A 70,943-nucleotide genomic window follows, 5' to 3' on the forward strand; every position below is an offset into this window, starting at 1 on the left:
GCAGGGTGACTATAATTAACAACAGTTTATTATATATTTTTAAATAGCTGGAAGAGGGGATTTTGAATGTTTGCAACCTAAATAAGCGATAAGGGCCAGATGTGGTGATTCATTCCTATAATCCCAGTGCTTTGGGAGGCTGAGGCAGGAGGATAGTGTGAGGCCGGGAATCAGACCTGCCTGGACTGATAGTGAGACCTCATTTCCACAAAAAATTGAAAAATTACCCAGGCATGACAGTGCATGTCTATAGGTCCAGCTACTTGGGAGGGTGAGGTGGGAGGATCACTTGAGCCCAGGAGTCTGAGGCTGCAGTGAGTTATGATCATCCCATTGCTCTTCAGCTTGGGTAACAGATGGAGACCCTGTCTCTAAAAACAAAAACAAAGAAATGATAAATGTTTGAGGCAGTAAATATACTATAATAATTACCCTGATTTTATCATTACATGTTGTACACATGTATGAAAATATCACAATGGCCGGGCGCGGTGGCTCAAACCTGTAATCCCAGCACTTTGGGAGGCCGAGACGGGCGGATCACGAGGTCAGGAGATCGAGACCATCCTGGCTAACACGGTGAAACCCCGTCTCTACTAAAAAATACAAAAAACTAGCCGGGCGAGGTGGCGGGGGTCTGTGTTCCCAGCTACTCGGGAGGCTGAGGCAGGAGAATGGCGTAAACCCGGAAGGCAGAGCTTGCAGTGAGCTGAGATCTGGCCACTGCACTCCAGCCCGGGCGACAGAGCCAGACTCCTTCTCAAAAAAACAAAAACAAAAACAAAAACAAAAACAAAAAAGTTTGGGTTTTCTTGTTGTTTTTGATGATACCAGCTCTATCATCTATCTACAACTTTTCCCTTTTTAAACAAAAGTTACTAACTAACCTCATGGTCTGTCTTACTCCCTAAATTTAATTTTAACTGACTCACCTATTTCCTAAAGTAAAATTACCACTAAAACAGCAATGATTATCCACTATAGGAGATACTACAAGGTGGAATTATTATAAATTAGGTGTGTCAAGTTCTAGTGTACTTGTTAAAATACTAGTCTCTTGGACATGGGAAAAGAGGTATTTTCATGCACTGTTATCAATTGGTGAACTCTAATATTTAATAAATATTAAATAAACCCAGCTTTTGACTCAGTGCTTCTGGAATACACAGCAGAGAGATACAGACAAGGGCTCCCTCCCTCCCCACAGCCACACCTCCTGCCCCCTCTCTCCATTCGGTCAGACAGGAAACAGTGTTACATATGAATCAATGCTGGTTTATTTTCTGTAGATGCAGATTAATGACTTTGGAAGACTCACTGCCTCTGGGTAAACTAAAGGACTCATTAATTCAGGTCATTTTATTCAATTAAAACTTTTTTTTTTTTTGAGACGGAGTCTCGCTCTGTTGCCCAGGCTGGAGTGCAGTGGCCGGATCTCAGCTCACTGCAAGCTCCGCCTCCTGGGTTCACGGGCCATTCTCCTGCCTCAGCCTCCCGAGTAGCTGGGACAACAGGAGCCTGTCACCTCGACCGGCTAGTTTTTTGTATTTTTTAGTAGAGACGGTGTTTCACCGTGTTAGCCAGGATGGTCTCGATCTCATGACCTCGTGATCCACCCGTCTCGGCCTCCCAAAGTGCTGGGATTACAGGCTTGAGCCACCGCGCCCGGCCAATTAAAACTTTTTTTACAAAAAAAAAAGCAAAACGAAAAAGCTGGGTTTAGGGGTGTTGGCCTTTAATCCCAGCTACTCAGGAGGCTAAAGCGGGAGGATCACGTGAGACCAGGAGTTTCACCTGGGACAAGCAGTTTCACCTGGGACCAGCCTGGGCAATATAGGGAGACCTCTTAAAAAAAAAAATAAAAATAAGGAAAAGGAAAAATGAAAGAAAACCCAGCCACAATACCCCTACATCTCTCAAATTCATTCCTCTCCAAATTTCTCTCTCTCTCTCTTTTTTTTGGTCCTTTTTTTTTTTGAAACAGGGTCTCACTATGTCACCCAGACTGGAGTACAGTGGCATGATCTCGGCTCACTGCAAACTCCACCTCTTGGACTCAAGCCATACTCCCACTTCAGCCTCTGGAGGAGCTGGCACCCGTGCGTGCGCCACCACGCCTGGTAAGTTTTGTATTTTTGGTAGAAATGGGGTTTCACTATATTGCCTGAGCTCAAGCGATTCTCCTCCCTCCCAAAGTGCCGGGATTACTGACATAAGCCACCGGAACCACCACGCCCCGCTCTTCTGATCCCAACATGTGCTGTGCCAGACACTGTGTTCTCCAGACACGCCCACAACCCTCTAAGTAAAAGCTATTATTTTCATCAGCCTCATTTTACAGATGAGAAAAGAAAGAGACTTAAAGTTACTGCCCAGGTCACACAGCTAGTGAAGGGGAGATTGGGGTTTAAATCCTGTCTGGCTAGCTGCTAAAGCCTTACATTTAAAAATCAGTCAGTCTGGCCTGGATTTGGTGTCTGTGCTTTTATGTTTTATTTCTTATTTTTATTTTTATTTTTTTGAGATAGAGTCTCGCTCTGTTGCCCAGGCTGGAGTGCAGTGGCTGGATCTCGGCTCACTACAAACCCCGCCTCCCGGATTCATGCCATTCTCCTGCCTCAGCCTCCCGAGTAGCTGGGACTACAGGCGCCCACTACCACGCCCGACTAATTTTTTGTATTTTTTTTTTTTTTTTTTTTTTTGAGACGGAGTCTCGCTCTGTCACCCAGGCTGGAGTGCAGTGGCCGGATCTCAGCTCACTGCAAGCTCCGCCTCCCGGGTTCACGCCATTCTACTGCCTCAGCCTCCCGAGTAGCTGGGACTACAGGCGCCTGCCACCTCGCCCGGCTAAGTTTTTGTATTTTTAGTAGAGACGGGGTTTCACTGTGTTAGCCAGGATGGTCTCGATCTCCTGACCTCGTGATCCGCCCGTCTCGGCCTCCCAAAGTGCTGGGATTACAGGCTTGAGCCACCTCGCCCGGCCAATTTTTTGTATTTTTAACAGAGACGGGGGGGGGGGTTTCACCGTGTTAGCCAGGATGGCCTCGATCTCCTGACCTCGTGATCCGCGCGCCTCGGCCTCTCAAAGTGCTGGGATTACAGGCGTGAGCCACTGCGCCCGGCTATGTTTTATTTTTATTTTTTATTTTGAGATGGAGTCTCACACTGTCGCCCAGGCTGGAGTACAATGGCTCAATCTCTGCTCACTGTAACCTCCGCCTCCTGGGCTCAAGCAATTCTCTTGCCTCAGCCTCCCGAGTAGCTGGGATTACAGACATGTGCCACCACGCCCAGCTAATTTTTGTATTTTTAGTAGAGACGGGGCTTCACCATATGGGCCAGGCTGGTCTTGAACTCCTGACCTCGTGATCCACCTGCCTTGGCCTCCCAAAGTGCTGGGATTACAGGCGTGAGCCACCATGCCCTGCCCTGGGGTCTGTGCTCTTAAACACAGTCCATACTTCCTCTCCAGTCTCAAGGCTGCTCAGTAGCCTCCTAACTCACCTCTGTGCTGTCTCTGATCATCCCCACTTCTTTCTCATTGAAGTTGAAAGGGCTTTACAAAATGCTCATCAGAGTCAGCCCATCCTTACCCACACCTTGAATATTTCAGTAGCTTCCCCGTGGTCCTCAACCTAAAGATCAGAAGGCCTACCTATCCCACTCAGCTCACACTTAACCCCTCCCTCTCTGAGCTCCAGCCCCACTGCTCTTCTTTCAGTCCCTGACCATGCTGAGCTGTCTCAGGAGTGGGGTGCCTTCTTCCCAGAGCTCATCCTTCCCTTCCCCTATTCATTAGTTCAGTTCCCCACCTCCTCTAGATCTGATACTTTTCTGACTTCAAAACCCCTGTTGCAGGGCAGGGCAAGGGGCTCATGCCTATAATACAAGAACTTTGGGAGGCCAAGGAGGGAGGCTCACTTAAACCTAGGTATTTGAGACCAGCCTGGGCAACAGTGAGACCTCATCTCTATAAACAAAACAAAATAAAAACCTCTATTGTAGGCTGTCATACACAGGGAATTATCCTGCTTTGCAAGGGTCATAATTGAACAGTTTGCATTTGTTTTGATTATACATATAAATAAAATATATTTTGAAAGCATGTGGGCCGGGCGTGGTGGCTCATGCCTGTAATCCCAGCACTTTGGGAGGCTGAGGCAGACGGAACATCTGAGGCCAGGAGTTCAAGTGCTTGGTTAACATGGGGAAACCCCATCTCCACTAAAAATACAAAAATTAGATGGGTGTGGTGGCATGAGCCAGTGGTCCCAGCTACTCTGGAGGCTGAGGCATGAGAATCGCTTAAATACAGGAGGTGGAGGCTGCACTCCAGCCTGGGTGACAAAGTGAGACTTCCTCTCGGGAAAAAAAAAAAAAAAAAGCACTTAATACATTTTTATTCAATAAGTGAATGGGAGATTCGGTTGTTCAATTATGAATACTTTTTGAAATCAAAATAGAAGTGTAGGCACTGGAATTATAACATTTAAAATAGCAGTAAAGTTTTTCTTTTGAGGCCGGGCGCGGTGGCTCAAGCCTGTAATCCCAGCACTTTGGGAGGCCGAGACGGGCGGATCACGAGGTCAGGAGATCGAGACCAGCCTGGCTAACACGGTGAAACCCCGTCTCTACTAAAAAAAATACAAAAAACTAGCCGGGCGAGGTGGCGGGCGCCTGTAGTCCCAGCTACTCCGGAGGCTGAGGCAGGAGAATGGCGCAAACCCAGGAGGCGGAGCTTGCAGTGAGCTGAGATCCGGCCACTGCACTCCAGCCCGGGCTACAGAGCAAGACTCCGTCTCAAAAAAAAAAAAATAAAGTTTTTCTTTTGACTACCAAATATTTGTAGGAAATTTTACACACAAAATTAGTTATTTCTCAGAAAACACAATAAACTTGCAGTTATTCCTACTTTACATTTGAGAAACCAATGCACAAATAGGTTGTACTCTGCTCCAAACTGCCTATAAATTACAACTCCAACAAACCTGACAAAAAGATATTTGACTTTTTTTTTTTTTTGCTTTTTCATGAGGAGAGGGGACAGGGTCTGGCTCTATTGCCCAGGCTAGGGTGCAGTGGCATGATCACAGCTCACTGCAGTCTCAAATTCCTGGGTTCAAGTGATCCTCCTACCTTAGCCTCCTGATGGAACTACAGGCACGTGCCACCACACCCAGCTAATTTCTTTTTCTATTTTTTGTAGAGACAGGATTTCACTAAATTGCCCAGGCTGGTCTTAAACTCCCGGGTTCTGGCAATCCTTCTACCTCAGCCCCCCTAAATGCTGAGATTACAGGCAGGAGCCGACCATATTTGGCTTTTTGCTTATTTCCAGAACTCAGTAATATTATTTCCAGTTATTTCCAAACATTTTAAATTAAATTGTACTAATTTATTTTATGTATAGGATGTCGGCTAACCCATGTTTTAAATGGTTGGTGCAATTCTTTTAGAATTGTGTTCCCAGAAATAGTAGTGGACCCAATAATTTATAAATGATTAATCCCAATATACACTCCATCTGTTCATACCAAATTAGTTTGTACCTTGCCCAGAATTAGATGTTTCAGTGCCTCAGTTTATATTTAATTCAGAACTCCAATTATTCTGTTTGTTTGTTTGTTTTGAGATGGAGTGTCGCTCTGTCACCCAAGCTGCAGTGTGGGGGCACCATCTCGACTCATTGCAACCTCTGCCTCTCCGGCTCAAGCAATTCTCCTGCCTCAGCCTCCTCAATAGCTGGGATTACAGGCACGCACCACCATGCCCGGCTAATTTTTGTATTTTTAGTAGAGAAGGGGTTCTGCATTGTTGGCCAGGCTGGTCTCAAACTCCTGAACTCAAGTGACTTGCCCACCTCAGCTGCCCAAAGTGCTGGGATTACAGGCGTGAGCCACCACGCCCAGCCCAGTACTCCAATTATTCTGAATGTTACATTCAATTACACTGAGAAAAGAAAGATGATTCAATTATACACTCTATACACAAACCTTAACTAGTAAGTCATACTGGTGGTTATCAAAGGCTGTAGTAAAGAATTGTTAAATCAAAGCCCTAATATCTCCCAGATGACCTCAACTCACCTGGTTTCCTCTTTGCCACCTTGGGGGTTGCCCAGTCCACAACCTGCACTTCCTTCTCCATTCCTAGGCTCCGTTTACTTACTTTCTCTGTCCGTGGATTTCTAGCCTGTGAGCAGATTACTAACACCATTTGGATTAAAGATAGTCTCTTATTTATCATTTTAGGACAAGCGAAAAAAATACAACAAAGTAAACCAAAGAACGAAGGAGACTTTGGACCCTGACAAGGGAGGGTTTCAGTCGCACAGCCACTGCTTCCTTCACTTCACATCTCTTGACAACCTGACAGGGAACATTGATCTGAGGAAGGATTTTTCAAATTATTTTAAGGAGAAAAACTTGAACTTCTTTGGGAGTCAGTAGGTTAGGGGTTCACTTACTGTGCTATTGGAAAAGTTACCAATAAAATTTTATACCAAACTTTAGTCATATATAAAATGGGGAACAATAATGACTGAGTTTTAAACCCTCAATTTGAGATATAAAAAAATACTTGGGCTGGGAGTGGTGGCTCACGCCTGTAATCCCAACACTTTGGGAGGACAAGGCTGGAGAATCACTTGAGGGCAGGAGTTCGAGACCAGCCTGGTCAAAATAGCGAGATTCCCCACCCACACCCAACTTGCCCTCTACAAAATAAATAAATAACAAATATTCTATAGACTTTAAGAGCTACTATTATTAGTTCGTTGGCAGATGAAATGATGCTGGGTATTAGTACAGAGAAACCTGGAATTTTAGTTGAGTGAGTAACTTAGGAAATGGAATGTATTTGGTACGAGAAAATAGCTTTCTTCAAGCCGCCAGTCTGGTCCCTGAAGTCTACTGTTTACACAAGTCCCATTATTAAATCCCTTCACACATCCTGCTCAAGTCTCTGGCCACATTTTTTTTTTCTCTCTCTGTAGAATCGTTCTGAAGGAGTCCTGAATCTCCCAAAGTCTCCGGAACCATACTTTGGATAATTACATTTAAAGTGCACAGAAAAGGGCCAGGAATGGTATTAGTAATTCCACCCAGACAAAGGTCACCCCATGAATAAGAAAGAATGCAATTTTAGCATTTACAAATTGTGGGGGAGGGAACAGACGGGGAGAAGAAAATAAGAGGTGAGGAGGGGAGAAAAAGGGTCTTCGGGCGGCAGGAAGTGGGAGGAGACTTTGCAAACAGCAATCTTAGGGCTGGGGCCATTTTGGAAGCATTTGCGAGGCTCCGCTTCTACAAGTATGGAGAAGGCAAAAGGCAAGGAGGTCAGTACAGTTTTAGTGGATTTGTTTTCTGTCTTCGTCTTCGTGTTTCTGTCTTCCCTGGGCACTCTTGATTTTTCTATTGAGGAGAAAAGAATGCGCCTTCGAATTTTCTCCTCTTGACTTTTTTTTTTTTTTAAGAGTAAAGCCCAAGAACATGATTGCAGCCTGGTATATTGGAGTGAGGAGACAAGAAATGAGGTTTTCTAGGGTTAGTTGAGGGGGAAAGAAAGAGGCCGGGCGCGGTGGCTCACGCCTGTAATCCCAGCACTTTGGGCGGCCGAGGCGGACGGATCACCTGAGGTCGGGAGTTCGAGACCAGCCTGACCACCATGGAGAAACCCCGTCTCTACTAAAAATACAAAATTAGCTGGGTGTGGTGGCGCACACCTGTAATCCCAGCTACTCGGGAGGCTGAAGCAGGAGAATCGCTTGAACCCGGGAGGCGGAGGTTGTGGTGAGCCGAGAAGGCGCCATTGCACCCCCAGCTTGGGCAACAAGAGCGAAACTCCATCTCAAAAGAAAAAGTTAAAAAATCAGGCTTTCAGGTTAGTTTTGGAACAGGGTCTCTCACTTTGTCTCCCGGGCTGGAGTGCAGTGGCACCATCACTGCTCACTGCAACCTCGACCTCCCAGGCTGAAGCGATCCTCCCACCTCGGCCTTCCAAAGTGCTGCTGGGACCACAGGCGCGCGCCGCTGCTGCCCGCCGGTTTTTCTGTTTTGAAGAGGTGCTTTGTCCTGTCAGAAAGAATTAACTGAATATCGGGGCTAGAGGGAAATGGTAACAGGAGAAAAGGGTGGTAGGAAGAAGTAATTGAGATTATTATTTTTTTTAATGAATCGAGTTTCACTCTGTCGCCCAGGCTGGAGTGCAGTAGCCGATCTCGGCTCACTGCAGCCTCTGCCTCCCGGTTCAAGCGATTCTCCTGACTCAGCCTGGGACTGCAGGCGCGCACCACCACGCCCAGGTAGTTTTGGTATTTTTGGTAGTGATTGAGTTTCGATATGTTGACCAGGCTGGTCTCGAACTCCTGACCTCCATTAGCCCACCTCGGCCTCCCCAAAGTGCTGGGATTACAGGTTTGAGCCACGGAGCCCAGCCTTGATATTTAAATTTTAATTTATATCTAACGTACTCTTAATCTGTGTGTCTTTATGTTACCTCTGATCCTCAGCTTCTGTGTCTGAGAAGTAAATTGTTGCCAGATTGCTATGAGAATTAAATGAATGAAAATAAGGAAGGCCAAGACCAGGCACAGTGGCACATGCCTGTAATCCCAGCACTTTGGGAGGCCGAGGTGGGCGGATCACTTGAGGCCAGGAGTTTGAGACCAGCCTGGCCAGCATGGTGAAACCACGAAAACCAGCTGGGCGTCATGGCGAGCGCCAGTAATTCCAGCTAGTCGGGAGGCTGAGGCAGAGAACTGCTTGAACCCGGGAGGTGGAGGTTGCAGTGAGCTGAGATTGTGCCACTGCGCTCCAGCCTGGACGACAGAGCGAGACTCCTCTCAAATAAAAAGAATATAGGGAGCCCTTGGGCGCTGTGGCTCACGCCTTTAATCCCAACACCTCATCTCTACGAAACATTAGCCAGGCGTGGTGGTACCTGTAGTCCCAGCTACTCAGGAGACTGAGGCAAAGGATCACTTGAGGAGGTAGAGATTGGAGTGAGTTACCGTCCTGCCACTGCATTCCAGCCTGGGTGAAAGAGCAAGCCCTTTTCTTTAATAAATGATTTATTTTTTTTGAGACGGAGTCTCGCTCTGTCGCCCAGGCTGGAGTGCAGTGGCTGGATCTCAGCTCACTGAAAGCTCCGCCTCCCGGGTTCACGCCATTCTCCTGCCTCAGCCTCTCGAGTAGCTGGGACTACAGGCGTCCGCCACCTCGCCCGGCTAGTTTTTTTGTATTTTTTTTAGTAGAGACGGGGTTTCACCGTGTTAGCCAGGATGGTCTCGATCTCCTGACCTCGTGATCCGCCCGTCTCGGCCTCCCAAAGTGCTGGGATTACAAGCTTGAGCCACCGCGCCCGGCTAATAAATAAATATTTTTTAAAAAAGAATGAAAATAAGGAACATATCAAAGCGAATGCCTGGTATGAGACAGGGGATCAATATATATTACTGTCTCTGGATTAAACAACTTTTCTTCACTCCCACTTTGCTTCCTTTGATTCAATTAACCAATATTTATGAGTGCCTATGATGAAAAGGAAAGAAATGCTATCCTCATGGAGCTTATAGTCAAGAGGAGTGTCAATCATTAATCAAATCACACAAACAAATTTAATTGCAATTAACAAGTAGTAGAAATGAGACAGTATGTAGTAGATTTGTCTGAAAGGACTAGAAGGGGTTCCCAGGTTAAATAACACTTAAAAGAGGAAGATTTTTAAGGTATAAGATTTTAAAGTGTAAATAGAAGTAGGGTGGAGGTTGGGGCTGAGGAATGTGTAACAACTTTGGAAAGGAAAGGAATTACGCGGCTGGAGCTTGGGTAGGGAGAGCAGTGTGAAATAGAAGGTAAGAGTCTGGTAGGTAATGTTAAAGACAATTATTTTTATGCTGAGAGCAATAAACCACTGAAAGGATGTGTCACTCTGCCAACAGTGTTAGAAAATAATTTATTTGGAAGGGGTCAAGAATGAAGGATTGGGGGAAAAAAATTCTTCAGGTGAGAGATGATGGAATACAGTAGGTGAGTTAAGGGCCTTTCTTTTTTTTTTTTTTTTTTTTTTTTTTTTTTGAGACAGTCTCATTCTGTCACCCAGGTTGGAGTGCAGCGATGCAGCCTCTACCTACCTCCCTGGCTCAAGTGATTCTCCTACCTCAGTCTCTTGAGTAGCTCGGGCTACAGGCATGTACCACCATGCTCAGCTAATCTTGTTTCCTTTTTGTAGAGGCAAGGTTTCACTTGTTGTTGCTCAGGCTGGTATCCAACTACTGGACTCAAGCGATCCTCTTGCCTTGTCCTCCTAAAGCACTTGGATTACAGGCGTGAGCCACAACGCCTGGCCTGCATGACAGTGTGTATTAAGATGATACCCAGAGGAGAATCCACACTGCCAGTGGAGTCCAGTGACTGCCTTGGTGCCTTAGAAGTGAGTTATCTTGAGGCAGGTAGTGTATGTGTGGTTTGGACACTGGAGGAATGACTGACCAGCTCCTCTGTTCCCAGTAGACCTCCACAGAGAAGTCGAGGGAAGAGGATCAGCAAACTTCTAATCAACCAAACATGATTGCTTTGCCAGGAACATCAGCAAAGGGAACCAAAGAAAAAAAGTCTGTCAAAGGCAATAAAGGTAAGAGGTCTTCAAATCCTCAAATCCCACTTTCTCAGGTCTTAGAAGCCAGAGGAATTTTTCTGAAGAAGAAAAGCCAGGGAAGAAATTTCCGTCATATATTTTGCAAATCCTACAGTTCATGGGAGTCTAGCTTAAACTGCACCTTCCTGAAGCATCTTTTGGTCACCATTGCCCTAACCGATCCCTTCCTATCTTCAGACTTCCACAGCATATTTGGTTCTGTTGATCATTTTTTCCTTCACTTGCTACTTGGAGTTAAGAATTTCAATGTGCAATGATTTGGGAACAGACAGCTGTAAATTTGAAGACCCATTCTTGAAACCGGACTACCTATTCTAAAAATAAGTTTGAACAATATCTACCTTTATTCGGGTGTGGGAATGGAGTGTTAAAATTTACATAGAATAATTAAGTGAAGTACTTACACTATGCCTAAGAAGTAATGGCCGGGCGCGGTGGCTCAAGCCTGTAATCCCAGCACTTTGGGAGGCCGAGACGGGCGGATCACGAGGTCAGGAGATCGAGACCATCCTGGCTAACACAGTGAAACCCCGTCTCTACTAAAAAATACAAAAAAAAAAAAACTAGCCGGGCGAGGTGGCGGGCAACTGTAGTCCCAGCTACTCGGGAGGCTGAGGCAGGAGAATGGCGTAAACCCGGGAGGCGGAGCTTGCAGTGGGCCGAGATCCGGCCACTGCGCTCCAGCCTGGGCGACAGAGCAAGACTCTGTCTCAAAAAAAAAAAAAAAAAAAGAAGTAATATGTACACAGTAAACCCTACTAACTCTAAGTGTCATTACAGGCTGTGTCTTTTTTTTTGAGACACCAAGACAGGGTGTTGGTCTGTCATCCAGGCTAGAGTGTGGTGGCACCATCTCAGTTCCCTGCAACCTCTGCCTCCCTGGTTCAAGCGATTGTCCTGTCTTAGCCTCCCAAGTTAGCTAGGATTGCAGGCGTGTGCCACCATGCCTGGCTGATTTTTGTATTTTTAGTAGAGACGGGATTTTACCATATTGGCCAGGCTGGTTGTGAACTCTTGGCCTCAAGTGACCCATCTGCCTTGGCCTCCTAAAGTGCTGGGATTACAGGTGTAAGCCACCAGACCCAGCCTTAGACATTTTTTTGGCATGATCCTGGCCCACTAAAACCTCTGCCTCCCGGATTCAAACAGTTATCCAGCCTCAGCCTCCCAAGTAACTGAGATTACAGGCATGTGCCATCATGCCCAGCGAATTTTTTTTTTTTTTTTTAGTAGAGACAGCATTTCACCATGTTGGCCATGCTGGTCTCAAACTCCTGACCTCAGGTTATCCCCCCACCTCGGCCTCCCAAAGTGCTGGGATTACAGTGTGAGCCACTGTGCCTAGCCAAATATCTTTACTGAATGAAGACAAGGTATGTGAGGTGCAGAAGCAGGATGAACAGAAACACAGCTCAGCTAAGGAAGCATACCTGCTATGAAACCAGAGTGCTGCCCTGACTAGGGTGGGCTGGCAGAATTAGGAATATTAGTGGTTGCCTGTGTAGTATTGTCAGGTGTTGAGTTTGCTCTGTGTGTAGAGGACACCACTGAGTATGATCTCAAGTCTAAGACAGCGGTAATTCCCCTCGGGTGGAAGTGCCATCTCTGGTGCCACCACCTGGGTTCTGTGGATTAAGGGGTTCACAAAGGTATGATCTCAAGTCTAAGACAGTGATAATTCCCCTGGGATGGAAGTGGCATCTCCGGTGCCACCACCTGGGTTCTGTGGACTAAAGGGTTCACAAAGGAGCACGTGTACCTGAGTAGTGGGGAGATTGAGGAATAAAACTGGGATTTAGAAGTGGTAAGTCCTAGGTTTGAGAGGGATTGAACTATTAATAACTAAAACTGATTTTAGGCCGGGCGCGGTGGCTTAGGCCTGTAATCCTAGCACTTTGGGAGGCCTAGGTGGGCAGATCACAAGTTCAGGAGTTCGAGACCAGCTTGGCCAACATGGTGAAACTTCACCTCCACTAAAAATAGAAAAAAAATTAGCCGGGCGTGGTGGTGGGCATCTGTAATCCCAGCTTCTCAGGAGGCTGAGGCAGGAGAATCGCTTGAACCCAGGAGGCGGAGGTTACAGGGAGCCAAGATTGCGCCACTGCGCTCCAGCCGGGCGACAAAGCAAGACTCTCAAAAAAAAAAAAAAAAAACAGTGATTTTACTTTTGAAATTCTGAAAAGGTACACAAAGTTAATTACTACTAATTTGATTCCATTCTCCTTCAGTGCTCTGTCCTAAGAAGAAGGCAGAGTGCAGTGACAACCCCAGACCTCAGAGGAAGATACCAATCCCTCCATTACCCTCTAAACTGCCACCTGTTAATCTGATTCACCGGGACATTCTGCGGGCCTGGTGCCAACAATTGAAGCTGAGCTCCAAAGGCCAGGTGAGGGCCTAGGCTGGGGATGGTACTGCTGGGAGGAAGGGTAGGAACCTTACTTGCCTTACTAACTCAGTTTTCTGTTGTCTTAGAAATTGGATGCATATAAGCGCCTGTGTGCCTTTGCCTACCCAAATCAAAAGGTAACTTTTTAAAGGATGTACGTTTCAGTGCTTATCCTAATTACCTATTGTAGCCTCAAAAGTGAGTAAAGGAGCTGTCTTAGCCTCCGCTTGTCCCTCCACCCCTAGTTCTAAGAAAGAACAGTATTTTCCATGCCTGCTTTCCTTTTTTTTTTTTTTGAGATGGAGTCTCACACTGTCACCCAGACTGGAGTGCTGTGGCACCATCTCAGCTCACTGCAACCTCCACCTCCCGAATTCAAGCAATTCTCCTGCCTCAGCCTCCTAAGTAGCTGAGATTACAAGCACCCGCCACCACGCCCAGCTAATTTTTTGTATTTTTAGTAGAGGTGGGGTTTCACTATTTTGGTCAGGCTGGTCTTGAACTCCTGACCTCGTGGTCTGCCCACCTCGGCCTCCCAAGGTGCTGGGATTACAGGTGTGAGCCACCGTGCCTGGCCTTCCATCCCTACTTCTCACCAAGTCTGCAAAGAATAATAAAAATGAGGCAGCCCAGCCTGGCCAACATGGTGAAATCCTGTCTCTACTAAAAATACAAAAATTAGCCAGGTGTGGTGGTGCATGTGTGTAATCCCAGCTATTCAGGAGGCTGAGGCAGTAGAATTGCTTGAAACCAGGAGGCAGAGGTTGCCGTGAGCTGAGATGCACCATTGCACTCCAGCCTGGGCACAAGAGTGAAACGCTGTCTCAAAAATAAAAAGAGGCAGCACTTAAATTTTTTTAATTGACAAAAATTGTATATTTTTATCATGTACAGCACATGGCTTTGAAATACGTATACATTGTGGAATGGCTAACTCAAGCTAATTAATACATACATCACTTTACATACTATATTATTATTATTATTATTATTATAATTATTGAGACAGAATTTCGCTCCATGCATCCGCTGCCTCCCGGATTCAGATGATTCTCCCGCCTTAGCCTCCCGAGTAGCTGAGATTACAGGTATGCGCCACCACACCTGGCTAATTTGGATTTTTAATAGAGACGGCATTTCTCCATGTTGGTCGGGCTGGTCTCAAACTCCCGACCTCAGGTGATCTGCCCACCTCAGCCTCCCAAAGTGCTGGGATTACAGGCGTGAGCCCCACCGTGCCCAGGTTTTCTTTCTTTCTTTTTTTTTTTTTTAAGACAAAGTTTCGCTCTTGTTGCTCAGGCTGGAGTGCAGTGCGCAATCTCAGCTCACTGCAACCTCCACCTCCTGGGTTCAAGTGATTCTCCTGCCTCAGCCTCCAGAGTAGCTGGGATTACAGCACCTGCCACCACGCCTGGCTGATGTTTGTATTTTTAGTAGAGACAGGGTTTCACCATGTTGGCCAGGCTGGTCTAGAACTCCTGACCTCGTGATCCGCTCACCTCGGTCTCCCAAAGTGCTGGGATTACAGGCGTGAGCCACTGTGCCCGGCCAGCAATTTTCTTTCTTTCTTTTTTTTTTAAAGACAGAGTCTCCCTCTGTCACCTAGGCTGGAGTGCAGGCTCACTGCAACTTCCGCCTCCCTGGTTCAAGTGATACCCCAGTCTCAGCCCCCTGAGTAGCTGGGATTGCAGGCATGAACCACCACGCCTGGATAATTTTTGTATTTTTAGTAGAGATGCGGTTTCACCACGTTGGCCAGGGCTGTTCTTGAACTCCTGACCTCAAGTGTTTCACCAACCTTGGCCTCCCAAAGTGCTGGGATTACAGACCTGAGCCATGTGCAGCCAACTGTGCAATTTTCAAGAAGACAGTACATTGTAATTAACCAAGTTGTACAGTGGATCTCTTGAACCTAGACCTCCTGTCTAAGTGAAACTTTGCATTTGATCAAGAACTTCTTAACTCTGAGGCCATTTATTTTTGTTAGAATTTTAATCTTTATTTTTATCTTTATTATCTAACCCTTTCTGTAGGATTTTCCTAGCACAGCAAAAGAGGCCAAAATCCGGAAATCATTGAAAAAAAAATTAAAGGTGGAAAAAGGGGAAACGTCCCTGCAAAGTTCTGAGACACATCCTCCTGAAGTGGCCCTTCCCCCTGCGGAGGGGCCGCCTGCCCTGGAAGATTCCACTGCTCTCCTTGAGGGAGTTAATACAGTTGTGGTGACAACTTCTGCCCCAGAGGCTTTGCTGGCCTCCTGGGCGAGAATTTCGGCCAGGGCGAGGACGCCAGAGGCAGTGGAATCTCCACAAGAGGCCTGTGGTAAGCCCAACACGAAGAGCTTATTCTGGTCCAGTGGGGAAATAAGCTTAGTAGAGATTAATGCCTGATATATTTTTAGGGTATATCAAAATGCCTTTGAGGGCCGGCGATTCCTGGACCCTGCCCACAGAGTTTCTAATTCAGGTCTAGGACAGGACCTGAGCATTTGCATTTCTTTCTTTTTTTTTTTGAGACAGAGTTTCGTTCTTGTTGCCCAGGCTAGAGTGCAGTGGTGCGATCTTGGCTCACCACAACCTCAACCTCCCGGGTTCCAGCAATTCGCCTGCTTCAGCCTTCCTGAGTAGCTGGGATTACAGGCAGGCGCAACCATGCCCGGCTAATTTTGTATTTTTAATAGAGACGGGTTTTCTCCATGTTGGTCAGGCTGGTCTCAAACTCCTGACCTCAGATGATCCGCCTGCCTCGGCCTCCCAGAATGCTGGGATTACAGGTGTGAGCCACTGCACCCAGCGAGAGTTTGCATTTCTCAGTTTTCCGGGCAGCAGTAAGGATGCTGGTCTGGGGACCACAGTTTGAGAACCACTGCTTTAAATGATTGATGGCATCAGAAGAGGATAGCAGTTTGGTTTTCTTTCTTTCCCCTTTAAGCAATTTTATTTTATTTTATTTTTTTTTTTTTGAGACAGAGTCTCGCTTAGTCGCCCAGGCTGGAGTGCAGTGGCGCGATCTCGGCTCACTGCAAGCTCCGCCTCCCGGGTTCACGCCATTCTCCTGCCTCAGCCTCCCGAGTAGTTGGGACTACAGGCGCCCGCCGCCTCGCCCGGCTAATTTTTTGCATTTTTAGTAGAGACGGGGTTTCACAGTGTTAGCCAGGATGGTCTCGATCTCCTGACCTTGTGATCCGCCCGCCTCGGCCTCCCAAAGTGCTGGGATTACAGGCGTGAGCCACCGCACCCGGCCTAAGCAATTTAAAAGTAAGATCTAAAATTAATTGCCTGCAGCTGAGCCCCAGAATGGCATTAATAAGTTATTTAAAATATTTCCCAGTGTTTTCATTGTAAAATGGGCGACACCTAGCTTATATGTTGTAAGAATTACAGAAAATACAACAAAAGAAGACAATAAACTGTTTAGCACAATCCAATGTGTGTTCAGAGCTGGGGCCCCTGAGCTTGTTTCATGAAGCCCTTTCCAGACACTCTGGGTTAGTCTTTCTACCATCTGCCCACCTACAACTATACTACTTCCAACTAGATTTATTTATTTGTTTGTTTGTTTGTTTATTTGAGACGGAGTCTTGCTCTGTCGCCCAGGCTGTAGTACAGTGGTGTGATCATGGCTCACTGCGAGCTCCGCCTCCCAGGTTCACGCCATTCTCCTGCCTCATTCTCCCAAGTAGCTGGGACTACAGGCGCCCGCCGCCACGCCCGGCTAATTTGTATTTTTAGTAGAGACGGGGTTTCACAGTGTTAGCCAGGATGGTCTCGATATCCTGACCTCATGATCCGCCCGCCTTGGCCTCCCAAAGTGCTGGGATTACAGGCATGAGCCACCGTGCCCCGCCTAGATTTTTAAGTTTTAACAGGAACTGTCTTGTATGCTTTTCTAAAGGAGAACAGAATAGAGAAGAGGTTAAGTTAGGATTTCAGGGTTCACATCTTGGAGTTGGTCAATCAAGGGTGATGGGCCATAATGCAGCCTTACTTCGGTATGTCATCCTGGTGTGTGGGTGCCTGTCTCTCTCCTTCGCCAGGTGTCAGGTGGTGTGTGGTCCATGGGAAAAGTCTCCCTGCAGACACAGATGGTTGGGTTCACCTGCAGTTTCATGCTGGTCAAGCCTGGGTTCCAGAAAAGCAAGAAGGGAGAGTGAGTGCACTCTTCTTGCTTCCTGCCTCCAATTTTCCACCCCCGCATCTTGAAGACAATATGTTGTGCCCCAAATGTGTTCACAGGTAATTACCTGATGCTTTTCTACAAACTAAAAGTGGGTGCTGGATTTTCAATTGCAGAAAGTCAAGATACACATTAATCTTATATAGCCATGTATTTCAAGCTCAAATTGTCAGTAAAGAGTTTCAAGAAAATCATTACTCAGTTAAGTTTATCCCCAGGAAACAGAAAGCATTTCTGTGTCAGGGTTTAACGCTTCTACCTGGAGACACAGAATTCTGGGAGCAACAAACATTGTATAATTACTATATTCAAAGTGTATGCCCTACACAGAAATAATGACTAGTAGAAAAGCTCTTCCTTTAAGTAGCCTACAGTCTAAACAGGGATGGTGCACATACAAACACCTGGAATAACGTCAATATCAAAGAAGAGATTCCTTAAGTTAAGGGAAGAATTGACTAGATCGGTAATTTCTCAGCCAGGGAAACATAGCAAGACCATCTCCCACAGGAGGAAGTGTGTGAATGTGTGATTGGCTTTTCCTTTGGGATATCCTGCTTTTTGCTGTATTTTGATAATCTCTCTATGCCAAGCAAGTTGAATAGAAGTGAGGAGGTCACTTTGGGTAGTCCTTTAATGACATACTTGGGTTTTTGGGAAAGTGATGCAAAGAGCCCCTCCAAGGTCTCTTGTCCATGGTTCGCACAAGTCGGGGAACATATTTCAGAGGCATGCTAACTTGGCTAATGATCTTCATTCTCGAATGACAGCGTCATAGGCTTGTTACCTATGATCCTAAAGTTGTAAGGGCAATTTCAACAGCATTCCAGCAACGGGTTTCTTGGCTATTTTTGATATTTCTTGATTCTTAACTTTTTGAAAACAAACATTTTATTTGCTTTATAGGAACAAGGTCTTAATAAAAAGCCTCCAATGGGAATAGAATATCAGGAAAAAGGCCACATCTATGGTAATTAATGGCAGAAAGTCTGGAGAGTCGGATTCCGCGGGGCTGCTGACAGGTGAACTCTGGTCCTCTGCACACCTGTTTATGGACCATGCAGACTGGTGGGGTGGCAGATGTTAGCCTAAGAGCCCTAGCAGTGCCTGTTGCTTTGTGAGTGGAGATAGAGACTCTCAGATTTAAAAACGGAAAAACATTTCGCAAATTACCATAAATTGTAGCTAATATATAGAAAAACTCATTCGTACTACTTTTCTAAAATAGACATGACTTCAGCAGCAGCTCTGTTTTGTTTTGTCTTTTGAGACAGTGTCTCACTCTGTTGCCCAGGCTGGAGTGCACTTGTTCAATCTCAGTTCAGTGCAATCTCTGCCTCCTGAGTTCAAGTGATTCTCCTGCCTCAGCCTCCTGAGTAGCTGGGATTACAGGCACCAGCCACCACACCCAGCTTTTTTTTTTTTTTTTTTTTAAGTAGAGATGGGGTTTCCCTATGTTGGCCAGGTTAGTCTCGAACTCCTGGACTCAAGTAATCACCCGCCTCGGCCTTCCAAAATACTGGGATTATGGGCATGAGCCACTGTGCCTGATCTTCAACAGGTCTTTTAAGTGAGAAGTTCTTCAGCTGAGCATTGTGAAGGAGTTGAGTAAAACTCAACTGGCTCTTGTGCTCAATTTTCTTTTCCTCTGAACACTGACTACTTTAGGAGCTGCTTCATTCCAATTGCAATTTCATAAAACATAAAGTATTTTAAGGCAAATAAAGGCTGTTAATTCTCTCCCTTCCTCAAACACATGATTTTTAATATTCGAAACAATATTTTTCAAAGTTCTCTTAACCTGAGATTTCTGTGGTTTGACTCCAGGATCAAAACACAAGGACTTTGTATTATTTCACTTATAATTGTTTTGTATATTTCTGGTGTTAAAAATGTTTAAGGTTGCTTTCCACTCATAAATACATAATATGTTGAACTTAAAATGTGTTTATTAACCGATTCTCCATAAATAAAAATAAGATGTGTATATAAAATAATTCATCTGTTGTATTTAGGGAACCGTATTCGTTGCATGCAAATTTTATTGTTAGTGTTCTTAAAAGTAGGAGTAGGCCGGGCATGGTGGCTCAAGCCTGTAATCCCAGCACTTTGGGAGGCCGAGACGGGCGGATCACGAGGTTGGGAGATCGAGACCATCCTGGCTAACACGGTGAAACCCCGTCTCTACTAAAAAAATACAAAAAACTAGCCGGGCGAGGTGGCGGGCGCCTGTAGTCCCAGCTACTCGGGAGGCTGAGGCAGTAGAATGGCGTGAGCCCGGGAGGCGGAGCTTGCAGTGAGCTGAGATCCGGCCACTGCACTCCAGCCTGGGCGACAGAGCGAGACTCCATCTCAAAAAAAAAAAAAAAAAGTAGGAGTAAACCAAAATGTGTGATTTTTCTTTTGTATGACTCATTTGTTTGTTCTTTATTAGTTGGCGGTATGGGTGGGATCATTTGTTTTTAAAACTACTTAGGTATGATTGACATACAAAAACTGTACATATTTAATGTATCCTATTGAGTGTAATTAATTTTTAATTTTTTTGTGTACTTCCTAAATTTATAGTCCTGTGAGTCTGGGAACAGATCTGTTTTTCACTTGTCCTGATTTAATGACAGTTTCCAACATTGTTTTGTTATTACAAGTACGGAATTTCTATTATTTTTATTTTATTTTATTTTGCACCTTTAATGAAGATACTAAAAATAATGCACTGGAAGGAGTGGCAGAGTTGGAAAATTTGTAACCATCATAATTCAGATGTAATAGGTTTGGGAAAGAATCCTCAAAAATGTTAAAGCAAAGGAGGAAAGTTTGTTGAGAAGCAAGATGTTCTTCTCTCCTGGACCCCATTGGTTGTTGGTGGTCAGAATTGTTCAGTGTAATAAATAATAAGACATTTTTTTCTTATACTATGTGTATTGTTCGTTTTAATTTTGTTTCCTTTTTAAACTTCTATCCTGCTTTCTTTGGATGGGTCAAGTTTCTATTCCATTTCCTTCCTTTCTATTAATTTGGAAATTTCCTTTGCTTTATTATTCTGCTGGTAGATACCTCCCTGGTTCTAACATATTTCAATAAACTTAAATTTCTCTCTATACAAAATAAATTAATAATTGGAGTCTACCAGTAAGACAGTTTATTTACTCATCCTTCTTGCCCCGGCAAGATAAAATTTTAAAGTTACATAACTCACCACATCACCCTAATTTTCACAGGCCTCCCCCAAAGTTCCTATCACCACATTCAGTCCCCCACTCCCTGTCTGCCGGCTATACTCCCAGAATACTAAGAGGAAGACAGTTGGAGCTATAAACTCCCTGTGTCTCAGATGAGTTCCCTGGCAGAGGCATGACATCTTGCTGTTTTGTGGGGGAGCTGAGAGAAGAGGTTTGTATTCCCAATATCCCATCTGGATGTTAAGGTAATGTTTGTACAAATAGGTCTGTGCCCACGTTGTAACTGGTGTGGGAAACCTGGAGCCAGCCTTCCAAATTTCTCTTGGCACCAAAGGGACATGGCAGCTTCCAAGGGTAAATGTTGGTCAGGGCCTCTGACCACATTGCTGATGGAAATAAAATTTCTGTATTTTGGCATGATGGAGTTTATGGACACAAAAATTGGAGTTTAGCTACAGCCACCTAAACCAAGGATTCCAACTTAGCACCACCAAGAATGTTACAAACTAAAATGTCTTTTCTGATAAACGATGGGAAGTACACAATATCATTGCCAAAAAGATAATGTAAATCTAATCATGAGGGAACAATTAGTCCAGATTACACCTGTTGTCTCAGGCTAATTGAGTCTACCTTGCTTTGAATGACACTTAGACATAGCCATTTGTGAAGGGCCACAGAGGCCAGGGGCAGTGGCTCATACCTGTAATCCCAACACTTGGGAGACTGAGGCTGGCAGATGACTTGAGCCCAGGAGTTCGAGACCAGCCTGGGCAACACGTTGAAACCCTTTCACCAAAATACAAAAATTAGCCAGCTGTGGCGGCCTGTGGCTAGTAGTCCCAGCTACTGGGGTGGCCAAAATGGCAGGATTGCTTGAGCTGGAGGTCGAGGCTGTAGTGAGCCGTGATTGCACCACTGCCCTTCCAGCCTGGGCAACAGAGCAGAGACCCTGCCTCAAGAAAAAAAAAAAAAAAGTCTGGAAAGAAAAGTAACAAAAGGACAATCTCTGTATTCAAATAAAGTTAAAATTGGCCGGGTGTGGTGGCTCACGCCTGTAATCCCAGCACTTTGAAAGGCCAGGCGGGTGGATCACCTGAGGTCAGGAAGAGTTTGAGACCAGCCTGAGCAACATGGTGAAACCCTGTCTCTATTAAAAATACAAAATTAGGCCAGGCACAGTGGCTAACGCCTGTAATCTCAGTATTTTGGGAGGCCGAGGGGGGCAGACCACCTGAGGTTGGGAATTTGAGGACAGCCTGACCAACATGGAGAAACCCTGTCTCTACTAAAAACACAAAAATTAGCTGGGTGTGGTGGCACATGCCTGTAATTCCAGCTACTCGGGAGGCAGAGGTTGTGGTGAGCCAAGATCACGCCATTGCACTCCATCCTGGGCAACAAAAGCAAAACTCCACCTCAAAAGCAAAAAACAAAAAACATTAGCTGGGCGTGGTAGCACATGCCTATAATCCCAGCTACTTAGGAGGCTGAGGCAGGAGAATCGCTTGAACCTAGGAGGTGAAGGTTGCAGTGAGCCAAGATTGTGCCTCTGCACTCCAGCCTGGACAATAGAGTGAGACTCCGTCCCACACACACACACAAAGGGCCAGGTGCAGTGGCACACACCTGTAATCCCAGTAATTTGGGAGGCCCAGGGGGTCGGATCACCTGAGATCCAGAGTTTGAGACCAGCCTAGCCAACATGGTGAAACTCTGTCTCTACCAAAAATACAAACTAGCCGGGTATGGTGGCACACACCTGTAATCCCAGCTACTTGGGAGGTTGAGGCAGGAGACTTGCTTGAACCCAGGAGGTGGAGGTTGCAGTTAGCCAAGATCCCACCATTGCACTCTAGCCTGGGCAAAAATAGCAAAGCTCCACCTCAAAAAAAAAAAAGGTTAAGTTTTCCATAAAATGTGAGTGATTCTCATTTAGTTCCCAAACCAGGAGCATCCATATTAGTGTGGAACTTTGAAATGCATGTTACTTCATCTCAGACCTACTGAATGACACAGGGTGTGTTTCAGCAATGTGTTATCACGAGTCCTGCAGAAGAGTATAAGAATTGCTAATCTTGGTGATAAAAAGCAAAACAGGTTTTCTAAAGGGTGGAAGTAATGGGAATTGACTGGAAGAGCCCCAAAGGAATTTTTCTAGTTATAGAAATATTTTCTATATTGATTGGAGGAATTGGCTAATCATTTATTTTTCATCTTATTCTATTTTATTTTATTTTATTTTATTTTATTTTTGAGATAGAGTTTCACTCCTGTTGCCCAGGCTGGAGTGCAATGGTGTGATCTTGGCTCACCACAACCTCTGCCTTCCGGGTTCAAGTGATTCTCCTGCCTCAGCCTCCTGAGTAGCTGGGATTACAGGTATGTGCCACCACCCCCTGCTAATTTTTTGTAGTTTTAGTAGAGACAGTTTCTCCATGTTGGTCAGGCTGGTCTCGAACTGTCAACCTCAGGTGATCCACCCACCTCGGCCTCCCAAAGTGCTAGGATTACAGGCGTAAGCCACCACATCCAGCCTGGCTACTCATTTTTTAAAGCTCATTACAGTGTACACTCAAGATCTGTGCATTTCACTCTAAATTTTATCTCAAAGGAGAAAAAATGGTTAGTTTGGAAATTAAAGAGGAAATAGTTTGTGTCACATAACTGTACCCCTAATATTTCTGTACACGTCAGAGCTAGAGATTGAGAGAAGTCTTGTTTATCTCCTTGGTAGACGACAAGGAGGAGGACCACAATACATCAGGGGGTTTATAACACCAAGGAGGGTTCTAAAGAGGTACACAGACTGGACAAGAATTCCTCACCATTCCAGAACTCATGCAGCTCTAAGTAGAATGCAAACGTTAAGAACTTTCTACATTCTGCTCTTCCTTCAAACTCCTGTTTCAGGCCAGGCTCATGCCTGTAATGATTCTCCTTCCTCAGCCTCCCAAGTAGCTGCGATTACAGGCACCTGCCACCACACGCAGCTAATTTTTTGTATTTTTAGTAGAGATGGGGTTTCACTGTGTTAGCCAGGATGGTCTCGATCTCCTGACCTCATAATCCGTCCGCTTTGGCCTCCCAAAGTGCTGGGATCACAGGCATGAGCCACCGAACCTGGCCTTTTTCGTTTTGAAACGGAGTCTCACTCTGTTGCCCTGGCCTGGCTGGAGTGCAGTGGCGAGGTCTTGGCTCATCACAACCTCAGCCTCCCAGGTTCAAGCCATTCTCCTGTCTCAGCCTCCTGAGTAGCTGGGATTACAGGCATGCACCACCGGGCCCGGCTTTTTTTTTTTTTTTCTTGAGACGGAGTCTTGCTCTGTTGCCCAAGCTGGAGTGCAATGGCATGATCTTGGCTCACCACAACCTCCGCCTCCCGGGATCAAGTGATTCTCCTGACTCCAGCCTCCCGAGTTGCTGGGACTACAGGTGTGCACCACTAGCCCCAGCTAATTCTTGTATTTTTAGTAGAGACGGGGTTTCACTATGTTGGCCAGGCTGGTCTCGAACTCCTGACCTTGTCATCCGCCGGCCTCAGCCTCCCAAAGTGTTGGGATTACAGGCCTGAGCCACCACGCCCAGCTAGTTTTTGTATTTTTAGTAGAAATGGGGTGCCACCTTCTTGGCCAGGCTGGTCTTGAACTCCTGACCTCGTGATCCATCCACCTCGGCCTAAAGTGCTGGGATTACAGGCTTTAGCCACCGCGCCCAGCCCCACTGATCTATTTTTCACTTTAATTATTTGGTTTTTCTGGGATGTTGTAAAAATGTAATGAGTCTGAGTTATGCATCTGAGTTATTTAATTTAACGTAATGTATTTGAGACTGATACATGTTTTTGCATGTATCATTAGTTTGCTCCTTTTCATTAATGAATAGTGCTATTCCATTTTGTGGGAGTACCACAGTTTGTGAACCATTCACCACTTGAGGGATATTTAGTTATTTTTAGGTTTTCATGATTACAAATAAGTCTTCTATAAACCTCTTTATGTAATTTTTTGTTTGAATATTGAAGTTTCACTCATTTGGGCTAAATACTCAAGGAAGGAGATTGCTGGACCATATATTAAGTGTACGTTTAGCTTGACAAGACACTGCCAAACTGTTTTCCAAACTGACTGTGCCATACTGTATTTTCACTGAAATATATGAGATGCGGCCAGGCGCGGTCGCTCATGCCTATAATCCCAGCACTTTGGGAGGCCGAGGCAGGTGGATCACCTGAGGTCAAGAGTTCAAGACCAGCCTGACCAACATGGAGAAATCCTGTCTCTACTAAAAATGCAAAATTAGCCAGTCGTAGTGGCGCATGCCTGTAATCCCAGCTACTAAGGAGGCTGAGGCAGGAGAATCGCTTGAACCTGGGAGATGGAGGTTGCGGTGAACTGAGATCACACCATTGCATTCCAGCCTAGGCAAGAAGAATGAAACTCCGCGTCCAAAAAAAAAAACTCAAACCAGAATTGCTCCACTTTTATCTATTATATATTGGTGTTCCACAAACATCTATTTTTGTAGAACATATTTCTCTGATTTAAAAGAATAAAAGTGTTAGCTGGGTGTGTTGGCATAAGCCTGTTGTCCCAGCTCTTGGGGAGGCTGAGGCAAGAGAATCACTTGAGCCCAGGAGTGAGAGGCTGCAGTGAGCCCTGATCATACCATTGTACCCCAGCCTGAGCAACAGAGTGAGATCCTGTATCAAAATAAACAAATAAATAAAAGCGATTTTGAAAAAAGATAAGATTAAATTTAAAAAATAAAAACGATTTTGAAAGCACTTATCTAAATAAGAAATACAATGCATTTATATTTACCTTACAATATAGAAAATAAAATATATATTTGAAAAAAGTAATGCATTTTTATTTCAGAACTATTGTCTATTATTGGAATAAATAACAGAAAAAAAGTATTCAGAAAAGATTTTTTTGAAGGTTGTTTTTAATAGTTTGGCGTCCTGTTAGTGGCTACTTTTTAGCTTTGAAGTACACGTACACTAATTCCTAAACTAAAATTGGTGCTATCTGTTTTGGAGTTATTTTGGGGACCTAATTAGGAGCCTTCTATGAACTGGACACTACTGAGCCCCATGGGAATAAGGATGTGTCTGAGAACTTCAGATTGCCACAGTCTAGTAGAAATAGTCACATCTGTCTGTGAAAAGTATTTACACCAAATCCTTTAGCAGCAGCACAGAAACAGACATCTGCTATACAATGGAGTTGGGTGAAAGGGGTGGAAATGTGGAGGTTCAGGTAATATTAATAACCCTAGCATTGGCTGGGTGTGGTGGCTCACACCTGTAATCCCAGCACTTTGGGAGGCTGAGGCAGGCGGATCACCTGAGGTCAGGAGTTCGAGACCAGCCTAGCCAGCATGGTGAAACCCCATCTCTACTTAAAATACAAAAATTAGTTGGGCGTGGTGACAGGCGCCTGTAATCCCAGCTACTCAGGAAGGTGAGGCGGGAGAATCGCTTGAACGCGGGAGGCGGAGGTTGTGGTGAGCCAAGATCACACCAATGCACTCCAGCCTGGGCAACACACTGAGACTCCGTCTCAAAAAATAAAAAAATAAATAGGCCGGGCGCGGTGGCTCAGGCTTGTAATCCCAGCACTTTGGGGGGCCGAGGCGGGCGTATGACCAGGTTAGGAGCTTGAGGCCAGCCTGGCCAACACGGTGGAACCCCGTCTCTACCAAAAATACAAAAATTAGCTGAGTATGGTGGCAGGCACCTGTAACCCCAGCTATTCGGGAGGCTGAGGCACAAGAATCACTTGAACCCGGGTGTGGAGTTTGCAGTGAGCCGAGATCATGCCACTGTACTCCAGCCTGGGCGACAGAGCTAGACTCAGTCTCGAGAAAACAACAACAACAACAAAACCTTTAGCATTGATTGAGCTTCTCTTATGAGCCAGATAGAGTGCAAGGCTCTGGGAGACCAAAGGTGATTGAAACCTACCTGGCCATTGCTGTCATAGAACCTGCTAATTGAGGAGATGAAATTACCCTAAGATTCCAAATATGTACAGAATTACAGATTCCAAATATGTACAGAATTACAGATTCCAATGATTTTTCTTAAAAGGACTAGAGTGAGAGAATGACAAGAGGAATCGCTTTTAGGGTTACTCTTAAGAAATGCATTTAAGCTTGGCTGGGCGCGGTGGCTCACACCTGTAATCCCAGCACTTTGGGAGGCCGAGGCGGGCGGATCACGAGGTCAGGAGATCGAGACCATCCTGGCTAACACGGTGAAACCTCGTCTCTACTAAAAACACAAAAAAGCCGGGCGTAGTGGCGGGCGCCTGTAGTCCCAGCTACTCGGGAGGCTGAGGCAGGAGAATGGCGTGAACCCTGAAGGCGGAGCTTGCAGTGAGCCGAGATCGGGCCACTGCACTCCAGCCTGGGCGACACAGAGAGACTCCGTCTCAAAAATAAAACAAAAAATAAAATGAAAAATAAGAAGTGCATTTAAGCTTAAAGAATGAGGCGTCAGATGAGTGAAGAGGGACAGAAATAACATTTTTCTTAAAAACTTAAAATAGCAGGCTGGGTGTGGTGGCTCACACCTGTAATCCTTACACTTTGGGAGACCTACGGGGGAGACTGCTTGAGTCCAGGAGAGACAAGCTTGGGCAACATAGTGCGACCCCGTCTCTACAAAAAAGTAAATTTAGACAGGCGTGGTGGCACATGCCTGTAGCCATGGCTACTCAGGAGGCTGAGGTGGGAGGATCTCTTGAGCCCAGCAGGTAAAGGCTGTAGTGAGCTGTGGTCGCACCACTGTACTCCAGCCTGGGCAACAGAAACTAGAACAGACTAAAGGGTAAAACAAGTAAAACTGGCAAAATTCAAATAGGAAACTATAGGAAATTCACACAATTATTTCAACAGTAACAACAACAACAACAAATTGTAAGAAGTAAGAAGTGGAAGCTGCATGTGATGGCATGTGCCTGTAATCCCAGCTACTCAGGAGGCTGAGGCAGGAGGATTGCTTGAGCCCAGGAGTTCAAGCCCAGCCTGTGTAACATAATGAAACCCTGTCTCCATATAATGAATAAATAAATAAAAACAGATGTAGATAACTTATAAAGAAAAATTTAAGACATATTTCAATTTATCACAGAGCTTGATTGGACGCTGATTCAAACAGATTGCTCAAAAAAGAAAATGAGGGAAGAGAAAAACATATAAGATAAATGGAGTTTTTTTTTGGAGATCCACCACCTGGGTTCAAGCAATTCTCCTGCCTCAGCCCCCACCAGTAGCTGGAACTACAGGCGCGTGCCACCATGCGTCGCTAATTTTTGAATTTTCAGTACAGACGGGGTTTCTCCATGTTGGCTGGCTGGTCTCAAACTCCTGACCTCAGGTGATCCACCCGCCTTGGCCTCCCAAAGTGCTGGGATTACAGGTGTGAGCCATAGTGCCCGGCCAGATAATTGGAGTTTTGAATACTGCTGGATATTTGAACATAACATATATTTGAATACTTTGATAATATTAAATAGTGATTTTTAAAATTATGTTTAGATGTAAAAAGGATATCGTAGTTATAATAGGAACAAAGTTTTTCCCCCCCCAGATTTATTTATTTATTTATTGAGACAGCCTCACTGCAGCCTCCGGCTCCTGGGCTGATGAGATCCTCTGACCTCAGCCCCCTGAGTAGCTAGGACCACAGTCATGTCCCACCACATCCACATGCCCAGTTATTTTATTTTTATTTTCCTTTTTTTTTTTTTTTTTGGTAACAATGAGATCTCACTATGTTGCCCAGGCTGGTCTCATACTCTCAGGTTCAAGTGTTCCTGCCACCTCAGCCTCCTGACGTGCTGAGATTACAGGTGTGAACCATGGCACCGGCCTTTTCCCTGAATTTATGAATGAAATAATAGGCGATCTGGATTTGCTTCAAAATAACCCATGGAGAAGGAATGGACGGCAATTGAGATGAAACCAGATTGGCTGTAAGTAAATTATTGTTGTCTACTTTTGTACATGTTTGAACTTTCCCATACTAAAACATTCTCAAAAAGCTGGGCAAAAAAACCCAGGAAAACAAATAAGATGACCTTTGTTTTCGTTTTTGTGACAGTCTCTCTCTGTCGCCCAGGCTGGAGTGCAGTGGCTTGATCCTGGCTCACTGCAACCTTCACCTCCTGGGTTCAAGCGATTCTCGTGCCTCAGACTCCGGGGTAGCTAGAATTACAGACATGCACCACCATGCCCGGCGAATTTTTGTATTTTTAGTAGAAACGGGGTTTCGCCAAGTTAGCCAGGCTGGTCTTGAATTCCTGACCTCAGATGTTCCGTCTGCCTCAGCCTCCCAAAGTGCTGGGATTACAGGCGTGAGCCAACGCGCCCGGCCTAAAATGATTATATTGCAAAAAATGCAATGAAGAAAAGAAAACATGGTAATGAAATGGTCTTTCCACTCGAAATCCTGTCCCTACCTAAGGCATTAGGATCAGCTCAGGCCATTAGGTCAGCTTTCCTCTAAATTGCCCGTTAAAAGCAACAGGGGCCACACCCAACCGGGTAGGCGGAATGCTTTTCTGGCTGCATCTTAGAGGGCTGCATTCAGGTTCCATCCTGGAAGGGAGGAGCCGGAATTCCAATCATTATCTGCCGTTGACTGCCTGTCTCCAAAGCCCTTTGTTTATATCCTGATTTAGCTAACGCTTCCAGACTTCAGGAGTTGAAGAATCATCCAGAGGGCTGGGCGTGGCGGTGCAGGCCTGTGGTCCCACCCACTCCGAAGGCTGCGGAGGGAGGATCACTCGAGTCTGGGAACTCAGTCAGGAATTCAAGACTAGCCTGGGCAACGCAGTGAGGCCCCCTACCCACATCCTCTCTGTCCCCGCAATCCCCTTCCGCCCCAGGTCTCATCTCTACAAAACATTTAAATGTTGGCGGGCTGGAGTGTGGGGGGAGGGGCAGGGGTGTGACGCCATGGGCTGAGGTGAGAAGATCGCTTGAGTCCAGGAGGTCGAGGCTGCAGTGAGCTATGATCGCGCCCCCGCACTCCAGCCTGGGCTACAGAGCCTGTCTAAAAAATAAAAAAAGAAAAAATTACCTGGAGGGCTTGTGGAAGCACACATTCCTCAGCTCCTCAGCCACACCCTCCAGGATCTGATTCAGGATGTCTCCGGTGGTGGGGTGGGGCCTCAATTTATTTTTCCAATCAGTTCCTCAATAAACTAAAGCTGAGCCTTTTCAGGCTACACTTTTTTTCTTTTTTAAAATTATTTACTTTTTTTTTTTCCCATAGAGACGAAGTCTCACTATATTGCCCAGGCTGGTCTTGAACTTCTGGACTCAAGTGATCCTCCTTCCTCGGCCTCCCAAAGGCCTCCCAAAGGATGACGGGCGTAAGCCACCACGCCAGGTCCAGACTATATTTTGAATGTATTATACTACTAACTTAAATGGACCATGGTCACCCTGGGTTCTGAGATTAATGGACCAAATCATTTTCCCAGGGACAGAGAAAGCCCATTGTAAAGGTACTTGGTTGTCAGTGCTGCCATATTATTTGTGAATGAAATTTCTTTTAGTTGCTCTGGCTTCTTAGAGTGACCTCTGAGAACATCTGCGTCATATTTTGCCACATTCTGCGTCCAACATTAGGCTCCAGTAATTCCTAAGTGCATCCGTTCCCTCTGCCTTCATTACTCCACCACTTGCCTTAGTGTTTTGGTTCTTGTTGCTATTCTGAACAGTCAAATCCTTCTCCTCTAACCAGCTCAATATTATTGCAGGCTTAATATTTGTATTTAGAACTAGATTGAAGAGATTATGTTATCCAACCCCCACAGTTTAAATCTGGGGTCTTTCAGTGAGTAACATACCCACAGGCATAAATCAGGTATAAAATACCTGCCTAAAATGCTCTGAATCTTTTTTCCATTCCCTTCATAATAAGTAATTTATTACCAATATCGTCCTATAACTGTTCTCAAACATTCTGTTCATTCCATTGGAACTTGTCAACAGGTGTTTGTCATTTTCAGTTTTCTTTCAAGTTTCACCTATTTTTTTTTCTTCTTTCTTTCCTTCTTTCACTTTTTGAGACAGTCTCGCGAAGCTGGAGAGCAGTGGCGCGATCTCGGATCGCTGTAGCCTGCGTCTCCTGGGCTCAAGCAGTCCTCCCACCACCCCCTCCCGAGTAGGTGGGATTACAGGCGCGCTACAACGCCCGCCTAATTTTTGTGTTTTTTCGTAGAGACGGGGGTCTCGCCATGTTTCTCAGGCTGATCTCGAACTCCTGGACTCAAGCGATCCGTCCCCCACGGGCCTCCCAAAGTGCTGGGATTACAGGCATGAGCCATCGCGCCCCGCCTAATTTTTAAAAAACATCACCACCGAATGGACAAGACAGGGTATAAAATTGATAAAATTATCCCATTACCAGAAAATGAGGGGGGGGGGGGGAAAGAGGAGGAAAGGAAAACAGAGCTCAACTGGGTAACAGGAAGTAGAAGGAGACATTTGCTTATAAAAGGAGAAAGCAGGTTAAGAGAAGTAAACTACCATATCCTTAACATTGCTGTCCTTGCCTACCCCAGGGTGTTGCTGAAAATGTCAGACGCAAATTTGGATAGCAGCAAGAAGGTAAGTTTTGTTCTAATAGAATTACTTTTCTCACAGTCCCTTTTCAGAGTCTTTCTAGGTCTCCCTTATGTTTCTGTTTTGCCACAAATCTTTATTCCTGGATGTAAGAAACCTCCATCTTGAAACCTCCTCCTCTTTGCAAATGGATTGTTAGTTTTCTTTCATGTGATTATGCTTTTATGTGCATTTGGATGAGAGTAAAAAGAAGTAAGATTTTCTCCGCCAAGTCCAAAGGAAAGTATTTCTCTGGTAGGAAAGATGAGAAGTGCTATAGCTGGACAAGATAAAAATGGTAAATACATAAATATGGCATGGATAATAATATTAGAGAAAACATAATTAAAAATAAAAAATAATTTTTTTAAAAAACTAAAGTAAAAAGAAAGTGAAGGCGGTAATGTGGATAAAGTCATAAAGTGACCAATTGGTTACTTTCTCTTGGAGTAGGAAATATGTACTCCCAGTGGCCTTAGTACCAAATGAGTTTCCAGATTAGGCTTGGGTAGTCCTGGCCCTATGAGAAACTAGAGAAGGTATCATAGTGTATTTATAGGCGCCACTGTTCCAGTCCTCTGGCTAAAGGACTGAATTGGCCAATATTAGCTATATAATTATGGGGAAGTCACATAGCTGCTTTGAGCCCCTGCTTTTCTCTGTAATAGAGTAACGTTCCTAAATAATGTCAGTGTTATTTTGAAGTAAACTAAGAGTAATGGGAAGTCATTGAAGAGGTTAAATAGGAGACAGGAGTGTGGCATCAGCACTAGAAGAGAATATTGCAATAGTACTGGAATGGAGTTTATTCACCCTTGGATTTGAGAAGAAAAGCTAACTTCAGAACCATACTCAAACCTGTGTTACTCTATGGCATTGCTCATTTAGTTTTCTCACTTGTAAAGCAGGAAAATTAATAAATTACTACAAGTATACCATGAGAATTAAATTTGAGAAATACAGAAAGCACCTAGCACAGTGCCTGTGTACTGTAGAGAACCAGTAAATGTTAGTTTCTTTCTGTCTACCTGCTTTCCTACTTTATCTTTCATTCATCAGATCATAAAAACAACATTGAATGCCTCCTCTGTGTTGGGTGCTGTGTTTCCGTGAAGGCAACAGAGAGTAAAACAGATACCCTCCCCTCAGGTCTTGGAGCTGAAATGAGCCCAGTGGGGCTGGAGCTCAGAAAGCTCGGAGGTCATGAGCTGGAGAGGCAGGCAGGGACCAGACTGTTGGAGAATTTGTAAGCTACACAGCTCTGTGAGCTAATTTGAGTTTTGTCATTAACCAGAATAACAATGACAAGCCATTGAAGAATTTTTGACAAGCATGGAACAATCGGCGCAGAAATAGCAGAGTTACAGTGGATTTGGGGATAACAGGAGGTTATTGCTTGTGCTGTGAAATTTGATATGGGAATTGGGAATCTGGGGAATCATGTGATAGAAGATGGAAAGCCAGGAACACATTCCATACAGATTTAGGAGTTAATGAAAGTATTTTGTGTTTTGACTGATGAGGAGGAAGGCCCTGAGGGAAATAATTATCTAAACCCAAGCCCTACCCTTCTATTTTCTCTTTCATTAACACCTACATGTAAATTGACTTTGGCCCATTTTTTTCCCCCATATTTCCTTTATTTAATAAAGGGTCTGCTAATCAACATCACATTCAAGGAATCTCAGTAATTCTTTTCTCCATCTACCTACTTACTGTCTTCTCAGTTCCTTATTCATTAGTTGTGCCTTGAAAGCAAGCAGTTCAGTTGTACTGCATCAAATGAGAATCAGTGACTGACTTCTCTTTCCAGAATTTCTTTGAGGAGGAAGTAGATGATGAGGAAAGTGTGATTTTGACACTGGTGCCGGTTAAAGATGACGCAAATATGGAACAAATGGAACCAAGTGTTTCTTCAACTTCTGATGTCAAACTGGAGAAGCCTAAGAAATACACGCAAGGTATGGGGACAGGGATTGCTCAGTTAGTTCCGCCTACAACTCTGGGAAGCCTAGGAAGCAGTAAGGTTTGTCTTTCCTATCCTCTGATTATACAACACCCAGCTTAAATCTCACCTTGTTACTCTGTTAAGAAATTTTGCAAACTCTCATACTTCTCGCTTGCTGAGCCTGTTGTACTGCCATACTTCTATTTATTGGAGATGGAGTCTCACTGTGTCACCCAGGTTGGAGTGCAGTGGCGCAATCTTGGCTCACTGCAACCTCCACCTGCCGAGTTCAAGCGATTCTCCTGCCTCAACCTTCCAAGTCGCTGGGATTACAGGCGTGGGCCACCAAGCCCGGCTAATTTTTGTATTTTTAGTAGAGATGGGCTTTCACCATGTTGGCCAGGCTGGCCTTGAATTCCTGACCTCAGGTAATCTGCCCGCCTCAGCCTCCCAAAGTGCTGTGATTACAGGCATGAGCCACCACACTTGGCCTGTTCTGCCTTATTTTTAAGACACAAAATAAGCATGGGGAGCGCTTTGGGCAAAGAGTGCTCTTCTGGACCAGCTCAACATGAGTTCACATTCCCAACACATGAAGCTCAATCTCCTCTTCTGTAAAAACGAGATTAATACATATTTGCTTCCCACGAAGATTAAATAATTTTGAAAAATGTCTGGTATTTTGCTTAGCAAGTAATTATGAATCAAATATATATATATATATATAGTAGCTCTTAAAATCATGACCCTTCGTATCTGTGCTCAGTGTCTCAGTGCTTCCTATAAAAGCATCAAATAAGTATTTTCTTTCTTTTTTTTAAAAATTTTTCTGGAGATGGAGTTTCATTCTTGTTGCCCAGGCTGGAGTGCAATGGTGTGGTCTTGGCTCACTGCAACTAGCCTCCCTAGTACCTGGGATTACAGGCACTCACCACCACGCCCAGCTAATTTTTGTATTTTTAGTAGAGACAGTGTTTCACTATGTTGGCCAGGCTGGTCTCGAACACTTGACCTTGTGATCCACCTGCCTCGGCCTCCCAAAGTGCTGGGATTACAGGCATGAGCCACTGCACCCATGGCTTGTTTTGTTTTGTTTTGAGACAGGGTCTCGCTCTGTCACCCAGGCTGGAGTGCAGTGGTGCGATCTCAGCTCACTGCAACTTCCACCTCCCGGGTTCAAGTGATTACATGCCTCAGCCTCCTGAGTAGCCGGGACTACAGGCATGTGCCACCATGCCTGGATAATGTTTGTATTTTTTGTAGAGACAGGGTTTCTCCATGTTGGCCAGGTTGGTCTTGAACTCCTGGCCTCAAGTAATCAGCCCTCCTCGGCCTCCCAAAGCACTGGGATTGTAGGTGTAAGCCATCATGCCCGGCCTCAAACCTATGTTTGGATTCTAAATTCCGTGTTTCTTTTATGCTACATATAGCAGCCTGTTATTTTCTGTTGCCCTCAACAACCAACTGAATAGAACATTATGTTGGCTTTATCCTCCAAAATGTCTAGATTTTGGAGCACAAAATATCAGCTCTCCCTATAGAAAACAAAGAAACCACCACGTTGTCTATCCCCAGTCAACAATGGTCCACATAATTCTGTCAGCCTGAATCATTTTTCTCTACAGCTCCTCATCTCACCTCACTCTGCTTAGCTCTAACACATCATTATTTACTTCATCTTGAAATCCTCATTATTGACCCAGAAGATAAAATCCTTCTGAAAATACTTATTTGGGCTGGTCACAGGGGCTCACGCCTGTAATCCCAGCACTTTGGGAGGCCAAGGCGGGTAGATCACCTGAGGTCAGGAGTTTGAGGCCAGCCTGGCCAGTATAGTGAAACATTGTCTCTACTAAAAATACGAAAATTAGCTGGGCATGGTGTTGCGTGCTGGTAGTCCCACCTACTCGGGAGGCTGAGGCAGGAGAATTGCTTGAACCTGGGAGGCGGAGGTTGCAGTGAGTTGAGATTGCGCCACTGCACTCCAGCCTGGGCAACAGAGCGAGACTCCATCTCAAAGAAAAACCAACAACAACAAAACAAAGAACAAAAAGAAAACATAGGTTTGAGTCCCAAGTCTGCTGTTGTAATGGGCAAGTCTTTAAATACCTGAATCTGTTACCTCATTTTTTTTTTTTTTTTTTTGAGATAGAGTCTCACTGTGTTTCCCAGGCTGGAGTGCAGTGGCGCGATCTCAGCTCACTGCCGCCTCCGCCTCCTGGGTTCAAGCAATTCTCCTGCCTCAGCCTCCTGAGTAGCTGGGACTGCAGGTGTGCACCATCATGCCCAGCTAATTTTTCTGTTTTTTGTAGAGATGTTGGCCAGGCTGGTTTCTATCTCCTGACCTCAAGTGATTTGGGCGAATCACTTGTGATTGACATCAGCCTCCCAAAGTTCTGGGATTATAGGTGTGAGCCTGTTACCCGGCCTTGTTAGCTCATTTTTAATGTGAGAAATAAAATTTGATATGTATATATGCAAAATTGCATTGTGAAAAATGTGAAAAGATATTTGTAAAATTTTATTTTATTTTATTTTTATTTTTATTTTTTATTTTATTTTATTTTTTTTTTGAGACAGAGTCTCGCTTAGTCGCCCAGGCTGGAGTGCAGTGGCGCGATCTCAGCTCACTGCAAGCTCCGCCTCCCGGGTTCACGCCATTCTCCTGCCTCAGACTCCCGAGTAGCTGGGACTACAGGCGCCCGCCGCCTCGCCCGGCTAATTTTTTGCATTTTTAGTAGAGACGGGGTTTCACAGTGTTAGCCAGGATGGTCTCGATCTCCTGACCTTGTGATCCGCCCGCCTCGGCCTCCCAAAGTGCTGGGATTACAGGCGTGAGCCACCGCGCCCGGCCAATATTTGTAAAATTTTAAAAGAATCTTGCCAACTTTAAATTATTACTACTTTGGTTCCATTCTTTTCTTAGGTCATCTACTTCAAACAAATGAACAATTTACAGCTCCGCAAAAAGCTAGATGCAAAACACCAGCCCCTCCCTTGCCAACCATTTTGCCTCCCATTAATAAGGTGTGTCGGGACACCTTGCGGGACTGGTGTCAACAACTCGGTTTGAGTACTAATGGCAAGGTTAGTACACTTGGGTGAATGTCTGCTGCCGGGAATAACTGTGGGAATCTTTGTTAACTTTTAACTTTATTTCTCTCTTCATTTCCTAAGAAAATCGAAGTTTATCTGAGGCTCCATAGGCATGCTTACCCTGGACAACAGCAAGTGAGTAATGAGTGTGTTGATGGTGTGAAGGTGGGTTCTGATCATGATTTTTCCGGTCCCTACCCAGGCACCATTTCTATATGTTGTACCTCTAAGGCAGGGTTTCTTAATTGTGGCATTATTGACATTTCGGAACAAATAAGTTTTTGTTTGTTTTGGGGCCTGCTCTGTACCTTGTCGGATGTTTTGCAGCATCCCCAGCCTCTACCAACTGGATGTCAGTAGCAACCTTTCCTCCCCCTGCACAGGTTCAACAACCAAAAATTTCTCCCAGTGGAGAATTTGCGGTTTATGGGAACTAATATTCCTAAACCCTTTCCACAATGACATACTTGTTCAGGTCAGTACAAAGAATAATAAAATTGGCCGGTCACGCCTGTAATCCCAGCACTTTGGGAGGCCAAGGTGGGTGGATTACCTGAGGTCGGGAGTTTGAGACCAGCCTGACCAACATGGGGAAACCCTATCTCTACTAAAAATACAAAATTAGCCAGACGTGGTGGCACATGCCTATAATCCCAGCTACTAGGGAGACTGAGGCAGGAGAATCGCTTGAACCTGGGAGGCAGAGGTTGCGGTGAGCCAAGATCGTGCCGTTGCACTCCAGCCTGGGCAATAAGAGCGAAGCTCCGTCTCAAAAATAAAAATAAAAAAAAGAATAATAAAATTGACCCAAAAGTCCTTACAGCCCTAGCGGTTTACTGAATACTCATCATGAATTTCACTTGCAGGATATGCCTGAAATGTCACAAGAGACCAGATTACAGCGATGTTCGAGGAAACGCAAGGCAGTGACCAAGAGAGCAAGGCTTCAGAAATGTTATGAGGTGAATGAGAGAGCGGAAGAGACTAATACAGTTGAAGTGATAACTTCAGCACCAGGAGCCATGTTGGCATCATGGGCAAGAATTGCTGCAAGAGCTGTTCAGCCTAAGGCTTTGAATTCATGTTCCATTCCTGTTTCTGTTGAGGCCTTTTTGATGCAAGCCTCTGGTAAGATCAACCTTAAAGTGTGAGTCCCACTCCAGAGGATGAGGTTAACTTTTAGTAGTCCAAGACCGAAACGTGGTCAAAGGGAAGGCGTTTGCTAAAATATCTGAAGATTAGAAATTGGATTCACATAGGACATCTCTCTTTCATCCGTTATATTGATGGATAGTCATGTTTTGTCTGGATGGGTCTCTAAGTCAGGTGACTAAGTAGTGGCCCTTTTCCATCACTAAGCAGAATTCCAAGGTGGGAAGAAAGCATAGCCCGATAATCTTGGACCACAGTCTGAGGTCTTCCCCTTTTCTTTCTCTCTTCCTTAAGGCATGTATGACATAGTGAGTAAGAGGAATGTGTTGGTTCAAATTCTTGCTTTACCATTTCCTAGATATGTGACATTGGCAAGTTACTTACTTTAAGCCTTAATATCCTGTTTGTTTGTTTGTTTGTTTTTTGAGATGGAGTTTCACTCTTGTTGCCCAGGCTGGAGTGCAACGGTGCGATCTTGGCTCACTGCAACCTCTGCCTCCCAGGTTCAAGCAATTCTGCCTCAGCCTCCCAAGTAGCTGGGATTACAGGCACCCACCTCCATGCCCAGCTAATTTTTTGTATTTTTAGTAGAGACGGGGTTTCACTATGTTGGCCAGGCTGGTCTCAAACTCCTGACCTCAGGCGATCCACCGGCCTTGGTCTCCCAAAGTGCTGGGATTACAGGCGTGAGCCACCGCTCCCGGCCAAGTATTCTGTTCTATACAATGAAGATATACCTATGTCATAGAATCGTAGTGGCTGAGCGTGGTGGCTCACTACAGGCCCAGCACTTTGGAAGGCCGAGGTGGGAGAATTGCTAGAGCTCATGAGTTAGAGACCAGCCTGGGTAACATGGCGAAATCCCCTCTCTACAAAAAATACAAAAAAAAAAAAAAAAGCCGGGCATGGTGGTGTGTGCCTGTAGTCCCAGCTTCTCAGGAGGCTGGGGTGGGAGAGTGGCTTGAGCCCAGAAGGTGGAGGTTGCAGTGAGCTGAGATTGTGTCATGGCACTCTGGCCTGACAGACAGATCCAGACCCTGTCTTTTTTAAAAAAAAAATGTTAGCCAGTTGCACTGGCTCATGCCTGTAATCTCAGCACTTTGAGAGGCCAAGTAACGTGAATCACCTGAGGTCAGGAGTTTAAGATTGGCCTGGCCAACATGATGAAACTGTGTCTCTACTAAAAATACAAAAATTAGCCAGGTGTGGTGGCAGGTGGCTGTAATCCCAGCTACTCGGGAGGCTGAGGCAGGAGAATCGCTTGAAGCCAGGAGGTGGAGGTTGCAGTGAGCTGAGATGGCACTACTGCATTCCAGCCTGGGCAACGAGCAAAACTCCATCTCAAAAAAAAAAAAAAAAAAAAAAAGTCGTGACATTTATATGAGACACAGAACTTGGCGTGTTGAGAGCAGGCAATAATAATTAAACGGTTTGGGGTCCTTGTCCTCTAAGAAGTCTTTTTTGCTTTTTGAGACACAGTTTCAAAGACACCACCCCCAGCTAATTTTTGTATTTTTAGTAGAGATGGGTTTCACTGTGTTAGCCAGGATGGTCTGGATCTCCTGATCTTGTGATCTGCCCGCCTCGGCCTTCCAAAGTGCTGGGATTATAGGCATGAGCCACTGCCATGTTGGTCAGGCTGGAGTGCAGTGGCACTATCTTGGCTGACGGCAACCTCTGCCTCCCATGGTCAAGCGATTCTTGTGCCTCAGCCTCCTGAGTAGCTGGGATTACAGGCACGCGCCATCATGCCCCTCTAATTTTTGTATTATTATTATTATTTTTTTTTGAGACGGAGTCTTGCTCTGTCACCCAGGCTGGAGTGCAGTGGCGCGATCTCAGCTCACTGCAAGCTCCGCCTCCGGGGCCCACGCCATTCTCCTGCCTCAGCCTCCCAAGTAGCTGGGACCACAGGTGCCCGCCACCATGCCTGGCTAATTTTTTGTATTTTTAGTAGAGACGGGGTTTCACCGTGTTAGCCAGGATGGTCTCGATCTTCTGACCTTGTGATCCGCCTGCCTCAGCCTCCCAAAATGCTGGGATTACAGGCGTGAGCCACCGCGCCTGGCCTAATATTTGTATTATTGGTAGAGATTGGGTTTCACCATGTTGGCCAGGCTGGTCTCGAACTCCTGACCTCAAGTGATCCACCCTTCCAAAGTGTTGGGATAACAGGCGTGAGTCATTGCACCCGACCCTCTAAGAAATCGGGGTTTTTTTTGTTTTTTTGTTTGAGATGGAGTTTCACTCTTGTTGCCCAGGCTAGAGTGCAATGGCATGATCTTGGCTCACTGCAACCTCTGCCTCCCAGGTTCAAGCGATTCTCCTGCCTCAGCCTCCTGAGTAACTGGGATTACAGTCATGTGCCACCACGCCTGGCTAATTTTTTTTTTTTCCCAGTAGAGACGAGGTTTCTCCATGTTAGTCAGGCTGGTCTTGAACTCCCAACCTCAGGTGATCCGTCTGCCTCGGCCTCCTAAAGTGCTGGGATTATAGGCATGAGCCACTGCACCCAGTGCCCTCTAAGAAATCTTGAGGAGGGCCGGGTATGGGGGCTCACACCTGTAATCCCAGCACTTTGGGAGGCTGAGGCGGGTGGATCACTGGAGGTCAGGAGTTCAAGACCAGCCTGACCAACGTGGAGAAACCCTGTCTGTACTAAAAATACAAAAAAGTTAGCCGGTGTGGTGGCGCATGGCTATAATCCCAGCTACTTGGGAGGCTGAGGCAGGAGAATCGCTTGAACCTGGGAGGCGGAGGTTGCAGTGAGCCGAGATTATGCCATTGCACTCCAGCCTGGACAACAGGAGCGAAACTCCATCTCAAAAAAAAACAAAAAAGGCCGGGCGCGGTGGCTCAAGCCTGTAATCCCAGCACTTTGGGAGGCCGAGATGGGCGGATCACGAGGTCAGGAGATCGAGCCCATCCTGGCTAACACGGTGAAACCCCGTCTCTACTAAAAAGTACAAAAAACTAGCCGGGCGAGGTGGTGGGCGCCTGTAGTCCCAACTACTCGGGAGGCTGAGGCAGGAGAATGGCGTGAACCCAGGAGGCAGAGCTTGCAGTGAGCTGAGATCCGGCCACTGCACTCCAGCCTGGGCGACAGAGCGAGACTCTGTCTCAAAAAAAAAAAAAAACAAAAAAAAAAAAAAAAAAAAAGAAATCTTGAGGATAACTTAACTCCACTTTTCCCCAACTCCTGCTCTTCTTTTCTTGCTATTGCTTTTATTTCCAGGGTCTGCTATCTGAAGTCACCTTCCGTTTTGGCTTGAATCCTTTTCTTCCTCCCCCATCTTCCAATTTCCAGAACTATTCTAGATCCTATTTTACTCCGGCTAACTAGTATGGTAGGCCATATTATTCGTCATACAAGGAAACCAACCAGAAGGAAGACCTAAAGCCAAAATTGGCGTATCCTCTGCTCTTCAAGCTACGTTCCTTTATGTGGGGACAGTGGACACCTTTTAATAATTTGTAAAAAAGGCATTGTCTAGCCATAAAGCTGCGTGCCTGGGGGCACTGCCTTCCCAAAGATGACACCTCTAATTTTTATTAATATGCTGTATGAGTTACTATTATCCCACAGTGACTTATCATTTTATATTTCTCTTCATTCTGCAATTGTTAAGCATCTGCTATGGTCCAGAGGTATGTCTAGCTGCTAGGTATATACTGTGTAAACACACACGTGTTCTCTTGTTTTACAGTCTAACTGGGGAGCTATCACGGTACATATACTGCTTATTTACAGATATTTAAGTTCACTGTGACTGCTCCTTTCCCTCAATTTCAGATGTTCCATAAGTGTACCACTTATTTTCTTGCAAATATCCCATCTCCCTAATTAAATTGTTCCGTACACTTTTAAACAGATACTTGTCTGTTTCCTGTAGCTGAGGCAGTACAATGCAGTGGTTAGATAAATGAGCTGTAAGTCATTCAGAATGCTGACTTTCTCTCAATTTCAGACGTTCCATAAGGGTACCGCTTGTTTTCTTGCAAATACTGCATCTCCCTACTGAAATTGTTCCTTACACTTTCCTTTTTTTTTTTTTTGAGATGGAGTTTCACTCTTGTTGCCCAGGCTGGAGTGCAATGGTGCCATCTCAGCTCACTGCAACCTCTGCTTCCCCAGGTTCAGGCGGTTTTTCTGCCTCAGCCTCCTGAGTAGCTGGGATTACAGGTGCGCGCCACCACACCCAGTTAATTTTGTATTTTTAGTAGAGATGGAGTTTTGCCATGTTGGTCAGGCTGGTCTCGAACTCCTGACCTCGGGTGATCCACCCACCTAGGCCTCCCAAAGTGCTGGGATTACAGGCGTGAGCCACCATGCCCAGCCTGTTCATTACACTTTTATTTATTTATTTATTTATTTATCTTTATTTATTTTTTTGAGACGGGTCTTGCTCTGTTGCCTAGGCTGGAGTACAGTGGTGCAATCTCGGCTCACTGCAACCTCCGCCTCCCGAGTTCACGCCATTCTCCTGCCTCAGCCTCCTGAGTAGCTGGGACTATGGGCGCCTGCCACCACGCCTGGCTAATTTTTGTATTTTTAGTAGAGATGGGTTTTACTGTGTTAGCTGGGATGGTCTCGATTTCCTGACCTCATGATCTGCCCACCTCGGCTTCCCAGAGTGCTGGGATTACAGACGTGAGCCACCGTGCCCAGCCTCCTTACACTTTTAAACAGACGCTTGTCTGTTTCCTATAGCTGAGGAAGTACAATGTAGTGGTTACATAAATGGCCTATAAGTCAGTCAGAATACCTGGATCCATGACTTGGCTCTGGGTAACGTATGATATTTAACACCATAAGCTTCACTTATCTCACCTGTGAATAAGAAATAATAAGAAAAGCAAATAGAAGGTAAATATTAATAGTGAACTTAATAGTAAATGTATTAATACATGTAAACCACCTAGCAAAATACTGGACACAAAGCAAGCATTTCAAAATGGCAACCATTATTATTTATTTATTTATTTATTTATTTTTTGAGATGGAGCTTTGCTCTCGTCACCCAGGCTGGAGTGCAGTGGTGTGATCTCGGCTCACCACAACCTCCGCATTCTGGGTTCAAGCGATTATCGTGCCTCAGCCTCCTGAGTAGCTGGGATTACAGGCATGCACCACCACACCTAGCTAATTTTGTATTTTTAGTAGAGATGAGGTTTCTCCATGTTGGTCAGGCTGCTCTCGAACTCCCAATCTCAGGTGATCCTCCTGCCTCAGCCTCCCAAAGTGCTAGGATTACAGGTGTGAGCCACCGTGCCCAGCTGGCAACAGTTATTATTCTTTGTGTTATGTAACTTGTGAAATTAGATCATAGTGTCATGTGGTGTACATTTTCATGCATCTCATTCAATTGATTTGTGAGCAGAATATAAAAGCAAATTCAAGAGTGACTTGCTGAGAGGTGTTGGGGTGCTATCTTGATTTTTGCTGTCTATGTTTGTTTTTCCTTTCCAGGTGTCAGGTGGTGTGTGGTCCATGGCAGACTTCTCTCGGCAGACACAAAGGGTTGGGTACGCCTGCAGTTTCATGCAGGTCAGGCCTGGGTGCCTACCACTCGCAGGAGGATGATTTCTCTCTTCTTGTTACCTGCCTGCATTTTCCCATCCCCAGGCATAGAAGATAATATGTTATGCCCCGACTGTGCTAAGAGGTAACCCTTATGTATCTTGTTAAGCATGGTACACGGAAAAGTAGGTGTATAAGCCGGGCGCGGTGGCTCACGCCTGTAATCCCAGCACTGTGGGAGGCCGAGGCGGGCGGATCACGAGGTCAGGAGATCCAGACCATCCTGGCTAACATGGTGAAACCCCGTCTCTACTAAAAATACAAAAAATTAGTTGGGTGTGGTGGCGGGTGCCTATATTCCGAGCTTCTCGGGAGGCTGAGGCAGGAGAATGGCGTGAACTTGGGAGGCGCAGCTTGCAGTGAGCCGAGATCATGCCACTGCACTCTAGTCTGGGATTATAGGCGTGAGCCACCGCGCCCGGCCCAGAAGTGCATTCTTTATTTTATTGGTCATTTTAAAGGGATTGGTATGGAATGATTTATCTTACTGTAGCAAGTTTTCACAGTTCTTTTCTACTTGCCTTACAGGAATAAGAAGATGATGAGAAGATTAATGACAGTAGAGAAGTAGCAGCAACCTGTTTGAATACAATGTAAGAGACCAGAATATGCCACCTCAAAATAAGTATTATTTTGATTTGAAGGCAGTTGAAAAGAGTCACATACAAGAGAAACTCTGCCTTCCCACTATTCACTAAAAAGCAGGACATAAATGTATCAAGGTCCCTTGTCCGCTGTCTACCAGGAAGCACAAATGGTGGCACACCTGTAGATGACTTGTATCCCAATCATTGCTGTGCTGTGTCCTGACCATCCTTGGTACCTCCCGATGCCTTGAGTACTGACTTACTAAATATTTAGCTGTACAGAATACAATTTGGTTTTGTTTTAATTAATATAAATGAAAACTTGAGTGAAAAGTATAGAGTTCCCATGTATTCCCATGTACACGGTGCTTCACACCCCCTCCAGTTTCCTCTGTTACTAACTTGTGTTAGTGTGCTACATTTTTTACAATTGATGAGGCAGGGCTGGGCATGGTGGTGGTCACCTGTAGTCTCAGCTCCCTGGGAAGCTAAGTCAGGAGGATCACTTGCACCCAGGAGGAATTCAAGGTTGTAGTGCTCTGTGATCACACCTGTGAATTGCCATTGCACTCCAGCCTTCCCAACATAGTCTCAAAAAAAAAAAAAAAAAAAAATTCATGCCTGTAATCCCAGCACTTTGGGAGGCTGAGGCGGGCAGATCACCTGAGGTCGGAAGTTTAAGACTAGCCTGAGCAACATGGAGAAACCCCATCTCTACTAAAAATACAAAATTAGCTGGGTGTGGTGGCGCATGCCTGTAATCCCAGCTACTCCGGAGGCTGAGGCATGAGAACTGCTTGAATCCAGGAGGCAGAGGTTGCGGTCAGCTGAGATCGTGCCATTGCATTCCAGCCTGGGCAACAAGAGCCAAAATCTGTCTCAAAGAAAAAACAACAAAAAAAAACAACAAAAAAACCCACTAACGAGTCAATATTGATACATTATTCTTTTTACACTATCTTTATCTTTTTTTTTTTTTTTTTTTGAGGTGGGGTCTCGTTCTTGTCACCCAGGCTGGAGTACAATGATGAGATCTTGGCTCACTGCAACCCCTGCCTCCCAGGTTCAATCGATTCTCCTGCCTCAGCCTCCCAAGTAGCTGGGATTACAGGTGCACACCACCACACCCAGCTAGTTTTGTGTTTTTTTTTTGAGACAGTCTCACTTTGTTGCCCAGGCTGGAGTGCAATGGGGTGATCTCAGCTGACTGCAGCCTCCACCTCCCGGGTACAAGCAATTCTGCTTCAGCCTCCTGAGTAGCTGGGATTACAAGCATGTGCCACCACACCTGGCTAATTTTTTTGTATTTTTAGTAGAGACGGGGTTTTACCATATTGGCCAGGCTTGTCTTTTTTTTTTTTTTTTGAGACGGAGTCTCGCTCTGTCGCCCAGGCTGGAGTGTAGTGGCCGGATCTCAGCTCACTGCAAGCTCCGCCTCCCGGGTTCATGCCATTCTCCTGCCTCAGCCTCCCGAGGAGTAGCTGGGACTACAGGCGCCTGGCACCTCGCCCGGCTAGTTTTTTTGTATTTTTTAGTAGAGACGGGGTTTCACCGTGTTAGCCAGGATGGTCTCGATCTCCTGACCTCATGATCCGCCTGTCTCGGCCTCCCAAAGTGCTGGGATTACAGGCTTGAGCCACCGTGCCCGGCCTGGCCAGGCTTGTCTTAAACTCCTAATCTTGGGATCCACCTGCCTCGGCGTCCCAAAGTGCTGGGATTACAGGCGTGAGCCACCACACGCGACCCCCAGCCATTTTTTTTTTTTATTTGTATGTTTAGTAGAGTCGGTTTCACCATTTTGGCCAGGCTGGTCTCGAACTCCTGACCTCAGGTGATCCACCTGCCTCAGCCTCCCAGTGCTGGGATTATAGGCGTGAGCCACCGTGCCCGGCCTCTTTTTCTTCTTTTTAAATTTGTTTATTTTTGAGATAGGATCTGCCTCTGTCACCCAGGCTGGAGTGCAGTGACACGATCTCAGCTCACTGCAACCTCCACCTTCCGTGTTCAAGCCATCCTCTCACCTCAGCATCCCAAGTAGCTGGGACTACAGATACACACCATCATGGCTGGCTATTTTTTTTTAACTTTTGGTAGAGGCCGGGTTTCACCATGTTGCTCAGGCAAACAGCCTGGTTCAAGACCATTGAACTCCAGAGCTCAAGCAATCCATCCTCCTCAGCCTTCCAAAGTGCAGGGATTACAGGCATGAGCCACTGTGCCTGGTTATTTTATTATTGTTGTTTTTTTTTAAATTTTGTTTTTAGAGAGTCTTACTCTATCACTGGGCTGGAGTGCAGTGGCGCCGATCTTAGCTCACTGCAACCTCCGCCTCCAGGTTCAAGTGATTCTCCTGCCTCAGCCTCCTGAGTAGCTGGGATTACAGGGGTCCGCCACTAGGCCCAGCTAATTTTTTGTATTTTTCTGGTAGAGATGGGGTTTCGCCATGTTGACCAGGCTGGTCTTGAGCTCCTGACTTTGTGATTCACCCGCCATAGCTTCCAGAAGGGCTGGGATTACAGGTGTGAGCTACCATGCCCGGCTCTTTTATTATTTTTGTATAGAGATGGGGTCTCACCATGTTTCCCAGGCTGGTCAAACTGCTGGGCTCCAGCAGTCCTCCCACCTCAGGCTCCCCGAGTTCTGGGATTACAGACGGGAACCTCTACACCCAGTGGATACCTTATTATTAACTAAACTCTATAGTTCATATTAGGTTTTATTATTCATGTTGTACATTCTATGGTTTTGACAAATGTAAAATGACATTTATCTAACATAGTATCATACAGAATAATTTCACTACCTTAGAAATGTACCAATTCATCCCTCCCCCCAGGCCGATACACTGGAAACCACAGATCTTTTATTGTTGCCATAGCATTGCCTTTTTTTTTTTTTTTTTTTTTTTTTTTGACTCAGTCACCCAGGCTGGAGTACAATGGTGCAATCGTAGCTCATTGCAGCCTTGAACTCCAGGCTCAAGGGATCCTCCTGGCCCAGCCTTCACAGACACTGGGACTACAGGTGTGTGCCACTGTACCCAGCTAGTTTTGTTTTTTAATTTTTGGTAGAGACGGGTCTCACTGTGTTGGCGAGACTGGTCTCAAACTTCTGGCCTCAAGCCATCCTTCTGCCTTAGCCTCCCACAGTGCTGGGATTATAGGCATGAGCCAGTGTGCCTGGCCCATCATAGCTTTGCCATTTCCAGAATGTTGTGTATAGTTGGAATTATACAGTGTGTAGCGTTTTCATATTGGCTTTCACATAGCAATATGTAGTGAAGATTTCCTCCATGTGTTGTCATGGCCTGATAGCTCATTTCTGCCAAACTGTAAAAGTGGCTGTAGCATTTTACATTCCTACCAGCAATGAATGAGAGCTCTTGTTGCACCATATCCTTGTTAGTATTTCATATTGTTTGGATTTTAGCCATTCTAATAGATGTGCCATAGTATTTTTTTTGTTTGTTTGTTTGTTTTTGTTTTTGTTTTGAGACAGAGTCTCCCAGAGAGTGAAGTTGCCCAGGCTGGAGTGCAGTGGTGTGATCTCAGCTCACTGCAACCTTTGCCTCCTGGGTTCAAGCGATTCTCCTGCCTCAGCCTCCCGAGTAACTGGGACCACAGGCACACACACTACCATGCCTGGCTAATTTTTGTATTTTTAGTAGAGATGGGATCTCGCCATGTTGGCCAGGCTGGTCTAAAACTCCTGACCTCAGGTGATCTGCCCACCTTGGCATCTGAAACTGCTGGGATTACAGGCATGAGCCACTGTGCCCAGCCAGTATCACATTGTTTTAATTTGGAATTCCCTAATGATATGAAGTAGAGCATCTCTTTTTATGTTTATTTGTCATCTGTATATCTTCCTTGATGTGGTGTTTTTTCAGGTCTTTTGTACAATGTTTATTTTTTAACTTATTTATTTTTTATTGAGAGAAGGTCTTGCTCTTTCACCCAGGCTGGAGTGCTGTGGTGCGATCATGGCTCACTGCAGCTTCTACTTTCTGGGCTCAAGCGAGATCCTCCCGTCTCAGTCTCCTACTGGGACTGCAGGTGCACATTATCACGCCTGGCTAATTTTTCTATTTTTTTTGTAGAGACAGGGTTTTGCCATGTGTCCCAGCTGGTCTGGAACTCCTGGCTCAAGTGATCCACCAGCCTCAACCTCTCAAAGTGCTAGGACTTTGACTGGCCTTTTTGCACATTTTTTAATTGGGTTGTTTTATTATTGAGTTTTAAGAGGCCTTTGTATATTTTGAATAACTGTCCTCTACCAGATATATCTTTGGCAGATAATTTTCTCATTTCTTTCCTTCTTTTGAGACAACAGAGTTTTTGCTCTTGTTTTCCAGGCTGGAGTGCAGTGGCGCAATCTTGGCTTACCGCAACCTCTGCCTCCTGGGTTCAAACAATTCTCCTGTCTCAGCCTCCCAAGTAGCTGGGATTACACGCATGTGCCACCACGCCCAGTTAATTTTTCTATTCTTAGTAGAGACAGTGTTTCTCCGTGTTGGTCAGGCTGGTCTCAAAACTCCTGAGCTCAGGTGATCCATCTGCCTCAGCCTCCCACAGTCCTGGGATTACAAGCATGAGCCACTACGCCCGGCTTTCTTTCCTTCTCTTTAAATGTCACTTTACTCCCTTTTTGTTTGTAAGGTCTCCGAAGAGAAGTCCAATGTAATTCTTACCTTTGTTGCTTTGCAATTAAGGTGTTTTTTTCTCTTCAAGATTTTCTATGTGTCTTTGTTTTTCTGCAGTTTGAGTATGATATGCCTAGGTGCTGAATTTTTGGTGTTTATCTTACTTCCTGTCTCTGAGCTTCCTGGATCTGTGGTTTTGTATGTCATTAATTTTGGGATATTTTCAGTCATTGCTTCACAACTTTCTATTCCTTTCTCTCTTCTGGTATTTTCATTACATGTTGAAGCCTTTTTGTAATTGCCTCACAATTCTTGGATATTCAGTTCTGTCTTTTTAAAAAAATTTTTCATTTTGCTTTTTCAGTTTTGGAGGTTTCTATTGATACTTTTTTAAGCCCTCTGATTCTTTTGTTGGCAGTCCAGCTGTAGATGAGTCCATGAAGGCAGTTTTCATTTCTGTCAGTACTTTCTTCTAATTTCTATCATTTTATTTTGATTCTTAGAATTTCCATCTTCCCACTTGCATTACTCATTTGTTTTGTATCTTGTCCACTTTTTCTGTTAGAGCCCTTAGCATATTAATCAACACTGTTTTAAATTCCTGGTCTGGTAATTCCGATGTCTCTGTCATATCTTAGTCTGGATCTGAGGCTTCCTTTGTCTTCAAATCATGCTTTTTGTCTCTTTATATATATATATGTGTGTGTGTGTGTATATACACATATATACACGTATATATACACACACACACATATATATGCTGTTTGTCTCTTTATATATCTATATATAAATATATTGTATCTATGTATATAGATATATACATATATGTATATGTTTATAAATCAGACTTGTATAAAAGAAAACCAGGGGCCTAGCATGGTGGTTAACACCTGTAATCCCAGCACTTTGGGAGACCGAGGTGGGTGGATCATTTGAGGTCAGGAGTTTGAGACCAGCCTGGCCAACATGGTGAGACCTCTGCCTCTACTAAAAATACAAAAATTAGCTAGGCATGGTGGCGGGCACCTGTATTTTTAGTAGAGACTATTGTACTTTTAGTAGAGATGAGGTTTCCCCATGTTGGCCAGGCTGGTCTCGAACTCCTGACCTCAGGTGATCTGCCTGCCTCAGCCTCCCACAGTGTTGGGATTACAGGCGTGAGCCATCGCACCCGGCCAATAATTTGTTCTTACTCCAAAAAGAAAATTATACAAATACCAAATGGAAACAATCTTAATTTTGTTACTTAAAATATTAATGTGAACAATTATTTAATTATTATAACGGATCAACGAATGGAGTTCTCAATTTGAATGGAATTTGGCAATAGCTTTCAAAACCTATGACATTTGTATCAAAACTAATAAACAGTTTTTTTGTTTTTTTTTTGAGATGGAGTTTCGCTCTTGTTGCCCAGGCTGGTGTACAATGGTTCATTCTTGACTCACCGCAACCTCTGCCTCCTGGGTTCAAGCAGTTCTCTTGCCTCAGCCTCCCAAGTAACTGGGATTACAGGCATGCGCCACCACACCCAACTAATTTTGTATTTTTAGTAGAGACAGGGTTTCACCATATTGGCCAGGCTGTTCTTGAACTCCTGACCTCGTGATCTGCCCACCTCGGCTTCCCAAAGTGCTGAGATTACAGGCGTGAGCCACTGCGCCTGGCCAATAAACAGTTTTTTTTACAGAACCTTCTCAATTAAGGCTGATTTAGTAATTTTATCCTCTTAGTTTTCAGCTCTGTGCAGAAAGGGAAGAAGGACAGTTTAGGAAGATGTTATGGTCCAAGTAAGCACTTAAGCTCACCCTTTGCACTTAACTGCTTACATTTAGAACTCTGAGAGCTTGAGAATATGTGTGCTTGTGACCTGCAGTATATTCTGTGGAATTAAAACGAAGCTGTCCTGAACTCAGCCTATTGATGGCTAATGGCACAGTTGCCCAGTAGGCAGACTGTTTTAGAATGAGCCCAAACTTAAGGGAGAATAGAACAGAAAAATTTCCACATTATACGTCACGTGGAAGCCATCCCAGTTGAGTGCTTAGTTAGGCTTTCAGGTCAAAATAAAGGTAGAGCAAAATGCTATAACATCTGTCTTCTGAAAGTATCACTAATCAATGGTCTTCTAGTAAAAACATGTCTAAAGACTGGCCTGAAGACCAACACAGGAATGGAAAACATGATATCATTAGTCTTTGAAATAACTAAGAAGGGGTCTAATTCAGTAACACAAAGGAAACCAATTCTGACTATACACTATTGTCTAGTATTTCCATCTGCCATTCTTTCTCTATTAAAAGTTACATTTGTTCCATTTCTTTTCCTATTGTAGTGCACAAAACACCCAACTCTTTTGACCCCAAACTCTGCGTATAGCTCAAAGCTGCTCTTAAATATACCATTTCAAATTTGCTTCTAGGTACTAAAGGAGGGATGTACTTTCAGACCATGTAACCTATTATGAAGGAATGGAAGAGGAGACAATATGAATGAATCCTCGTGATCTACAAAACAAAATCATAGTGACTAGGACTCCACAGTGAAGATGGTTGACTAGTGACCCAGCCCCATCTAAAGAACCCCTTTCTGTAAGTCTGAAAACCCATTAAAATAAAGTCACTGCAATTGGCCTTGTATTCATTCAGTGTGTGTTAAGGATCCATCAAGAAATCAGACTGTCTCTGATGTTACAAACTGACTGTTGTTGGGGACACACAAATGAGAAGGACTGTAGACAGGACAGATAAGGGAGAGGTGCCAGACTCGAGCAAGGAAGGGATAAGAGTAAATGGGTCTGTCTAGACTTAACCCTAGAGACCAGGGTGAGAAGAAAAATGGTCTACATCTGTTAGTGGTTTCTATGTGCCAGGGGCTGGGTTAGAAGTGGGTAAAGAAAAAATAGAAAATGGCCCCGGCCCTTATATAATGTAAAGGATGGTAAAGAAGACTGATACTATACAGTGTACCTACGGAGATCCAACATTTACACAGAAAGCGACAAGCAGCCAAAAAGAAGCAGTACTAGAGGGGTGCTTCTATCATTGTGTGGTAAGGGAAAGACTTTCTAAATAAAGTCACATCTGAACTCGAAAAAGGAGCCATTCAGAAAACAGATTCAGTGAGACTAATAATTTGCCTAAGCAAAGAGAAAAAATACTTTTAGAATCCAGAATTTAAGTTGTCCTGATTCCAAGAAATCATAAGTTCTCTTTAATTGTTAACAGTTTCCTAGAAAGCAAATTTCTTGAGGCCAGAGGCTACACATAGAGAGAGAGAGATGGAGTCTGCTCCGTCGCCCAGGCTGGAGAGCAGTGACTCAATCTCGGCTTACTGCAACTTCTACCTCCCAGGTTCGAGCAATTCTGTCTCAGCCTCCAGAGTAGCTGGGACTACAGGCGCCTGCCACCACGCCCAGCTAATTTTTGTATTTTTAGTAGAAATGGGGTTTTACCTTGTTGGTCAAGCTGGTCTCGAACTCCTGACCTCAGGTGATCCACCCGCCTTGGCCTCCCAAAATGTTGAGATTACAGGCATGAGCCACCACACCCAGCCCAGAGGCTATAGTTTTATCACGCTATCTTAAATCTAGCATAGTAAGACATTTGATCAATTATTATTGCATTGATGCATTTGAAATATTTAGCTTTTTATAGATTAAAAAGTAGAACATTAAAGGTTATATAACAATCATATTCTAGAAGAGATCTGCTTTCAAATCTGATGAACATACTAGACAATTTGGGTTAGGAAGACAACGAATGAAAGTACAGGTAAGAGAATTAGGGATAAATTTTACATCATCAGGGTTATGTTGGAGAGAACATATTACATAAAATAACTAAAACATTGAAAGAAAAAATAAAATATGAGAATGCTTTTCATAATTTTATTTGAAGATTGGGAGTGTATATGTGCATAATGAAATAATGTAATTCAAAATTCTTGAGTTGTAGAAAGGGTATACTGTTTCTCCTTATCTCCTTCCTTCAGGATATGAGGATTTAAGGTTTTTTTTGTGTGTGTATCCCATCGAAGTATATGCATGTTTAGAAAAATTTACTTCAATCTTTCATTCTTTTTTTTTTTTTTTTTTTTTGAGACAGAGTCTCGCTCTGTCGCCCAGGCTGGAGTGCAGTGGCCGGATCTCAGCTCACTGCAAGCTCTGCCTCCTGGGTTTACGCCATTCTCCTGCCTCAGCCTCCTGAGTAGCTGGGACTACAGGCGCCCACCACCTCGCCCGGCTAGTTTTTTGTATTTTTTTTAGTAGAGACGGGGTTTCACCGTGTTAGCCAGGATAGTCTCGATCTCCTGACCTCGTGATCCGACCGTCTCGGCCTCCCAAAGTGCTGGGATTACAGGCTTGAGCCACCGTGCCCGGCCTCAATCTTTCGTTCTTATGAAAATGATGCAGTAAATAATACTGTGTTTTTGCACTACCATGAGTCTATTTTTTTTTTTGAGACGGAGTTTTGCTCTTGTTCCCCAAGTTGGAGTGCGATGGTGTGCTCTCGGCTCACTGTAACCTCCGCCTCCCGGGTTCAAGTGATTCAACTGCCTCAGCCTCCTGAGTAGCTGGGATTACAGGCACGCACCACTATGCCCAGCTAATTTTTGTATTTTTAGTAGAGATGGGGTTTCTCCATGTTAGGCTGGTCTCGAACTCCTGACCTCAGGTGATCTGCCTGCGTCAGCTTCCCAAAGTGCTGGGATTACAAGCGTGAGCCACTGTACCCAGCCGAGTCTATTTTTATTATAAATTCCAAGAAATGAAATTGCTAAGCAAAATACAGATATCAGTCATTGAAACTTTTTATGGCTAGGTGTGGAGGCTCGCGCCTGTAATCCCAACACTTTGAGAGGCTGGGGTTGGAGCATTGCTTGAGGCCAAGGGTTCAATATCAGCCTGGGCAATGTAGCAAGACCCCAATCTCTACAAAAGATAAAAAAATTAGCCGGGCGTGATAGTGTGTGCCTGTAGTCCCAGCTACTTGGGAGGCTGAGGCAGGAAGACCACTTGTGCCCAGGAGGTCGACACTATAGTGAGCCATGATCATACCACTGCACTCCAACCCGAGCAACAGACAGAAAAATTTTTGCCAAATTGCCCTCCATAGAGGTTAGTTCAGTGTGTATTCCTATGCATCCCATGATGATTAAGAAGGCCTATTTCTAGCCTGGTAGGGTGGCTCACGCCTGTAATTCCAGCACTTTGGGAGGCCGAGGTGGGTGGATCACGAGGTCAGGAGTTCGAGACCAGCCTGACCAACATCATGAAACTCTGTCTCTACTAAAAATGCAAAAATTAGCCAGGCGTGGTGGTGCACACCTGTAATCCCAGCTACTCGGGAGGCTGAGGCAAGAGAATCACTTGAACCCGGGAGGCGGAGGTTGCAATGAGCTGAGATTGCGCCACTGCATTCCAGCTTGGGCGACAGAGCAAGACTCTGTCTCAAAAAAAAAGAAAAAGAAGGCTTGTTTCTTCACAATCTCATCAAATGAGTATAAAATAAAGTTGTATGCATTGTTATTCTAATTATTGGAAATGGCACATTTGTATAAGATTTTTTCCTTTAAAATAAACTTTACTTTTTTATTGCAGTTTTAGATTTACAAAAATATTGTGAAAATAGTACAGAGTTTTCATATGCCCTGTGCCCAATTTCCCTTATTAACATCTTACATTAGTATGATAGATTTATTACAATTAATGAACCAATGTTGATATATTATCTGCGGTTCATACTTTATTCAGATATCTTTAGTTTTTACCTGCACTTTTTCTCTTCCAGGATCTCAGCAACATTAATTGTTGCTAAGGTTTGAACGTGTCCCTTCCAAAATTCAGGTGTTGCCAAATTGATGCCAATGTGATTGTATGAAGAGGTGGGGCCTTTGAGGGGCGATTAGGCCATGAGGTCCCCCCACTCTGCATCGTGACTGGGGCGAAGGCTTTATAACAGAGACTTCTTGGTTCATATCCGAGTCATGACCCCAAAACTATATAAATAAATAATTTAAAAACATTTATTTATTTCATTTATATTATTAAGAGACAGGATCTCGGCCGGGCGCGGTGGCTCAAGCCTGTAATCCCAGCACTTTGGGAGGCCGAGGCGGGCGGATCACGAGGTCAGGAGATCGAGACCACAGTGAAACCCCGTCTCTACTAAAAATACAAAAAATTAGCCGGGCGCGGTGGCGGGCGCCTGTAGTCCCAGCTACTCAGGAGGCTGAGGCAGGAGAATGGCGGGAACCCGGGAGGCGGAGCTTGCAGTGAGCCGAGATCGCGCCACTGCACTCCAGCCTGGGCAACAGCGTGAGACTCCGTCTCAAAAAAAAAAAAAAAAAAAAGAGACAGGATCTCACTCTGTCACCAGGCTGGAGTGCAGTGGCATGATCATAGTTCACTGCATCCTGGGGCTCAAGTGTTCCTCCCACCTTGGCCTCCCAGAGTGCTGGGATTACAGGGGTGAGCAACTGCACCTGCTCCAACAGCATTTTAAATAATCCCTCTTTTCTACTCCGAGTTGAAATGCTACTTTTATCATATTCAGAATGCATCTGTGTGTTTGGGTCTATATCTGGGCTTTCTATTCTGTTCTGTTGATTTGTGTAAATATTCATTCGTTGGCATTCTTTTAATATAAATATGTAATTAATTTTAGGCTGGGTGCAGTGTCTTATGCCTGTAATCCCAGCACTTTGGGAAGCTGAGGTGAGCAGATCACCTGAGGTCAGGAGTTCATGGCCAGCCTGACCGACATGGAGAAACCCCGTCTCTACTAAAAATACAAAATTAGCCGGGGGTGGTGGCGCATGGCTGTAATCCCAGCTACTTGGGAGGCTGAGGCAGGAGAATCGCTTGAACCCAGGAGGCAGAGAACACGTGGTGAGCCGAGAACGCACCATTGCACTGCAGCCTGGGCAACAAAAGCGAAACTCTGTCTCAAAATGATAATAATAACAAGAATAATTAATTTAAGTATCTAATAGGGCTATTTTCCTTTACTGCTCTATTTAAAAAAATATCTTCCCCAGCTATTACTTAGTCCATTTTTACATATAAACTTTGAAATCAAATTGTTACCTCCCAGGAGAAAAAAAATTCTTTGGGAGTTCTTATTGGGTCAACATCAAAATAATAGATAAACTTGGAGAGATTTGACATGTTTAGGTCTTGGAGTCTTCCTTCCAAGAACATGTTATACCTTCCTATGTTTTTCTAATTGTCATTTATGATTTTTAGAAGTATTCTATGAATGTATTTATGTAAATTGTTACATAAAAAATTTTTTGCAGTATATAGATATGTATATGTATGTATGTAAATACATATGCACACATATACATAGATATTTATTTCTTCCTTTATCTTGTAACTGGTTATTTTATTTTACTTCTTTTTTTTTTTTTTTTTGTCTTTTTGGGACAGAGTCTTGCTCTGTCACCCAGGCTGGAGTGCAGTGGCGCAATCTCGGCTCACTACAACCTCTGCCTACTGGGTTCAAGCAATTCTCCTGCCTCAGCCTCCTGTGTAGCTGGGATTACAGACATGCACCACCACGCCTGGCTAACTTTTGTATTTTTAGTAGAGACAGGGTTTCACCATGTTGGTCAGGCTGGTCTCCAATGCTTGATCTCGTGATCTGCCCACCTCAGCCTCCCAAAGTGCTAGAATTACAGGTGTGAGCCACTGTGCCAGGCCTATTTCATTTTTTAGAGATGGGGTCTGGCTCTGTCACCCCGGCTGGAGTGCAATGATGTAGTCATAGCTCACTGTAGCCTGAACTCCTGGGCTCAAACAATCCTGTCTCAGCCTCCCAAGTAGCTAGGACTACAGGAATGCACCACCATACCTAGCTAATTTTTGTATTTTTTGTTATACTGATGGGGTCTCACTTGTGTTTCCAAGGCTGGTCTCAGACTCCTAGCCTCAAATGATCTTCCCTCCTTGGCTTCCCACAGTGTTAGGAATACAGGCGTGAGCCACCATACCTGGCTGGTTTTTTAAATTATATTTTTAAATAAAATACATTTGAAACTAAATAATGGTTAATAGATTTATAATGAGAACGTGTTCTAAAATTTTTCATGGGAATATTGTAGCAACTAATTTAATCAAATTCAGAAAAATGACATATCAATTGGTAAATACATTGATTAGGATAAATGGAGTAAGACAGTAAAATAAGCCAGAATATCGATAATATAGTGGGGTTTTTTTGTTGTTGTTTTTTGTTGTTGTTTTTCTTTTGAGACGAAGTCTCGCTCTGTTGTCCAGGCTGGAGTGCAGTGGCATGATCTCAGCTCACTGCAACCTCTGCCTCCTGGGTTCAAGCGATTCTCCTGCCTTAGCCCAAGTAGCTGGGATTACTGGCGCCCACCACCATGCCTGGCTAATTTTTGTATTTTAGTAGAGACCTGGTTTCACCATGTTGGCTAGGCTGGTTTTGAACTCTCGACAGGTAGTCCGCCCACCTCGGCCTCCCAAAGTGCTAGGATTACAGGCGTGAGCCACCGTACCCGGCCTTAAATAATGTAGTTTTTAAAAATGGTGATGAAGGCCGGGTGCGGAGGCTTACGCCTGTAATCCCAGCACTTTGGGAGGCCAAGGCGGGCAGATCACCTGAGGTCAGGAATTCAAGACCAGCCTGACCAACATGGAGAAACCCCGCTCTACTAAAAATACAAAATTAGCCAGTTGTGGTTTTGCATGCCTGTAATCCCAGCTACTCGGGAGGCTGAGGCAGGAGAATCACTTGAACCTCGGAGCCAGGGGTTTCCGTGAGCTGAGATCGCACCGTTGCCTTCCAGCCTGGGCAACAAAGAACGAAACTCCATCTCAAAAAAAAAAAAAAAAAAAAAAAATTGGTGATGAACAGTGTAAACATCAAGTTTATCGTAATGCATAGTGATTTACCCTCCTCTTCCAACATTAATGTTGTCACTTCTCTTCAATTTATTTCATCAGTGTTTTATAGTTTTTCTCGTAGATATCTTTAACTTCTTTGGTTAAATTTATTCCTAGGTGTTTTATCATTTTGTCACTTCTTAGGCACACTCCCATCATCACCATCTCCACTTGCTCCCAGGATTGAATGGATGCAGTTTTTGACATAACTATACGTATTAGTCAGGGTTCCCCAGGGAAACAATAGGACATATGTAAATATGCAAAAAGAGATTTATTATGGGAATTGGCTCACACAATAATGGTGACCAAGAAGTCCCACAGTGTGCTGTCTGCCAGCTGAAGAACCAGAATATCTGGTGTGACTCAATCTCCATTCTCAGGCTGGAGAGCCAAGGGAATGGATGGTGTAACTCCCAGTCTGGAAAAGGTAGTGGGAAGGCGAGAGGGCAAGAAAAAAATTGATGTCCCAGCTCAAGAAGAGAAAGAATTTGCCCTCTTTCCACCTGTGTGTTCTACTTGGACCTTCATAAGATTGTATCATATCCATGCGTCCTTTTACTTAGGCTACTGATTGAAATGTCAGTCATAGGTGTGGTGAGGTAGAATTTATTTTTTTTAACCTGAGCTCATTTATTTTATTCAATTAAAAAATCTGAAGTTACAAAGAAGCAACTCCTCAGATCCCCTCACTTCAGTGCACATCTGCCCTAATTCAACACTCACATTTTAAAGTAAAGCTAGAGGGCTCTTCTCAAAAGTGGAATCTGGTCTTGTCATTCTCCATCCCAATCCACCCCTTGCTAAAATCCTTCAACGCTTTCCCATTGTTCTCAGCCAAGGGGATCCCCCCCGTACAAGGCCTTTAAGGGCCTGGTCTTCATCTCCTGTATCTCCAGTGTCTCATCCTGTCTCTTCTTTGCTCTCCGGCCTTCAGCTAAACTGGCTTTCTTTTTATTCCTTTGTATTAACCAGCCTTCTCTTTACTTCCAATGGCTGAGTTAATATAAAAGAATCTTTATATTAGGAAAAGGGTTAGGAAAGGAATCTTCCTAACCTTTTTGCTTAGTTAAAAGTTATTTGTAGTTCAGACCTTAAATATCAATTTCTCAGAGAAAGAATCACAGTCCACCAATGTTCTTTTTTTTTTTTTTGAGACAGAGTCTCGCTTTGTCCCCCAGGCTGGAGTGCAGTGGCACGATCTTGGCTCACTGCAAGCTCCGCCTCCTGGGTTCACGCCATTCTCCTGCCTCAGCCTCCCGAGTAGCTGGGACTACAGGCGCCCGCCACAGCGCCTGGCTAATTTTTTGTATTTTTAGTAGAGACGGGGTTTCACCGTGTTAGCCAGGATGGTCTCGATCCCCTGACCTCGTGATCCGCCCGCCTCGGCCTCCCAAAGTGCTGGGATTACAGGCGTGAGCCACCGCGCCCGGCCTCCACCAATTTTCTTAATCCATCCTTAATGCTCTCCTGCCTCCCAAGAGGGTCAAGAATAGATTGTTATTAATTAGAAAAAAGTAGATGACTGTTTGATAAAATTATCAATCACTTAAGTGGCTACTGAGTTTAGGCTTCTTTTTTTTTTTTTTTTTTTTTTTTTTTTTTTTTTTTTTTGAGACGGAGTCTCGCTCTGTCTCCCGGGCTGGAGTTGCAGTGGCCGGATCTCAGCTCACTGCAAGCTCCGCCTCCCGGGTTCACGCCATTCTCCTGCCTCAGCCTCCCGAGTAGCTGGGACTACAGGCGCCGCCACCTCGCCCGGCTAGTTTTTTGTATTTTTTAGTAGAGACGGGGTTTCACCATGTTCACCAGGTTGGTCTCGATCTCCTGACCTCGTGATCCACCCGTCTCGGCCTCCCAAAGTGCTGGGATTACAGGCTTGAGCCACCGCGCCCGGCCTTTTTTTTTTTTTTGAGACAGAGTCTCACTCTGTCGCCCAGGCTGGACTGCAATGGCGGGATCTCGGCTCACTGCAACCTCCACCTCCAGAGTTCAAGCGATTTTCGTGCCTCAGCCTCCCAAGTATCTGAGATTCCAGGCATGCACCACCACACCTGGCTAATTTTTGTATTTTTAGTAGAGACAGAGTTTCAGCATGTTGGCCAGGCTGGTCTCGAACTCCCTACCTCAGGTGACCCCCCACCTAGGCATCCCAAAGTGCTGGGATTATAGGCGTGAGCTACCACAGTTGGCCAAGTTTAGGCATAAAGTAAATAACTGACGTGGGTCAAAATTTAGCCACATTTAGCTTTACAGAAAAATTCTCCCAGACCAAGGTTGTTTACTTATTCTTTTTTTTTTTTTTTTTTTTTTTTTGAGACGGAGTCTCGCTGTGTCACCCAGGCTGGAGTGCAGTGGCCAGATCTCAGCTCACTGCAAGCTCCGCCTCCCGGGTTTACGCCATTCTCTTGCCTCAGCCTCCCGAGTAGCTGGGACTACAGGCGCCTGCCACCTCGCCCGGCTAAGTTTTTGTATTTTTAGTAGAGACGGGGTTTCACCGTGTTAGCCAGGATGGTCTCGATCTCCTGACCTCGTGATCCGCCCGTCTCGGCCTCCCAAAGTGCTGGGATTACAGACTTGAGCCATCGTGCCCGGCCTTGTTTACTTATTCTAAACTTAGTACTCTAGTTGGTTCTAGAAGAAAAAGGTTGTTAAGCATATTAATTTTACTACTGATGCCACAAACGTGATTTAAGACAGATTTATTTTACAGTTCTAGAGGATCAAAGGTTTTTTTTGTTGTTTGTTTTTGTTTTTTTTTTTGAGACAGAGTCTCACTCTGTCACCCAGGCTGGAGTACAGTGGCGCAATCTTGGCTCACTGCAACCTCTGCCTCCCAGGTTCAAGCAGTTCTCTACCTCAGCCTGCTAAGTAGCTGGGATTACAGGTGCCCACCACCATGCCAGGCTAATTTTTTTTGTACTTTTAGTGGAGACAGGGTTTCACCATGTTGGCCAGGCTGGTCTTGAACTCCTGACCTCGTGATCCACACGCCTCAGCCTCCCAAAGTGCTGCGATTACAGGTGGAGGACAAAAGTTCTAAATTTAAGGCATCAACAGGCTTCTTGAGGCTCTAAGGGAGCATGTGTTTTTGTGCCTTTTCAAGCTTCTAGACACTGCCTTCATTCCTTGGTGTATGACCCCTTCCTTGCCTCACTCCAGCCTCTGTTAGTCACATTGGCAAAGTTTATTTTGTCACGCAGGGTAACATATTCACAGCTCCAGAGATTAAGACATGAGACATCTTTGGGAGGCTATTATTTTATCTTTCACACCAAGATAAAATCCTTGTCTTCAGACAACTCAGTCTTGGAGGATTTATACAGTGGAGTATCCCTATTCCAAAAACATGAAATCTGAAATGCTTCCAAAATATTAAACTTTTTGGGCACCAACATAATGTTGAAAAGAAATGCTCATTGGATGGCCGGGCACAGTGGCTCACGCCTGTAATCCCAGCACTTTGGGAGGCCGAGGCGGGAGGATCACGAGGTCAGGAGATCAAAACCATCCTGGCTAACACAGTGAAACACCGTTCTCTACTAAAAATACAAAAAACAGCTGGGCATGGTGGTGGGCGCCTGTAGTTCCAGTTACTCGGGAGGCTGAGGCAGGAGAATGGCATAAACCCGGGAGGCGGAGCTTGCAGTGAGCCGAGATTGCGCCACTGCATCCAGCCTGCGCGACGGAGGGAGACTTTGTCTTACCAAAAAACAAAAAACAAAAAGAGAGAAGGAAAGAAAGAAATGCTCATTGGAGCATTTTAGATTAAAATTTTTGGATTAGGGATGCTCAACCAGTAAGTATATAATACAAATATTCCAAAATCAGAAAAAAAAATCTGAAATCAGAAACACTAATTGTCCCAAGGATTTCAAGTAAGGGATATTCGACTTGTATAATACGACAGCCATAGGTGATATGAGAATCCGCAGAAGGTATCAGGCTGTTCTTCGGGTACCAGAATAAGAACGAAAATATCCCAGACGGGACGTCCTGGAACTAAGTAGTGTTTTGGATAAGAAGTTGAGGGTATTTTGTTACAGGGAACTGTGCACACAAAGCATAAAAATGAGAGAAATGTGTTTGGCTGGGCGTGGTGGCTCACGCCTCTAATCCCAGCACTTTGGGAGGCAGAGGCGGGTGGATCACCTGAGGTCAGGAGTTCAAGATCAGCCTGGCCAACATGGAGAAACCACGTCTCTACTAAAAATACAAAATTTAGCCAGGCATGGTGGTGGGCGCCTGTAGTCCCAGCTACTTCTAGGCTGAGGCAGGAGAATCGCTTGAACCTGGGAAATGGAGCTTGCAGCGAGTGGCGCTTGCGCCCCTGCACTCCAGCCTGGGCAACAGAGCGAGACTGCGTCTCAAAAAAAAAAAAAAAAGAAATATGTTCATTTCAGTTCATTTCAGCAACTCTAATAAGACTAGAACCTGGCCGCGCGCGGTGGCTCAAGCCTGTAATCCCAGCACTTTGGGAGGCCGAGACGGGCGGATCACGAGGTCAGGAGATCGAGACCATCCTGGCTAACACGGTGAAACCCCGTCTCTACTAAAAAATACAAAAAACTAGCCGGGCGCGGTGGCAGGCGCCTGTAGTCCCAACTACTCGGGAGGCTGAGGCAGGAGAATGGCGTGAACCCGGGAGGCGGAGCTTGCAGTGAGCTGAGATCTGGCCACTGCACTCCAGCCTGGGTGGCAGAGCGAGACTCCGTCTCAAAAAAAAAAAAAAAAAAAAAAAAAAAAAGACTAGAACCTGATACATAGTGGTAGTGGAAGAGTGAAAAAGATCATAGTTTTTATGTGTGTACTGATTTTTAATTTTATGATTTATACATACTCTTGTATAAAATTTCAGGGGTCCATTGAGCTTTTGAAGAACTGCTATGTATGCATGATGATGAAATTTGGCTACAAGTACTGCAGGGTTTGGTGATTACAAGGAGTGGACTTGATTTATATCCAAGAGGTAGACTAGGAAGAGATAAAAGAAAATCACTTAGGAGGTTATGTTGGAAATCCAAGTGAGGAATAATTTTGGGACTAAACTATGGCAGTAGTAGAGGAGATAAAAATGTGACAAACAAGAAAACTTGAGAAGATAAAAAAAGAAATCACTGGACTTCTGAAATATTGGGTATGTTGTTGAAGGCGAATGTGGCCTTATTCTAGGCTTTTCTGGCTTAAGTGATGTAGGTAGTTGGTGTTACCACTCAGGAGATAGGAAATAGAAACAGAAAGTCAGATTTGGTGAGAAAGTTACTGGTTTAAGTTTAGATCTACTTGATGTAATTTGGTCTGGGGCTCAGAAAAATTCTCTTAGAGAACCTTCTACATATACCAGCAAGTACTGGTAGCTGACACCTTTGTAATGGATGAGGTTGCTTAGAGGAAACATACAGAGAAAAGGTTTAATTTTAGGCAAAAGTCCTAAAGATCCTTGTGTTTCAGCTGGGCGCAGTGGCTCACGCCTCTAATGCTAGCACTTTGGGAGACTGAGGTGGGCGGATCACCTGACGTCAGGAGTTGGAGACCAGTCTGGCCAACATGGTGAAATCCTGTGTCTACTAAAAATACAAAAATTAGCCAGGCGTGGTGGTGCATGCCTGCAATCCCAGCTACTTGTGAGGCTGAGGCAGGAGAATCGCTTGAACCCAGGAGTCGGAGGTTGCAGTGAGCTAAGACTGCGCCACTGTACTCTAGCCTGCACAACAGAGCAAGACTCCATCTCAAAAACAGAAAAAAAGGAATTCCTTGTATTTTAGATGCAGGTGAGCATAGGAGACAGAATATCACTTAGAAATAAGAAGTTGGGGCCGGGCGCGGTGGCTCAAGCCTGTAATCCCAGCACTTTGGGAGGCCGAGACGGGCGGATCACGAGGTCGGGAGATCGAGACCATCCTGGTTAACACGGTGAAACCCCGTCTCTACTAAAAAATACAAAAAACTAGCTGGGCGAGGTGGCGGGCGCCTGTAGTCCCAGCTACTCGGGAGGCTGAGGCAGGAGAATGGCGTGAACCCGGGAGGCGGAGCTTGCAGTGAGCTGAGATCCGGCCACTGCACTCCAGCCTGGGTGACAGCGCGACACTCCGTCTCAAAAAAAAAAAAAAAAAAAGAAATAAGAAGTTGGAATTATGATCAATTGAAAATATGTTTGCCATAATCTATTCAAGTGACTATAACAAAGTACTGTAGTCTGGGTGGCTTATAAACAACAGAAATTTATTTCTCACAGTTCCAGAGGCTGGAAGTTTGAGATGAGGGCCCCAGCATGGGGTCAGGACCCTCTTCCAGGTTGCAGACAGCCAACTTCTTTTATCTTCACATAGTAGAAAGAGAGTGAGCTAGCTCTCCAGCCTCTTCTTTTTTTTTTTTTTTTTTGAGATGGAGTCTCGCTCTGTCACCCAGGCTGGAGTGCAGTGGCGCAATCTCGGCTCACTGCAACCTCCGCCCCCTGGGTTCACGCCATTCTCCTGCCTCAGCCTCCCAAGTAGCTGGGACTATAGGTGCTCGCCACTACGCCTGGCTAATTTTTTGTATTCTTTAATAGAGATGGGGTTTCATTGTGTTAACCAGGATGGTCTCAATCTCCTCACCTGGTAATCTGCCTGCCTCGGCCTCCCAAAGTGCTGGGATTACAGGCGTGAGCCACCACACCCAGCCTCCAGCCTCTTCTTATAAGGGCACTAATCCCAATCATGAGGGCTTCACCCTCATGACCTAATTACCTCCCAAAGGCCCCACCTTCAGAATGAGGATTAGTTCTGGAGGTGGGGCTTCCATCACATTGAGGATTAGATTTCAGCATGTGAACTTTGGAGGGACACAATCATTCAGTCCATATCAGTTGTTGAAGATGTAGAAAAGGGCATCATTTATAAGGTGGTGTCGAATGAGTTGCCTGAGTGAAGACTAAGAGAGGAATTCCTTCCCTTATTATGTTGACTCTTCCTTCCCCACCCTCCACTCTCAGGTGGAGTGACACTGCTCAGAGCTCTCAGAGCTTTCAGGAGGGTTTCCTTGTTTAACTGCCACTTTCCAGAAAAAGGGCTTCATGAAATAACCTCTCTAACTCTGCTTTTTTTTTTTTTTTTTGAGATGGAGTTTTGCTCTTGTTACCCAGGCTGGAGTGCAATGGTGTGATCTTGGCTCACCACAACCTCCGTGCCCCGGATTCAAGCAATTCTCCTGCCTCAGCCTCCCAGGTAGCTGGGATTACAAGCATGTGCCACCATGCCCGACTAATTTTGTATTTTTAGTAGAGACAGGATTTCTCCATGTTGGTCAGGCTGGTCTCGAACTCCTGACCTCAGGTGATCTGCCTGCCTCGGCCTTCCAAAGTGCTGGGATTACAGGCGTGAGCCACCATGCCTGGCCAACTCTACTCTTCTTTAGCAAAACTTTTAGCAAAATTGTCTTATAGGCCCCTGAGGTTGATTAAAAACCTCCAATCAAGCAGATAAGCAAAAAACAAAATTGGTATCAACCACCAAGAGCCTTTTCTGGTTGGTAAACCTTCAACTAAATAAACTCTAGGTCTGTTTGACCACAGTTGGGTCCCAGTGACAGCTATGTCTTTGTCCTCACATACTCCTCTTCACAGTCTTCCATTGTGCAGAGCCCAGAGGATAAAAGTAATGATCTGTATAGGATTCTGAACTTCAGGATCCACCAGAAAGTGTTGCTACTTTGAGAGTTGGTTTAAAGTCTCCAGAAGAGACTTTAAAAGAAAATGATTCAGAATGCTTGATTTTCTCCACATGTCATTTAAAAAAGATGTAACTCTTGTGCTTTTTGGCTCTGAAGTAAAAATAAATCAGCAGTCCCTCAAATTAAAATTTTCTTGCATATAGTGTTACATGAGGGGGCAAACAGAAGTTTTCTTCTGTGCTGCTTCATTTCCTTTTTTCTTAGAAGAGAGATGAATTTAGGCGCTGTCTCCTCCAAAGTGACACACGGCCTCATGACGATGAAGCTGAATTTCTAGAAGTAGAGGAACATGTTAAAAGAGAAAAAGAATTCTAAAAATTTATATTTTCACATTCTCTGGCACCATCTGATCAAGCAAAGTTTAAGCTACTTCTCAGTGGCCAAGAAACAGGCCCCTTTAAGTTGGGCAGCTACACTTTATTTAGTTTTATGTAAGATATAAGACATAATGTTTAACTGTCATACAAATAAACAGGATATATATCCCCTTAACATGAGGCAAGATTGGAATTAAGGAAAATTTCTCTTTCCTTTCACCTATAAATCCTGTTCAGAACTGATAAACCTACATCATCCGTTGAAGAAGTAATGACATGTAGGTGAGTCATCTGTTCTTGTTCTTTCTTGTTTAACAAACAAGGAAATAAATTGATGACATTGGTGTGGGTGGATGTTTCATGTGGAAATGGCTTTTTTAGGTTCTATAGCTATCATAAGGCTCAGTGCCCAAAATTTGGCTATTTGATTGAATCCTTAATATTGAAGTTGAATCCTGAATATATGTCCATTTTGGAAATGATGGGAGCAATTTTGGAGTGAAAAAGGGCCTGGTACGATGTAAGGATGTAAGAAGAAACAAACTTTAATAAGTCAACTTAAGAGCTAGGAGTTTGATGAAGTATGGAGAATATGTTGCGTGCAAATGTGATCCAGAAATTCAGACATAACTGAGCCTACTGGGGGGCTGGCAGTGAGCTAATTATTGTTAGCACTCCTTATTATCCTGAAAAGGAACTTAATATAGGATGCTTTTGGTTTAAGGGAAATTTAACGCAGTATTATTCCTCTTAAATTATAAAACCAATATACATCAAGTAGTGAATGTTAAATCATGTTACCACGGAATATAATGAGACCATTTAAAACACTGAGGTAATTCTACAGATAGGAAAGCTATCTGCCCCATATTAATTGAAAGAGAAACTTCTAAAGTATCTCTAAGATTTGCTTAGCTGTATTTTCTAAATGAATCTTTACGCATATTGCAGACTTTATTAGTTTGCTTTTGCTGCCTAATGAACCACCCCAAAACAGAGCTATTTAAAACAATCCCTGAATAGTTGGTTGTTTAGGATGGGGTTGGTGATTCAGGATGGCCTCACTCATATGCTGGACATAACAGGCTAGGTGGTCAAGGGGGAACCTCATTTGTAGATACGAAGGTTGGTTCCATGTCCGCTAGGCAATGGCCACATAAGTTTCGTGACCAAGCAGACTAGCCCAAGCTCTTTCCCACGGTGGCCAGAGTTCCCTGCAGCAAGAGAAGGCAAGTCTCAATGCACATGCATTTTTCAACCCTCTACTTGAGTCAACATGTGTATTGTCCAACTGACCAAATCTAGTCCCACAGCCAAGCACAGAGTCAGAGAGGGAGGTGGCTACCCAAGGGAGGGAGTTAGAGCGATGTGAATAAACTGACATTATCTACCACACAGAACTCATGTGCATTGATATCTAGTACAATGTTGTAAATGTCCATTTCTTTGCTTTCATTGGTTAAACTCTGGATTTTTATTTATTCATATAAACTACAATTATTTGGTGTAATCAAAATAAGACTGTTGAGTCTAGACAAAGGAACGTTCATACTACTATTATCCAAAGTCAAAGGCTGTTTGATATGGTTTGGATGTTTTCCCCTCTCCAGATCTGATGTTGAAATGTGAACTCCTATGTGGAGGTGGTCCTAATGGGAGGTGTTTGGGTCAGGGGGGTGTATCCCTCATGAAGGGCTTGGGACTGTCCTTGCAGTAATGAGTGAGTTCCCACTCTATGAATCCACACAAGATCTAAGTGTTTAAAAGAGGCTGGAACCTCCTCCCTCTCTCTCTTGCTCCCTCTCACCTTGTGATACTCTGGCCCCTCATTTGCTTTCCACCATGATTGTAAGCTTCCCCTGGTGACGCCACGCCAGAAGCTGAGCAGATGCTGGTGCCATGCTTGTACAGCCTGCAGAACTGTGAGCTAAATAAACCTCGTTTCTTTATAAATTATCCAGTCTCAGATACTCCCTTATAGCAATGCAAAATGAACTAATACACTGTTTTACCAAGAGACTAATCTGGAACTGAGAATAGGTGCAACAAATATGATTTATCTTTCTTTTTATTTTTTGAGTAAAGAATTCATTCACACAGATCAAAACTTAAGTTACCAAAGGGTGAAAAACCTCCCACCTGTATCTCTTATCCACCTGATCTCTTCCTCCAAGAGAATTAATGTCAAGAGTCTCCTACATGGCCTTCTAGAGATGTTTTATGTGTATGCATGCAAATATGTGTATGCATCCCCTTTCAAATATGACTTAGATCCCTCCCCAGTGTAGCTTCAATTCAGGATCTCCTGGAAATCAGGAGAAAGAAAGTAAAGTGCCATGTGGTCTGTTTTTTGAAGTGTTACAAATGAACTAACAGGTAACTAAAAAAAAAAAAAAATTGTTGATCCACAGATAAGTATGGTATCAGAGTTGTGATATTATTAATCTATAATATTAAGTGGTTGAACGCAGTGGCTTATTCCTGTAATCCCAGCACTTTGGGAGGCTGAGGCAGGCGGATCACCTGAGGTCAGGAGTTTGGGACCAGCCTGGCCAACATGGCGAAACCCTGTCTCTACTAAAAATACAAAAATGAGCTGGGCGTGGTGGCTTATATCTGTAATCCCAGCTACTCAGGAGGCTGAGTCAGGAGAATCATTTGAACCCAGCAGGCAGAGGTCGCAGTGAGCCAAGACCATGCCAATGCGCTCTTGCCTGAGCTACAGAGTGAGATTCCATCTCAAAATAAATAAATAAATAAATAAATACTAAGCATGCACTAGTCAGAAAAGGAGATTAACAGTTTGGAAATATGCTGACCTTCTGCTGTTTATTGTCTATCGTATGGAGGTAGATTAGTGACTCTATGGCCAATACCATAAATTGTAGAACACTTCTTTTTTTTTTTTTTTTTTTTTTTTTTTAGAGATGGGGTCTTGCTATGTTGACCAGGCTAGTCTCAAACTCCCGGCCTCAAATGATCCTCCCATCTTGGCCTCCCAAAGTGCTGGGATTACAGGCATGAGCCACCACACCTGACCATAAATTGTATAACATTTCTTGAAAGTGATTTTAGATTTTTTTTAAAGGAGGCTTTCTAAAAAATCCTCAGACACTTTTATGTTAGTAAAATGTATTTTCTGAATCTCTAACTGTAACCACAATTCCATAAAGTTAAGATTTATTCCTGTATTTTAAAGTTGGACTTGTCTTTCAAATGAAACAATATATATGAGGTAATGAAACATACAGTTGTCTACTTGCTGCATTTATCTATTTATTCGTTTCTGTCACTGCATTTAAATGTGTTTCACTGGGACATCTCAAGAGTCTTTTCCAGCTTTGCTATTGGTTTAAGATCAAGCATGCTTAGCAGATAGTAGATATTCAATCAATACTTCTTCAATGAATGAGTAAATGGCTCACACATAAAAAGCATGGGTGGTGTTTAAGAGGGGCTGGATTTCTCAGTCTTCTTTTTTCCCGACAGATACGACTAACAGTGAAAGAAGGAGGTATCATGAAGCTGAGCAATGAAATGTAGCAGTTCATAGAATTCCCACAGGTTACTAAATTCCAGAAAGACAAAACTGTTACTCCTTTTTCCTTCAGCCTCTCTTATTTTATTTTATTATTTTATTTTTAAGTTTTATTTATTTATGTTTTCTTTTTTTTTTTGAGACAGAGTTTCACTCTTGTTGCCCAGGCTGGAGTGCAATGGAGCAATCTCGGCTCACTGCAACCTCCATCTCCCGGGTTCAAGCGATTCTCCTGCCTCAGCCTCCAGAGTACCTGGGATTACAGGCTCATGCCACCACACCTGGCTAATTTTTGTATTTTTAGTAGAGACGGGGTTTCATCATATTGATCAGGCTGGTCTCAAACTCCTAACCTTGTGATCCGCCTGCCTCGGCCTCCCAAAATGCTGGGATTACAGGTGCGAGCCACCATGACCAGCCTCAGCCTCCCTTATTTTAAAAGTATAGTGAAGAGAATACTGATGTTGTAGTTAAACAGAGCCATCGTCAAGTCCTGGCTTTATCACTTCCCAGCTATGAGAAAGCAGGGGCACTCCTCACCCTCCCTCAGCCTGTTTCCTCCTCAGTGAAAGAGCAGTGGTGGTTCTTATCAGATTGGGCTGTTGTTTTGTGAGAGAGTGTTTATAAAACTTGCAGAAAACAGATCCTTAATAAATGGTAGCTATTATTGTGATTCTCAGTAGTTCTCAGTGGAATGTGTAGAAAAGGAAAGACAAACTACACCAAGGTAAGCTAGGAACCTTGAAAAGTTATGAAGGGCTGATGGCAGGAACTGAGACAGCACTTCGTCTCATCTCTCCAGTAGTAATTTCCTCCGAAATGTCCTGACTGTCAAATAAATAATCTTGAGCATTTACCTCATTCAACTCTCCTACTTGAAACCTCTTCATGGCTTTCTGACAATGTCTTCATAGGAAGTTCATGTCTATTCTTAATGTGCTATTCTTTTTTTCAGATTTCCCAGTGCAAAATCTCTGCTCCTGCTGACACTGGTGAACTTGTTCTCATTCACGTCTAGGCTTTACTTCCAGCTGTTCTTCCCACATTGCCTGTCCTCTCACTCACCTTTCCCTGCCCCATATCCCATAAAAGGATCAAATGGCAAAGCCCTCCCAGAGGAGAGTTGAGAGCTACACTTCTTGTTTTCTAAATTATCATGTATGCCTTTTGTCGCAATTTAACTTTACATTAGAAGTATCATTTTGTCTTTCAATAAGACAAAATTTGTCTTATTTGTCTTTTTAATAAGAGTGTTTTGGCCTTGTACGGTGGCTCATGCCTGTAATCCTAGCACTTTGGGAGGCCAAGGTGGGCGGATCACCTGAAGTCAGGAGTTCAAGACCAGCCTGGCCAACATGGTGAAACCCTGCCTCTACTGAAAGTACAAAAATTAGCTGGGGGTGGTGGCAGGCACCTGTAATCCCAGTTACTGGGGAGGCTGAGGCAGGAGAATCTCTTGAACTTGGGAGGTGGAGGTTGCAGTGAGCTGAGATCGTGCCATTGCATTCTAGCCTGAACAACAAGAGTGAGACTCTATCTCAAAAAAAAAAAAAAAAAAAAGAGTGTTTCCTCAAGGCTTTATTTGTACTGTTATATTTTTTGGCATCCAACCAAGATGCTAATATCTTTAATTCATGTTCCTTAGTGAATTCTACAAAAGGAGTCTGTGGGTCCAATTACCCCTTCACTGATAATTTTAATAATGCATCTAAGGAATTAGGGCTTTCTTTTCCAAAAACCACATGGGTCTGTGGTTCCCTCAGCTATTTCTACCTTAAAGTACAATTTTCTCCACCATAAATAATTCTATTTCAGGAATACCCCCTGAAAGCAGGGCAAGTAGCTTTCAGTTAATGTAAGCTACCTGAAATTTAAGGATAGCATACTTTTTCTATTCCAAATTTCCATCCACAAGTAAGGACAGGATGCTTAAAGCAATGGTACAACCCCAATGTAAATTAATCATGTTTTTTTCCCTTCCTAATCCTACTATGACCTGATGTCTCTTGATGACTTTTTATGTAGAACTATTCAGACACATGGATTCCTACCCTTGTTTAATTTTCTTGGCTTGAAAAATTGGCTCAAGTAGAGCCAAGATTCCATTCTTACACTTCATTGTCTTAGTCCCCTAGGACTGTGTAGTCAATTAAGCTATGCTTCCAAGAATGCTAAATACTCATTAACATTATTAATCATTTCTAAAGTACCACTGGTCTGATTTCCTCTGGGAAATGCTGTGTCCTGCTTTCAAGTGTTTCTCATGTCTGGTCTACTACAAAAGCCTTTCCTAGGGCCATATTCTTCAGCTCTGTTGCCAAATATGCCAAGGCTAAAACGTTCTTGTTGATAGAATGACTTTGGGTTTCAGGTTCAGCCTTGTGGCTTCATAAATCACTAGAGACTTAATATCTGGATATAGTTTCCTTTCA

At 44.4% G+C, this 70,943-nt stretch overlaps 2 protein-coding genes across 7 annotated transcripts; both read left to right on the forward strand.

Moving 5' to 3' along the window:
• Positions 1–7,180: 7,180 nt before the first annotated feature.
• DPPA4 (developmental pluripotency associated 4) lies at positions 7,181–20,134 on the forward strand. Of its 3 annotated transcripts, none has more exons than XM_065539218.1 (7): positions 7,182–7,336; positions 10,512–10,632; positions 12,885–13,045; positions 13,132–13,182; positions 15,079–15,367; positions 17,082–17,280; positions 18,128–20,134. In XM_065539218.1, the coding sequence occupies exons 1-7, from the start codon at positions 7,313–7,315 to the stop codon at positions 18,162–18,164; spliced, it is 882 nt and encodes a 293-aa protein (XP_065395290.1). In that variant the 5' UTR covers positions 7,182–7,312; the 3' UTR covers positions 18,165–20,134. The 3 variants fall into 3 exon arrangements, with proteins under 3 accessions (XP_073889882.1, XP_065395290.1, XP_065395291.1); XM_065539219.1 differs by having other exon boundaries at positions 7,196–7,336; positions 10,509–10,632; XM_074033781.1 differs by lacking the exon at positions 17,082–17,280 and having other exon boundaries at positions 7,181–7,336.
• Positions 20,135–29,215: 9,081 nt separating this feature from the next.
• On the forward strand, positions 29,216–50,667 carry DPPA2 (developmental pluripotency associated 2). Of its 4 annotated transcripts, none has more exons than XM_005548206.5 (9): positions 29,216–29,303; positions 30,990–31,035; positions 32,843–32,990; positions 35,904–36,064; positions 36,155–36,208; positions 36,940–37,201; positions 42,696–42,891; positions 43,335–43,399; positions 50,458–50,667. In XM_005548206.5, exons 2-8 carry the CDS (start codon positions 31,003–31,005, stop codon positions 43,375–43,377), a joined length of 897 nt encoding a protein of 298 aa, XP_005548263.2. In that variant the 5' UTR covers positions 29,216–29,303; positions 30,990–31,002; the 3' UTR covers positions 43,378–43,399; positions 50,458–50,667. The 4 variants fall into 4 exon arrangements, with proteins under 4 accessions (XP_005548263.2, XP_065395292.1, XP_045241345.1 ...); XM_065539220.2 differs by lacking the exon at positions 29,216–29,303 and adding an exon at positions 29,717–29,809; XM_045385410.3 differs by lacking the exon at positions 29,216–29,303 and adding an exon at positions 29,805–29,927.
• The last annotated feature ends 20,276 nt before the right edge of the window (positions 50,668–70,943 follow it).

This window comes from Macaca fascicularis, chromosome 2 (genome assembly GCF_037993035.2).
Source record: "Macaca fascicularis isolate 582-1 chromosome 2, T2T-MFA8v1.1".
NCBI classification, from domain to species: domain Eukaryota; kingdom Metazoa; phylum Chordata; class Mammalia; order Primates; family Cercopithecidae; genus Macaca; species Macaca fascicularis.

Coding starts and splice junctions, on each gene's coding strand:
- DPPA4 (XM_065539218.1), top strand. CDS start 7,313: ATGGAGAAGGCAAAAGGCAAGGAG. Junction 13,046..13,131: donor AGCTGAGCTCCAAAGGCCAG/GTGAGGGCCTAG, acceptor CTGTTGTCTTAG/AAATTGGATGCATATAAGCG. Junction 15,368..17,081: donor ATCTCCACAAGAGGCCTGTG/GTAAGCCCAACA, acceptor CTCCTTCGCCAG/GTGTCAGGTGGTGTGTGGTC.
- DPPA2 (XM_065539220.2), top strand. CDS start 29,784: ATGACGGGCGTAAGCCACCACGCCAG. Junction 29,810..30,989: donor GGCGTAAGCCACCACGCCAG/GTCCAGACTATA, acceptor TGCCTACCCCAG/GGTGTTGCTGAAAATGTCAG. Junction 36,209..36,939: donor CTTACCCTGGACAACAGCAA/GTGAGTAATGAG, acceptor TTTCACTTGCAG/GATATGCCTGAAATGTCACA.